Source organism: Lactuca serriola, chromosome 1 (assembly GCF_051521515.1).
Source record: "Lactuca serriola cultivar US96UC23 chromosome 1, Lser_US96UC23_V15, whole genome shotgun sequence".
NCBI classification, from domain to species: Eukaryota; Viridiplantae; Streptophyta; class Magnoliopsida; order Asterales; family Asteraceae; genus Lactuca; species Lactuca serriola.
The window spans coordinates 28059112-28131200 of NC_136408.1; the positions used below are offsets into that span (position 1 = coordinate 28059112).

Here is a 72089-nt window from a genome sequence, read left to right on the forward strand (position 1 = left end):
GTGAGCCACTGACCGGAGAAACCGCCTGAAGGGGCTACCAATGCCGTGAGATGATAGAATCGACAGATGACGTGAGTGCTGAAAAATTGTTTTGTAGTCTCCCGAGTTTTAGGGACAATCCCACAAAGGGTATTTCGGTCTTTATGAGTTTTTTCCCATGTATGTACCATGCATGCGTCTAACGAACTGGTCAAGTTCTGAGAAACATAATGTTGTATCAAGCAAGCGCAAAATGGGAAATGGTGGTTTATAATTAAAAAACACAAAATGATGATGATCCGGATCATTACTCGGTTTTGCAGTCTCAAGTAATCTCATCAACACTTCCCTATCAAAACATGGAAATGCATTTTCACCAGCTACACATAAACCTTCCTCCCAAGCTGAATTCAATACCTGTAAAAATCAAATTCAATAAAGATTCTATAACATCATTCTAAAGATAAAAAAAAGTCAACAAACAACCTGCCAAGTCAACCCTTCTGGATCATGATTTTCTTTACTAGAAAGATTAAGATTCGATCCTGGACACACAAACTTCACTGCAACTGAATGTTTCTACTTTTTGTGTTGGAAGTACCGGTAGAGCTTCCGAACATGGTAAGAATGTAAACTGTGATAGTCTTCGATCTCTTCAGATAGATCACAAATAATTTCAACCTGATAAGAATAAGAATGATAATAATTTAATTAATTAAGATGTGTCACATATACAAATCCATTGAAAATATGGCATGTCTAATAGAGAATTTAACCTTAAACTTATTATCAGAACACATTTCAAGAGTCTGCTTTCATGACACTTCAATTCGCTCAAAAACTTGTTTTTATGGATTCTATCTTTACAAATATCTTAAGTGGCCAACACAACTCCCTGAAAACATATTTGATTTAATTAGTTAGGGGTTTTGACGTGTTTGTTGTTTATATTCATGAATCTACTATCAAAGCATTGTAAATGATGCTTTTTAAATTATAGATAAAATATATGTATAAATCTATCACAGAATTATTATATACACCAATGAAGAACATCAATTATACTGTAAAATTTGACCAAAGGAACAAAAAACCCCAAGAATTGTGTAATTTTCAGGTCGTAAAGTATGCATATGAAAGCTAAAGATTAAGGCTTATAATCATATGATCATCACGACCCCAGTGTAATTGTACCCCAGAAGGAGAAATAAGGTAAGCAATCTTCACGCATAGACAAGAACAGAAAAACCTTACATTGGGTAATCGATGTAATTGCAACCGGTAAGCATACCTCGAAGCCGGATATCGTGTTCCACTGGGAGACTAGCTAACACCGAAATAATTGAAGAGAAAACCAAAAAGCTTTGATCGATTGGAGCATAAACACAGTCATATTTGGGGAAATCTGAATTTAACATGCATACATGCCATCACTCTAGCACGAAAGAAAATGGCAGTTGATTTGGATCTTCAAATCCAAAGAAAGTAGATCAAGGCCGCAATCAATTGTTTTTATCTTTTATCTTTTTCACAAAACATATGGCGGCTACTTCGCAGCTAAAAACGGCGGTTAATAAGTAAAGCTAAACAGCCCAAAAAAAGTAGAATTAAGGTTTTATCAACATCCGAGTAGATTACAATAACTACATTCTATAAATCAAGCAGAAATTGGGGGCTTATAAGGAAAAAGAAACTCCTCAATTGAGTTGTAACACTCGAGTAGCTGTGAAACCTCTTAATCTGAACAAAATTACGTTAATTACACAATAGTCTCTTAGGTGGGTGTTTGAAACCATTAGGCAAGATATCGTCGGCCCGCTTTCGGCGACTATACAACCCATCAATAGCAGAACAAAATAAAATCAACAGAAATTATAGGATTGGTGATGATATTAGGGTTTTTATTGGGTATTAGAGTGATATATATATATATATATATATATATATATATATATATAGAGAGAGAGAGAGAGAGAGAGAGAGAGAGAAAAGAAAGATGGAAATAGGGTAGAGGATAACAATGGCGGCCTTTTAAACTTTTGGGATTTTGGTTTCCCCCCAGCTGCAAAAGAAGAGACCGCGTCTTTCATTAAAAAAATATAAAGCGACATTTCTACACGACACCCATTTTTAAATAAGTGCCCTCCGTGTTTTTAAATTTTTTTGTTGGACATTAATTTTAGGGCACGCATAAAAGCGTGTCCTCTATCCTTCAAATTTCAGAAGAGATGACATTATTTTTAGGTCACACGCTTTTGCGTACCGTAAATCACCGCGTGTCATTGTTTGCGAGTCATTAAAGGGTTGTTTTCTAGTAGATCGTGAGGCATTTGATCAAGAAGGAAAAGCAATTTTGCTATGAAGACGAAGGCCCTAGGGATTTTTCTTGCTAATTGGAAGAGGCGGTGAGTTTAATTTTTGGGATCCAATAGGCGGGTGAAATCCGCTTAAAACGCATGTTTCATTAAAAAATTATAAAGCGACACATTTAGATGACACCCATTTTATGGAAGGCACCCTCCGTATTTCCATTTTTTCTTTTCTGACACCAATTTTAGGGTACGCACAAATGCGTGTCCACTATCCTTCATATTTTCCAAAACTGACATTATTTTTTAAGGCACGTACAAATGTGTGTCCTCTATCAGCGTGTATCATTGTTTGCGCGTCATTAAAGGGTATTTTTCTAGTAGTGCATGGAGGTCCCAAGTCAACAATCACCACGACGTGGAGACCTCTTGGCCACATCGTGGGCATGTTCGGATAAAACAGTCGGCATGCAAGAAATCAACACTTTGTAGGACCTCCATGTCCATGTCGTGGGCATGCCCAGATAAAACCATCATGAAGTTGGACACCACAACGTTATGGTGATTCCTTGACCACGTCATGGTCACTGGCAAAATCCTTAATTCTTCATTAAGAGCTTAATCCTTACAAATAAAGGATCAAAACTTCAGATATAATCCATTTCAATGACTTAATGGATAAAGTTTCCAACTTTATCCATTAGGACCTTTCACCATAGCAAGATCTACAACCCTAAGCCCAAAATGGAATGAATCCTTCACAAAACATGCATGGCTCCAAGGACAAGATCAAGCTACCAACTTTCCAACAAGAAAAGGTCCAGAAGACAGTACTTAGTGCTTAGAAGGGGCTGGAGTCATCTCAAATCCAAGTAGATCGACCACCAAAAAGGGACCAAAATCATAAAAATAGAACAAAAGCTAGATCTAACAAACTAGAAGCAAATGTTGAAGCTTTATACTCACAATGGTCCATAAATGTAACATCCCAAAAATCATGACCAAAAATTTCTTTAAAAATATTACTAACCATAGAATTATATCGTTTCAAACATACTAAAAAGGATTATATAACAAATCAGAGTATTCTACTCAAAACACTTATTCATTTTATCAAAGTAAACATCCCAGGCTAAATTTCTTGGTGTGTGCCATGCGATCATCCCAAGCTCTTCATTTCGCTATCGGAAACACCTGAAACCAAAACTGAAAAACCGTAAACACGAAGCTTAGTGAGTTCCTCAACCTACCACATACCATACATATCTACTGATCAAAACATGCCATACACAATTCTGAGCACATAATCACATACTGGGCCCTGGCCTGATGCATTGGGCCACGCCCGCCGTCGGACCCCGTTCGTCATCAGGCCCCGCTTGGCATCAAGTCCTACCAGGCTTCGAGCCCCGCTCGGTATACATATTTATGTCCCTTAAGCCCCACCTGTCTTTGGGCCTCGCCCGCCATACACATACATACGATCAAATAACATACTGAAACATACATACACATTCCCTAACCATACCATGATCTAAGGCCTCGCCTAACTTGGGCCCCGCCCCTGGTTTGCTACTGAAGTAGTGGAACCCCGTCCACACTCCTACTAGTTATGAGATACGGGCCCCCGCCCACACTCACATCCTTCCTACCACGGGCCTCCCCCCTGCTTTGCTAATATCGTGATATGGAACCCCATCCATACTCAGATAGTGATGAGGTATGGGACCTCACCCACACTCACCTTCCTACCAGGCACGTACAAGCATCACAAAGACAACAAGTATAATCTAACGTATTACATAAGAATCTTCCTCGGGAATACCCAGACATCGGACCCCCGACCCGGAAAAATACTATTATTTATTGTACTTCGGGCTTACCCCGACATCTGACCCTCGGTTCGGATCCTATCATACCAACCCATGCAAGAATCACAAAGACCTCTAGCATCCTATCATTCCTCGGTCCTCGCCCGACATCAGGTCGTAACTTGGAACATATATCAATAAGTGCCTAGGGCTAATCCCCGTGTCTTCCTTCTATATATAAGCAAAGAATAAACATGAACATAATGGGCCGGTATTGTGGCCGTAGACCCATGCACACAGTGAGGAGACTCACCTCGCACTGCTGAAAACTTGTTGAACACTTCCGATTGCAACCCGGCAACTTTTGAACCGCTGACCCTTCGGCTTCCCAAACTAACAATACCTAAAATAACATTAGACCATTATAAACCAAAAGTCCACTCTAGTAAAACTTGGTCAAAGTCAACATCCAGTTGACCTGACTCGCCAAGTTGTTCTTCCAACTCGTCGAGTTCATATCCCTACAACCCAATACATCCCTCGACTCAACTCGTCGAGTCTATCAAGAACTCGACGGATCCTCCTTCAACCATACTATCAGGACCATCTTCAACCAACTCGTCGAGTTCATCATCCACATATGAATGTGTCTAGACTGTGATTCGCCGAGTTATATAAACAACTCGTCGAGTCCATCTTCAAAACTAAGGAGATTGCCTTAGACTCGCCGAGTTCTTCCTTGAACTCGTCGAGTACGATGAACTTCATGACTATTATGGACTCAGACTGGTTGATTCCCTTTCCAATCTCAACTCATATCCTTAACAGGAGGGTTTTGGGGTAAGAACTGGCCTGACTCGCCGAGTCCTACAACTGAATCACCGAGTCTCTCTATATCAAACACTATTAAGACAACTTCAGACAAGCTCAAGGCATCCAAAACCCAGATTTGGCCTCCTAGGGTCGGGATATCACACAAAGCTGCTACCTTTGCACCCATGCATGGCCCTTTTTGCTCAAAAGGCCATAATAACCATTTAATCTATGCATGGAGAGGTATAATGGCATTAAGCTTCCACCTTTATGTATTTACTACTCAAGACCCTCCTACAATGCATCCTCCTAGGACCATAAACTCCATAAAAAGGGAAATAAGGAGATCAAACAAACTAGAAGACAAGGCGAGAATTTGATTACCAGAAATTGAAGAAAATGAAGCAAACTTCCTGGATCTACAACCTTCTCCTTGGACCTCCAACCTCCTTCTCTTCTTCAAGACTTCAAGAACACTCTAAATCCTTTAATAAAGGCTCACACACTCATGGGAGGCACTAGGGCTTCGTTCTGGAGTTGAGAGAGCATCAAGGAGGATGATGAAGGGTTATAGTGCTCTTTAAATAGGGTACAAGACCCGCATTTAGGGTTTTCCCCAAACCTGACCAACTCGCCGAGTCAGTCCTCTGACTTGTCGAGTAGGTCACTTAACTCGCGACCCTATCCGCGCTCCTACTCGTCGAGTCACTCCATCTACTCGACGAGTCCCTTCCTTAATTTTAGGTTTTCTTTCCTTTCTAGACCTCCTGAATTTGGTGTGATACAATTCTCCCCCACTTAAACTAGACTTCATCCTCGAAGTCCTCCATGGTCAACTATCTTACAATCTGCTTACAGCTTAATGCACTTCACCCATTAGGTCCATTCCTTTTCCTTGTACTGTCACCGGCCCTTCCAAGGCATCTTCCTATATGCGACAAACCTTACCAATCTCTTTCTAGGACCAATCCTCTCCTGAAACTGCAATCTCGGCCACTACCAGTGTCGGCCATTCTACTAATACTCACGGAATAATCCCACAACGATGCACCAATACTGAAAACTCCACCCAACGTGAAAATTCAGACAATCCTTCAAGTAGCGGATCCCTCTCTGCTACGTTTAAGGCTCAGACGAGAACAGCATCACCAAGCCAAATCATTTACTCTAAGATCATTTGATTCCGCGGTGAGCAACTTAGCACCACCCGATCAGCTCACGACTTCTTACACCAAATCCCTTACCATCATTCCTGCCTAATGTCCTGCCGACTCCCATCCGTCTACCGGATGAACCGAGACCACCCTGGTCCCGAATAATCTATCATTACCCAAAATACCGGTTTCCCCCACCAGTTACCGAACGCAAGAACATTCCCTCAGTCGCTCTCAGCGACATATGAAGATACAGCGACTACCTGAACTGCTCTACGAACCCGGCCACTCTGGCTCTAGAGGATCTAGGATCCCCGATCCCTACCTTACCCTAAGGTCTCTACCAGGTCCCACCTATTGCTAAAAGAACACGGGCCTCGCCCGCGGGTCTCACCCATCTATACTTCGGAGCGGCCTCTCCCACAGGTCTCACCTATCCGAGGCTATACAGACCCACTCCTCCTCTGATCTCAACTAGCTAAAATTTCCTGATTCTCCACATGCTAACTCGGAGATACGGGCCCCCACCCACACTCCGCGAACTAGGAGATACGGGCCCCCGCCCACACTCTTCTAACTAAGCTGCTAATGAATGCTACTGCTTACCCACAGTCTTACATCACTTCCCTCACCGAATCGTTGCTGGGGAATGCTGCGAATACCCTGTAGCCTTATATCCTGACTAAACTCGCACCTGCCGAAGGCTCTACGACCTGGTTTCCCCGAACTAGCCATCAACTATCGGCAAAGACGCAAACTCAAGGTTCGAAAGTTTCCCCAACTTCCAACCTAACTGCTCCTCAATCCAAACAACCACATGAGTTGCTTCCTTCCTTACCAAGACTGCGGAACCACCCCAGTCTTGCACTTTCTTCTGTCTCTGGCCCCACGAGTGGCTCTCCCCCACTTCAATTCGTCTAGCTCCTCACAACTCACAGCTTGAGAGAATTACCAATTCTTCCTACCATCCACTGGCCACTTCTGCTGAAACCCCGAGCTTACCAAAGGTGGGAATCTAACCGATCTATCCCCCAATGACACCTTCTCGAAACTACCGAGCCCCACACATGCATACTACAGTTACTGCATCCAAAGTAACCTGCTCTAAAGGAGGCGACCTCCTATTATCATTCTAAAATCCAAGGTATGTAGATGGCATATATTTCAATCACAAGCAGGCCACAAAATTCCGAATATTATTATCAATACCGATGCATAACCATAACATTAAGATCATAACATAATAGGGAAATGAAGGAAGATATGTACCTGACGCATCAGGCTACTCACACCTCTTCTGAAACCAACTGATACACCATGTTCCTTGCTGCAGGCATCTCTGCCCAGCCCTGATGGCCGTCGGTGATCCTCAAGGTTGCAGGGGCAGGTGCTATCACTTGTCCTGCTAAATACAAACTTGGACATTGGGCCTTCATGTGGCCCTTCTGACTGCAATGGAAACATATCAGGTATGATCCTTAGGTGGTGGTAGCAGTACAATCCCTGCTAAAATGACCAACCTGGCCACACCTGAAGCAGCTAGAATCACCACCGCTGCCACTCCTACACGCACCCTCGAGCGTCCTGCCGCACTTGCCGTAGCAGCCCCGGTCCTGAGGACCTCTCAATCTAGAATCTGATGTCTTGGGCCTCTTGCCCGATCCCATGGGTATCTGAACCTCTGCCAACTTTCTCTTCCTTTCTGTCTCAAGATCAATCTCTCTTTCTCAGTTTCTCTGGCTCGAGCGATCATGTCTTCTAGCGTCTTGCAGCTGGAACGACTCACAAACTGGCTGATATCACTCCATAACATCTTGTAGTACCGAGCCTTATTCATCTCCTCATCTGCCACATACTGTGGAACCAGAAGGGCTATCTCCTTGAATTTGGCGGTGATCTCCGCCACTGTCTCTGTAGTCTACTGCAAATCCTGAAACTCCCGGGCTAACTGTTGCACCTCAATCACCGGTGCAAACTCGGCCTTGAACCTGGCCAAGAAATCGCTCCATGTTATCGCGTCCAACGCGGCATCATCCCCGATAGCATGTCCAACCTCCTGCCACCAATCCCGTGCTCTGTCCTTCAGAAGACAGGGGCAAGTCGAACCTTGTCCCCCTCGGGACATCGGCTAGAATGAAAAGCGTTGGCGACATTAGCCAACCATCTGCCACTAGCAATGGGGTCCCTAGCCCCATGGTAGTCTGGAGCTCCACAAGCTCTGAACTCCTAGAATGTCAATGTACGCGCTCCCAACAAGGCCATCATCTCTATGCGGAAGGCTCCAAGCCTCTCATCCAAAATCTCCAGGATGCCCTCCTTGACCGTGCCAAAGATCACGGGAGTCTGTTCTAGAATACTGCGCGTAACCTCCGCTGATACAAACTCCCTCATCCGCTCCTCGAGCTGCTCGATCCCTTAACCCGAGCTTGCTCCCTCTCTAACACTTGACCCATCCACTGGTCCATCTTTCAATGTCACCATACTGAAAACATGCCATAACAATCATCAAATACACATCACTGTTGAGGGATCACACACACACACACCACAAGTTCCCTGGTTTATCTCGTCCCCTCTTGAATCGAGTACAGATCTTCTGCTTTCAGTAGTATGGGCCCATACTACCTTCCACATCTATCCGTACTTTCCTTAAGAGTTGCCTCGACTCCACCAAGTCCCTTACTACTACTATTGCTGCTCCCAGCACTACTCTCATCCTAGGCTTGACCTAGGGTATCCTCCAACTCACTCCGTCCTCAGCTACTGAAGGCATCGTCACAATGCTAGTTAGCCACTACCTGAATACCATCACATGTGACGAGGCTCTGATAATCCTTTGAGTAAAGGACTCATCCCTACAACGGTTGGACTCAGACAAGAGTTGCGCAATAGGGCCAAATCCAGCACTCTGAGATTATTCAACCCTGATCACATGACTTAACGCGTTCACCTAATGGCTAACTCCCATCACTCAGAGTCTCACAAAGCACAAAGCAAGTAGCATTCAGACAAAACGGGAAATCCAACCAGAACATAATCAAGCAATTCTATCCACACAACAAGAATTTGCACTAGCATGCGACATAAGCTCATATAATCAGGCATAACCTAAACAGGCTATCCTACCACTGTGTAACCAATACTAGCATATAGCTTAATAAGCACATATAACATGCACATAAGGCATCCTCCTAGATCCTTAGCCCTAAATCTAGCATGCTGGTCACATAATCATAAAATAACATAACTTACATGGGTAATTTGGGAGAACTTACTTGAGCTCGGCTGATTGGCACCACACCCTTTCCTCTTTTCAAAGTCCTTACTTCCCTTTTGAAATCCTTTTCCATTTCAAAGTTCTTTTTATAAAAACGATTTTCCCTTTTTTTGTAAAAAAATTTTTCCTTACCCAGCCCTCAGTTTGAGTTCAGTCACACCCGAGAGTGTGCCCGAATCCCTCAAACCAAGGCTCTGATACTATCTTATAACATCCCAAAAATCATGACCAACAATTTCTTTAAAAATATTACTAACCATAGCATTATATCATTTCAAACATACTAAAAAGGATTATATGACAAATCAGAGTATTCTTCTCAAAACACTTATTCATTTTATCAGAGTAAACATCCCAGGCTAAACTTCTTGGTGTGTGCCATGCGATCATCCCAAGCTCTTCATTCCGCTATCGGAAACACCTGAAACCAAAACTGAAAACCGTAAGCACGGAGCTTAGTGAGTTCCCTAACCTACCGCATACCATACATATCTATTGTCCCAAACATGCTATACATAATTCTGAGCACATAATCACATACTGGGCCCCCACCCGCTGCATTTGGCCACACCCGCCATCGGACCCCGTCAGTCATCAGGCCCCGCCTGGCATCAGGTCCCACCTGGCATCGAGCCCTGCTCAGTATACAAATCTGTTTCCCTTAGGCCCCGACTATCTCTGGACCTCGCCCGCCATACACATACATACTAGGGGTGACCATGTTGTGGTTTGGTGCGGTTTTCAGACCAAACCGAACCGCAAACCGCATGGTGCGGTTTTTGCATTCTTAAAACCGTTGGGTGCGGTTTTGCAATGGTTCGGTTTTATGGTTTTTAAATGCGGTTTCGGTTTGTATCGGTGCGGTTTCGGTTTTTAAACCGTGTTAAGAATTTAGTGTGGTTTTTTTTATGTTTTTTGGTGCGGTTTTTTAAAACTGTAAGAACTGAAAACCATGTGCATATAAGCTTGTATTGTGCTGTTTTTTTAATACATTCATTTTTAGCTCAAAACAAAATTACATAATCAAAAATTGTAAGTCGCTTAAAATACAACTTGTGACCACTCTCACAAACTAATTAATAATTGAAGGTTGGTTGATTTTGACTTAATTTGTTACAAGCTTATTACATGTAATCGATTAGTACGTTTGGCTAACAATAGAACATTTCTTTTGCACCCCATATAGTCTTATACAAACACAAAATAAACATTTAATCAATATATTATCGTTTATAACTATTTTAAAAAGCATGTATATAATATACATTGATTGATTTATTACTATACACGTTTGCGGTGCGGTTCAGTTTTGGTGGACCGGTTTTTAGGATAGAAATCGCACCGCACCGTTGACCTTCGGTTTTTGCAAAAATTAAATCCACACCATTAGTTTTTGCATCGGTTTCGGTTTTTCGGTTGCGGTTTATTGTGGTTTTGTCGATTTTTCTTTAGTCGGTTCGGTTTTTGCTCACCCCTAATACATACGATCAAATAACATATTGAAAAATACATAAACATTCCCTAACCATACCCTGATCTAAGGCCTCGCCTAACTTGGGCCCCGCCCCTGGTCTGCTAAGGAAGTAGTGGAACCCCGTCCACACTCCTACTAGTTGGGAGATACGGGCCCCTGCCCGCACTCACATCCTTCCTACCACAAGCCTCGCCCCTATTATGCTAATATCGAGATATGGAACCCCATCCATACTCAGCTAGTGATGAGGTACGAGACCTCGCCCACACTCACCTCCCTACCAGGCACATACAAGCATCACGAAGACAACAAGTATAATCTCACACATTACATAAGAATCTTCCTCGGGAATACCCCGGTATCGGACCCCCGACCCGGAAACATACTCGTCGAGTTCATATCCCTATAACCCAATACATCCCTCGACTCAACTCGTCGAGTCTATCAAGAACTCAACGACTCCTCCTTCAACCATACTATCAGGACCATCTTCAACCGACTCGCCGAGTTCATCCTTGAACTCGTTGAGTTCATCATCCACATATGAATGTGTCTAGATTGTGACTCGCCGAGTTGTATGAACAACTCGTCGAGTCCATCTTCATAACTAAGGATATTGCCTTAGACTTGCCGAGTTCTTCCTTGAACTCGTTGAGTACGATGAACTTCATGATTATTATGGACTCAGACTGGCTGAGTCCCTTTCCAATCTCAACTCATATCCTTAACAGGAGGGTTTTGGGGCAAGAACTGGCCTGACTCGTCAAGTCCCACAACTGACTCGCCAAGTCTCTCTATATCCAACACTATTCAGAATATTTCAGATAAGCTCAAGGCATCCAAGACCCAGATCTGGCCTCCTAGGGTCGACATATCACACAAAGTTTCTACCTTTGCACCCATGCATGGCCCTTTTTACTCAAAAGGCCATAATAACCACTTAATCTATGCATAGAGAGGTATAATGGCATAAAGCTTCCACCTTTATGTCTTTACTACTCAAGCCCCTCCTAGATCTGAAAGGATCTAGCTTGGGGACGTCCAAATTCCACAAGACATCCTCCTTGGACCATAAACTCCATAAAAAGGGACATAAGTAGATCAAACAAACTAGAAATCAAGGTGAGAACTTGATTACCAGAAATTGAAGAAAATGAAGCAAACTTCCTGGATCTACAACCTTCTCCTTGGACCTCCAACCTCCTTCTTCTTCTTAAAGACTTCAAGAACACTCTAAATCCTTCAATAAAGGCTCACACACTCATGGGAGGCATTAGGGCTTCGTTCTGGAGTTGAGAGAGCATCAAGGAGGCTGATGAAGGCTTATAATGTTCTTTAAATAGGGTACAAGACCCACATTTAGGGTTTTCCCCAAACCTGACCAACTCGTCGAGTAGGTCACTTAACTCGCGACCCTATCCGCGCTCCTACTCGTCGAGTCACTCCAACACCTTAAGAACACTCAAAAGGAGCTAGGGTTTCGAGATATGAGGGTGGAGGGTGAAAAGAATGACCCACCCCTAAAGTTAAGGTCTTTAAATATGGGAGAAACCCTAAAAATCATGGGCTTAGGATGCAACAGCTGCCATGCCATGACCAACACCTTGTCACGTTGTGACAAACAAGCCAGACGTGTTCTTCACTAAATTGTCATGTCACGCCGTGGTCATAAACCCACCATGTCGTGTCTTGTGGTTTTCTCCAAAAAAACATAACTTTAGCCCATTTAAGTCTTTAGCCGATCCGTTTTGGAAAATGGGTATTACAATTTTAGTCGAAATCATTAGTAATTCGTTGTATTAAAGGATCATTAATGATAAAGTTATTCCTTTTTTTTAATAAAAAGTGATTAAGAGAATATAACATAATTACATTTATATAATACAATATGTCACACAAATGAAATATCGTAATAGTACAACAATATAACATCATTTATTAGTCGGGGAGAATACAATAAGATTATAATTGATAATACTTTTTGTCAGACGGAAAAAATATAGTAAGGGTATAGTAAGATAATATATCTATCACACGATGAAAATACAATAAAATTATAATCGGATAATACCATCTGTTAGATAAATAGAATCAAGTAAGATTATAGTTAAACAATATTTTATATAAGACAAAGAGAATACCATAAAATTAAAGCAATACAATACCATCCGTGCGACAAAGAAATACAATAAGATAAGACTATAGTAATATAATATCATTTGTAGAACAAGAGAGAGAATGAATAGGATTATAAGATTATGGTAAGATAAAATCTCTTTTAGCCAGAGAATACAATAAATCTATATTAAGATAATATACTCTGTTAGACAGAAAGAATACAATAAGATTTCAATAAGACATGACTTTTTGTTAGACAAAAAGAATACAATAAGATAATATCCTCTTTCACACATAGATAATGTAGTAAGGCAATACTCTTTCTCCATTTTTGTTAGAAAAAATAATGTCTTTATCATTAATCAGCTAAAAATATAAGGGCTTTTCTAAATATTAATGAGTAAAATCCAAGATTACCATCTAAAATCCTTAATGTGTAAATGAATGCATTATGTAAATAATTATCGTGTTTTCATCCTTTTACGCTAAAAATGTATAAAGTCATGGCTTTTTCATTAGAGAAATTAAGAGTGTGTTTGAGATTGCTCTTTAAACACAAAAGTCCTTTTTATAAAATGACTTTTTGTAAAAGAACTTTTTCTAAAAGATTGTGTTTAAAATATGTTTGGTTTGTCTTTTATGACTTTTAAATGATAAAAGCTAAAAATCACAAAAAGATAGGAATTCCTATCTTTTCTCTAGCCAACTTTTCCTTCTTGACTAAAAGTTGATTTCAAAAGATCTTTTTAATTTACCAAACAACTTTTAGTAATTTTTAACTTTCTGAAAAAATTAAAAATCAAAAAGATAATTAAAAAGGAATCCCAAACACCCTCTAAATATCCTCCTACATTTTATTTCTACAAATCGTCCTACCCAATTAAATGGTGACATGTGTAACATTTAACGCTCATTTACTGATATTTTAGTATACTAATATGACACATGTTATCATCTAAATGGGTAAGAGAATTTGTAGGAATAAAATGTAGGAGGATATTTAATTTCTCCATTCATAAAGGGTTAATGATGTATAAGGGTAACCTACTTTATTTAATGTTCATATTTACCCATTAATGTGTTTTTTGTATACTTTTACCATTGAACTTGTTGTGGTTGTTAAAAAAAACACTAATATTACCGGTTGTTGTAGGTTTATAGGTTATATTCTTATTTCTGAAAATACATGGAAATATTTGAAATTACATGAAAATTAAGTATCAGTAATTAAAACATCCACACATTTATCCAATTTCGTTTATCAGGGCATCTGTAATGTCCCAAAAATTCATAGTATATTTTTCATTTTTAAAACAATAATACATAAAACAATTTGTTCCCAAAACCATTCAAGGTGAAATATAGTATTTAAACATCAGAGTAAAAATCACAAATAGCCAAATGCAGAATAAACTTTGGGAGATGTTGTGCAGTCACGTCAGGCCATTCCTTTTGAAACTGAAAGTACTTGAAGCCATAAACATGAAACTGTAAGCACAAAGTTTATTGAGTTCTTCAAAATACCATATACCATACATATCATCGGGCATTGCCCTCATATTGGGCGCAACCCATAATAATGGGCCGATCCCTTATTAATCAATAGACCCATCCCCACATACAAATGGGCCTAGCCCGACATATAATGGGGCTAACCCAACATACAATAGGCCCAACCCACTCATGCAAATGGGCCCAACCCTACATGCATGCTAATGGGCCAAGCCCAACACATCAATGCAAGAGTCACAAAAACAACTAGCATCTTACATAACACATTCCAGTGAGTCGGCATTGGTGCCTTCGACCCATGAGTATAGTGAGGAGACTCAACTAACTCATGAATCAGCTAACCCACAGCTTAAGGCCTCACAACCGATGCTACAGCACTCTTATCACAACATACAAGGTCAAACCTTAGTCTACACACTAAAACCAACCATCTTAACCAAAAGTCAACCAATGTCAAAAGTCAACGGTCAAAGTCAACAACACACAATGCCAACTATCAAGCCTCACATCATGACCAACCCTTGGCCACATTATGAGAGTCCACTCGGTCCGATTCCAACTCATCTCGACCCGACTCAGCCAACTCCGTCATGGAAATTCCTTTGAGCTGACCTCACAACGTGAACATCCTTCTGTCACGTCGTGAGCCCAAAAAATCTTGGCAAAAACGGGTTCTTTTAGTCTCAAGTTGTGAGACCTTGTGTCTCACGTCGTGATTACAGTCTGACGCCAAAATCCAAGGATTTAAGTCCTTAATCCATTAAACATTTCACTCTAACTTTTCCACAAACTAAAGTGGACTCCAAAGGTCCATAAAAATGATTACTTTATGGACATGCATGCCTCATACATGTCCTTTATCCATTCTTGGTCAAACATGAAGAAATTTCACCAAAACTCATATGCATGAACCCGATCCTCAACCAACTCCTAGATCGGAACATTACCATACTCAAGGGATACAAAGCATAAAGTTGCCAACTCTATGTGTTCCTTCCATTCAAACTTGCTTAAACATGAAAAACATGGGACACTAACTTAGATCTAACCACTTTAATCAATAAATTTTGAGTCTTTTACACTTACAAAGGTCCATAAACAAAATGATATGATGATGATGATGTTTACTTGCAAGCTCCACCAATAGAACACCTTCTTCTCCTTCTTCTCTTCTTCTTCAAGTCAAGAAGTGCTCCAAAAGGCCAAGAATCAACCAAGGAATTAGGACTAGGGTTTTTCTGAGGTAAAAAGATCTTGGAGACATATAATGAACCCTAAAAATGACTTAGAGGGGCTTAACTACGAGCCCTAAAAGATCATGGGTTTAGGTTGCAGCAGTTCTCACGTCGTGAGACCTTATGTCTCACGCCATGAGATTGGTCCTGAATACATTTCTTGTATTTACCCTTATCACGTCATGTCACTCGATTTTATCCAAAAATAGGCCTTTTGACACCTTGAAACCCTAAATCTACCCATCCTCAAAAATGGGTGTTACAACTCTCCCCCGCTTAAATTAGATTTCATCCTCGAAATCATCCCCCACTACCCTCTCTGCTACACTGGTAAACCCTGCCCGAACAACCTGAGCTCCTATTTAAACTAAAAAGTCATCTCTTACAATCGGTCGTCTTCTAATACTGCTATCAAAGCCCATTCTTAGCATAAATCTCTTATTCGGCCGAAGAAATGAACCTTGACCCACTAACTTTAACCAATGAAGAGTAACTATCACTACTCTGTCCGAAATCTGGAAACGTAATACCTTGTCTGACTTCCATACAGACTTCACCATTCCAAAACACAGCTAATATGACTCCAGGTCGCAACCCAAACCACATGAAACTCTTCCGACCCTAAATTATCTTGCTGATAACTGGAAAACAAAATCCCTAACCATTCATCGTTGTAGAACTTTTCATTTGAAAACAAGGGTGACTCCTAACGCGAGTCTCACCCCTAAGTGTCAAACCAATATATAACTCACATCCCGATAATTGAATATTTATTCGATCTATCCGAGATCTTCTTATTCCATGCTAAGCTTTTACTAAACTTGGATGCAGAATCCTCAACCGTCTGTTGAGACTGACAATTTCATGCTTGGTCGCACCACGAGACTCCGCCCAAGAGTCTAACTGATAAAGGCTACCCTAGCCTATTTACCAACCGTATCCAATCCATTGATCACATAGTTTCCCCCACACTAAACATGATCTAACACATCAACTAATCCATTCACTATTGGGTCCCACCCTCATGATTCATGCACTTACTACTTCACGATCTACCGAGATACTACCTAATCCGCTAGAACACTTAAGATTACATGTTACAATGATCTTTCCATCACTCCAACATTGATCTGAGACTTACAACTAACACCTCATGCCCTAAGCTTATCTTGAATGCATGAGGTTTGCTCACCCATGTTAACCTAACCAAACTGGGCCTTGCCCATGGGTCTCACCCACACTATTATAACTAAACGAGCCTCGGCCACTGATCCCACCCAAATCTAACATAACCAAATAGGCCTTGCTCATGGGTCTCCCTCATCTAAGAGCTATACAAGCCTAATATAACGTCACAACTCTAACATTCCTCAATCCCAACAAGGAGTGGTCAACCATAAATAACAGTCCGACTTGACCCATGCATGCGTTGTGATCCGCCTACAGTCCAACAACAACTCCTGCAATGGTCTAACTCATCTTAGTGAATGCTACGACTCTCATCATAGACTTATAACACTTCCACAACAGCCATGGGACCAACCCATGGTCTTGCCATCCATCTACCATACCAAACCATAATCAACATGAGTCGAAACCTCATCTGGCTATACCCCAATCATGTGTTTGGGTCATGCTTTGAACCCCAAAACCTTTATCATACAAGAACAAACATAGAGGCTCTAACACAACCCTTAAAATGAACCTATTCACATATCCATAATGCGTCACTATTGATGCTTCACGTATCCGGGCAAGATAACCTGAATCATCATTCCTTGTACAAACCTCAATCTATACCGCAAGGAGAATTGGCTCTCCACTTGCCTAGGGTATGAAACTCGTCCTTGTTTCACGCCTGGAATTATTCTCATTAATCCAAACAGTTCTCCCCCTACTTGGATTCAACTGCACTCTGCCAACTAGGCCTGTCGAAAAAACCTGAAACCCGTTCTACCCACCCGACCCGTTCCGAATTCGGGTAGAATGGGTCGGGTAGAACGGGTAACGGGTATGAACATTCGGGTAATAGGTTAACCCGATAATAATATAGGTCGGGTTTTAGGTATGAATATTTATTTTCGGGTACACCCGAATACCCGAATTCGTTTTTTAAATAATACCAAATATACAATGCAATCACATATGCACACTTCAAATAAAACAAAACTCTTCGTTTCCTTCTTATGAACGACGGCTCGACAGTCAACGCAAACTTGCAAAGGGAATACGACGCTGAAGCTAAAGTCTTGAACCGTCATCACGATTCTCAGTCTCTCTATCGCACGTAATGGAATTAAAAAAGTACATAACATATTATAATTATTTGTATTGTTATTATAGATGTACTTGTTAATTGTATTGAGTATTTTCCTACCCAATTTTTTATTAAACCAACCAACATGTAAAAAAAATATCAATAAATGTCATTTAAGAAATTTTTGGGTATACCCGATGATTACCCGACCCGACCTCAAACCCGAATACCCAAAACCCGAAAACCCGAATTACAATATAGGTCGGGTATCGGGTATTATTTTCTTAAGGAAATATCCATTCTACCCGACCCGTTCTACCCGAAACCCGAAAATTTTACCCGTTCGACACCCCTACTGCCAACCTCGTAATCGATGGATTTTGAACCATCTTAAAACCTTACTGCTCTACCACTATCCTCCTAAGCTTACAAGAGCTAAGATTCCAATACCAAACAACCTAGGGTATCCACTCCCCAAACCGGACAAGACATTTCGCTACCCTTGCAGGAAAACATCGTTGCACCCAAAGCACCTTCCTTTGCCGAAAGATCGACACACTCAAAACCTAAACCTGGGACATGACTTTTCTTTAGATTAGGACTCTTTTATTATTTCTTATATATAGGGATAATTCGACACTATTTTTTTTATCTTTTTCATTCCTGTTTTTTATCAAACACTTTAACATTTGTAACCCTTCAATTACAAGAGATTAAATGTTCAAAAGCTATAAAAGATGTTGATCATGTTCTTTGGTGTTGTGAGGTGGCGGCTAAAATATGGCAAATGTTTTTAAGTGGGTTGTTGTTGTACTTCCAGTTACTAATAAACTTCTCCAAGTGGTCTCCTGGCTTGACGTCACTCGTATCAATCAGGCCGCGTTGATCATTTATGTAGGGCTTTTGGTGTTGTGGAGATTCCGAATGAGGTCGTTTTTGGAGAAACACCTCTTTTAAGTGACGATTTATTTGAAAACGTTGTTGATTGTTCCTTTTTATGGTTTTTAGTAGGAACAAGGCAAATGCTTTTTGGAGCAATTGACTTCAAAATCCACTTTTGGCCTTAACTTTGTAATTAATTACTATTTTCTAGCTTCACGTTAGTTTTACTTATATAGCTGTAAAAAAATGGAGTGTTCTTTCCGATTGTTTTTTTTACCATAAATCAAGTGTTCCTAGTTGATTGCTTACTTTATTAACATTACAAATAGAATAAAGAATAATACTTCAAGAAACCAACCACAGTTTCCGCACTTCCACTTTGAGAGATTCGTATATGGAGAAATACAAGAAAAACAAAGCTGAAAATTTGATGTTAACTACACTTTACGCTTATTTTGAGACAATTAGGTTTGTTTATACAAATACAAAGCATTTATAAAAAAATGCTTAGAATTATATTTCACTGTATTTTATTGCTGCTTAGTTCTTTATCACTTCTAACAAGATTGATTATATAAGCTTTAGTATATTTAAAAGAATATTTGACCTATCAAAAAGCATTTATACTTGAGACTTGAAAGTTAAATTAAAACTTGAAAAATATTAAACTTTTGGTAGATGTGCAAGATCGAAGATCAATTTAAATTTTGGGGTTTTGTTTCAAAAGTTAATTTAAGTGAGCCCGACTTGTAAAGAGGTTATTTAATTAAGTCAGATTAAATCTTTAATTTGAATTTAAACCAAAGAATATGTAAATGTATTTTTAATTACACATTGCTTTGTAAAGTGACCTTTAGCTTTTATCATAACTTTAGGATAGTTTATTCAAATCTTGTGGTTGAAATTTATCAAAGTTTTAGAACTTTAGTTATTAAAATTGAACATATATGTTTGGTCATTAATATAATGTATGTTCGAATATAATATAATAACATGTAATGTAAACTAGTTATAATACCATTGTTTTAAAATTTTGGTTGCTAATATAAGTTCAAAGCTATTTTTGCAAATATATAAAAGTAAAAACTTATTATTGACAAAAGTCTCTCCCTCCAGTGACAAGAACAATCCCTTGTGGAGATTTCTTGATAATAACATGTAATGTAAACTAGTTATAATACCATTCTATCAATCCCTTGGTTTATTCCACCACAAACACTATTCGACAAGAACAAAAATCAATCAAATCGATTTCTTGATAAAACAATTCATTTTTTTCTTATATGATAGATAAACATGATTCTTTTATTGCATTGTAATGGTCAAAGCCTATTTCTTTAACACCCCAATTTTAACAAAAATGGTATCCACAAATGTATGTATAACAACACAACATGAATATATTAACAAGTTACAACAAAACTAGACTCTTTCATCCGATATAATTTATCTTGAATATTACCATCGCTTGCAAATTGTTCTTGCATATGTGCATTAACAGTAAGTAAAACTCCTGACAAGGCATTAGTGTGACATTGTTAAGTTTGTGTGTTTAAAATAATTACAATTGTGGACAAATAGTGCAAATTACATATAATATAAATTTTAGCTCATTTGTAAGGTAGCACGTATGTGCTCTGTATTTCGGGGCAATAATAAGAAATGTCCATGAGGATTGGTCAATTAATAGGATTAGGTGCCAGAAATGTGGGCACATGCTATGCCTTAAGTAAATTGGGTGTATAGATATGACTTATGAATACCAGATTTTTGGTATATCATATTGCGATTTCATAATATAATTCACAATCTCATGCATGTTACTGAATGTATCATTGTTAGAACATTTTGTGTTTTGTAGTTAAAGTAAATGGCTATAATTATTAAAGTCCTAAATTTTATATCTTGGATTTAAATCTACAAGTTTACTTTTTAGTTGATGTTCTGTGATTTACCTATCACGTGATGAACATGGGACAGATGAGACGTGAAACAAAAATTCTAATAATTTGTAGAATTAAAATTAAGACTAATGATTTTTAATTCACTACTTGTGGTTTTGGTCTAGGCCAAATTTAGAACACCTAATCCACAACCGATTTATTTCATTGATTCCTTATAAAGAAGGGGCATTATCCATTTATAATAATACATCAAGTGGGGATCAAGCTTAAGTCTTAAAAAAAGTAATATATGTTGAATGATGATTGATTTATCAGCTAAAACACACCAAAAAGGATTTATTCATACTTGTTATATCCAAATTGACCAATTCTTTATTTTATTTATTAAAAAAGAAAAAGAAACTTAATATCTTTATTACTTTTAATTTTGTGAAATAAACTATTCCTTTTGCCTTCTAGAACAAGTCAACAAACCAAAGTAAACCTTACTTTTCTTTTTTTTATTAAATAATTGCAATTTGGCTGAATTCCCACCCAATCCACAAACCTATTTCCTCATCTTCCATGATTTTAACTTTTCCTTCACTCTTTCAATTTCAAACAACATATAAAGATTACAAAAGGATTGACTCAAAGATAGTGAAATGCAAGCTTCCTTGTTGACAATTGGGCACCATTAACACACTTACATTACATCCCTTAAAGGGTTCGAAATTTTAATTTGTACGTTTTTTTTTTTTTTTGAAAAATCCAAATCAAGAAGATTCAAAAATTATAGTTGCAGATGAGTCTTTCACATTAAGGGAATGATTGTGTTCGCTTTCATAAGTCACAATTAGCATCGTTGGATCATCTAAAGCTCTTTCCACGTGTTTTCTTGCAGGACAACCTCTTAAACTGCTACATTTATAATAACCCCTAAAATCCACAATAATCAATACAAGCTAATTAGAATATATTAAAGTAGAAGTGAAATCTGGAAAATCTTGATAACTAAATATGTAGCATATGTGTTAAATAATTGATGGTTGGAATATATGTTGTAATAAATGCAAAATATTTTTAAGTTAAATATAAGAGTTTATCTTGCTGTATTACACAAGAGTTGGAGTTGACATTTTTGATACCATTGACTTTTAGTTATTTATTTATATGGTTGTTGCCATAAATATTTACCTGATATTCTTGTGATTGAGGATATTTTTGAGATCTTCAATTTAAAATTTCAATAAATATAAAGTCCAAGCAACAAATATAAGTCAATTTCCGAAACTACCCCTCTACAGTCACCATTAATCAAACTGTCTGACTTTTGGCTTTTGGGTAGGCTCCATTGTCCAAGGCTAATAATGTTAATGACAATATTTAATTTAATTAGCCCGAGTTAAGACTCGGTGAGGTGGTCAATGAGTGAGTGAGTAGGAATCAATGAGTTGACTAGGCTGAGTCAAGATCTTCTCCGATATACACTAGAAACTAGAAATATTTACCTTGGATGTGGCGACCCTTTAATCGGCTTTTGGCCGTACTTCCTCCAAGAATAATCGTCCGGCGGTATATCAGCCATCTTCATGCTTATCGCCGGCACTCTCACGACCCTCTTCATCCTTGATTTCCTATAAAAAAAAATTCAAGTGTAAAGGTTAAATCCAATTAATGAAATAGCATACTGTAACACCCAGATTGAGACAATCGTGGTTAGAAGTTGTATGTTTAAAAGGAGATCGGAGTTTAGTACCTCTTTTTGGAACAATGGCAACGACCGGAAGAATTAGTGCATTTTGTGTGAGAATCATCCACCGAGTTACATTTCCTTTTGAAAGAAGAAGTCGACATATTCGGCTGGCCCGCGGAAGAAACCTGTGAAAGGTTCGTGATCTGAAATCCAGAAGACATCGACGGTTGTAACCCATCGGTGTCTCCGGTCAACGATGACATAAACGAATTCGCCGGAGAGGCTGCAGCGGCGGCGAAATTGATGGTGTTGGTAGGAACATCCTTCCTATCAAAGGATCCCGATTTCGCCAGATGGATTTGGGGAAACCGCTGCTGAATCGGTGCCGTAGAAGAATTTACCTTCTCCGCCGCCGCTACAACCGTCTGATTGTATTGCTGGCTGCTATTTCCCGCCGTCGGAGTGAATGCCGACTTTTTCTCTAATACAACAGGTGGATTCGAAACAGGTCCACGTCGGAATCGGGCGTGACCAGTGGAAGTCCGATCGAGAAGAGAGATGAATTTCTTAAACTTAGTGACAGCGACATCGGCGACAGCTACGTAATCGGTGGTTGAAGAAGCATCGCTAGTACCGGCGGAGTACGACGGTTCATGGTGGGATTGGGATGAAAGTAATCCGATTAGATTCTCAAGGCTCTTAAGCCCAGCGGCGCCGGCTTCACGGACGGCGATTTCTTCCATTTTACCATTGAAACTATTGATTCTGATGGAATTCATGAGCTCAACAGCCATATCAGATCAAAAACATTGATCAAAACAATGGACAGTGGTTTCGATGGAGAAAGGGGTAATTTAATTAGGGATGGAAGAGAGTCAAAGAGTTGATGCGGTGGGTGCTATCTAGTAAAATGACCAAAATATCCTTGCTCGTCTATCTGCAGTCAAAGGTTGAAACCAGTAATCGGTTTACACGTGTAGAAATCTTGGGTGGCGAAAATGTCAGAGATTGACCGTAACGTCATGTGTGGCCCAGGGTTATGTTTTTTAGAGAAGACCATGGCAACGGTGCAGATTTTAATAAAAAGTCAAAAACTACTCACATTCGTTGGATTGTTTTGCCTTCTAAAAAAAAAAAAATAATAATCATATTTCATCTTAATTATTTATTTATTATTTATTTATTATTTTTTTATATTTATACTTATTAACGAAAGATGGAAAACAGTGAAAGCCACAAAGGTTACAATGCACTATGTATAAAATGGCTATTTTTTTTCCTTTTATTAAAAATGGTCATCATGTTACTTTTGTAAGCATACATTTTTTTTAATGTGTACTGATGTCTAAATCTAGAATTAACCCATTGAGAATAGTCAATTATATAGAATAGTCAAAATTCAGAATCATTTCATTAAAAATCTATATTATGTTCAGTTTTGTCAAATAGAAATAAAATGAAAATATAATTTATTTATTTATTTTCCTTTGAATTTTGATTTTTTTCCTGTTCGATAGCATTTTATTGTGGTGTATGTAATGTTGTGATCTGAAAGAGTAAATTACACGAATGGTCCCTATGGTTTAGGGTAATTTGCGTGTTTGGTCCCTAACTTATTTTTTAACTTGGAAGGTCCCTACTGTTTGTTTTTGTTACGCGTCTGGTCCCTGTCTCACCTAAAAATACTATTTTGCCCTTGATTTTTTAACTTATTTAAATAAACACACCCCAATCCCAACCCCCTCACATTACCCTACCTACCATATCATTTTTCCCTATTTAAATAATAGTCTTTTTAGGTAAGACACAGACCAAGCGCGAAACAAAAACGAAAAGCAGGGACCAAATGCGTAACAAAAACAAACATTAGGGACCTTCCGAGTTAAAAAAAATAAGTTATTGACCAAATACGAAAATTACCCCAAACCATAAGGACCAATCGTGTAATTTACTCTAAAATTAATCATTTAATACATAGGTCTCAGGTCTCACAACTAGTTTTTATTTCACAAAACTGGACATAATACAGGTTTTCAAGGTTAATTTCTAGATTTTGACTATTCCAAATAATTGACCATTCTCAATGTATTTTCTAGATTTTGACATCAAATACACATGAAAAACTTTTATGGATACAAAAATAATAAGAGAGAGAGAGAGAGAGAGAGAGAGAGAGAGAGAGAGAGAGAGAGAGAGAGAGAGAGAGAGAGAGAGAGAGAGAGAGAGAGAGAGAGAGAGAGAGAGAGAGAGAGAGAGAGAGAGAGAGAGAGAGAGAGAGAGAGAGAGAGAGAGAGAGAGAGAGAGAGAGAGAGAGAGAGAGAGAGAGAGAGAGAGAGAGAGAGAGAGAGAGAGAGAGAGGGTAACCTTTCTGACTTCATTGTTTTTCCATCTTTGGCATGGTGCCTTTTGTTAGTGATTTTCCATGTTTTTGTTATGTGCATTTATTATTTTTCCCTTTGGAATAGTTTAGAATTCTAAAAAATATAAGATCGAATTATAGCAAAATTTGTTAATTAAATATCTATAACTAAGAGGAGATGGAAATATATGGATCACTCATACTTTCAGTTAGTCGATATTATTAATGAGATCACAACATTACATACACCACAATAAAATGCTATCGAAAATGAAAAAAATCAAAATTTAAAGGAAAATAAATAAATAAATTATATTTTCATTTTATTTCTATTTGACAAAACTGAACATAATATAGATTTTCAATGAAATGATTCTGAATTTTGACTATTCTATACAATTGACCATTCTCAATGGGTTAATTCTAGATTTAGACATCAGTACACATAAAAAAAAATGTATGCTTACAAAAGTAACATGATGACCATTTTTAGGAAAAAGGAAAAAAAAATAGCCATTTTATACATAGTGCATTGTAACCTTTGTGGCTTTCACTGTTTTCCATCTTTCGTTAATAAGAAATACATGGTGCCTTTGGTTAATCATTCCCAATCTTTGGTTAATTAAATATCTTATAACTAATAGGAGATGACAATATATGGATCACTCATAGTTCCGATTAGTCGGTATTATTCATGAGACTACGACACTATATACACCACTATACAACGGTAGCGAACATGAAAACAATCGAATTTTAAAGTAAAGGTTTAACTTGATGTTATGTTACTCCGGTTTGAATGAAGGTTTTAGGAGAAGTCATGTTAGCCGCTTGCTACATATTAAATGCAATCCCTATGAAGAGGAGCAAACCAATCTCATATGAACTTTGGTTAAATAAAAAAAAAATCTTTAAAAAAAGTGGTTTTGGTGAAATTTAAGATCTAATCTTAAATTAAATATCTTTAATCCAATAAATAAATAGGCTTATTCTCATATTGACAAATGTTATACTGTTAAAACTTCTTATTAATATTATATGTCATCTATCATTCCACTTGTCAACCTATTAATTATCAATTTAAAATTTAAAATTTAAAATTTCACAGTCTAATTATATTAAATTAATAATTGATTCTCCATTTTAAATTTCAAATTTTAAATTTTTTCACTCTAATTATATTAAATTAATGACATTAGATTAAAAAATAAAATACAATTAGTATAGATTATAAGGTGATATAATTTCATGTATTTATTTAAATCAACTATTATAATTTTATATAACTAAAAAAATACCTCTTAAATAATAATTTATTTAAAATAATTGATTAATAATTTTAAATTTTTAATATGAAAATTTAATTAATTTTATAACTATGATTCTCACGGGTTATAAATTAGTTTCATGAATAAAAATGGATAGAAAACCAACTATTGTAATCATTTTATCATTTTTTTTTACCTTTTCAGCAGGTTACTGCTGAGGTGGCGCGTCAAGTGGATTGTTGGGCTGACATGGCAGTCGACATGACATTTTCTTCATTTGCAATTTAAAAAATCATATTTTTAGGAGAAAATAAAGGGAAGGGTCTTGAACCCTTGACCTCTCACTCCCAAACCATACAACTTATCATGTGAGCTAGAAGTATTTATAGTTATTAAAATGTATTTATAAAGTCTTAGAATTAAAATGGTCAACACTATTCCCCTCTAACCTTTCTTCTTCCCTCAATCGTTCTTCCACCTCCGACTCCCACGTCTTAATTTTGTCGACAACTCCGACGAGTACTCCAACAACCACCACTACACCCTCACTATCGGAAAATTCATTTTGGCTCAAATGTCGACCACCCCACGTTTGTGTTGGTTTGAAAATCCATATCGGCGGACCATGTTAGCAGACCTATTACACTCCGACGGAAAAGAGGAACGAATGAGGTTCGTCGCAGCTCCTCTTGGAGATTCCCCTAAAAAAAACTCCAAACTTGAGGTACTTTTAAGTTTAGGGTTGTCAAGCGGTTGTAATACTACTTGAACCTAAAAATAAAATAGTATGGGAGAGAGGAATTGACACCATTTTCATTAGATATGCTAAATTTTATGTCACAACTGGAAATTTTGTGTCATGTAATCTAAACATTCAAGTTAATGTGAATCAAAAACTTCAATCAAATACATTATACAAGTACCACAAGTAGTCATCAAACAATTGGAAAACCCTAGAAGTTCTTGTTAAGTCTATTTTGGACTAGAACTTCCTTATTGGATCCAAGTGGACCAATAAGCTTCCAATTGGACTATCATGGGCTTAGAACCCTAATTGGGCTCTAATTGGACTCACATCTATTTATTTCAATATTGTGAGCCATGTTGGACCTAGAATGAAATAAATTAATGACTATGAACCATAATTAACCTAATTTGACCCTAACAAGTCATAAAAATCACATTTAAATTTAAATGGACCAAAAATCACTTAACTTAACCATGAGAATTGGGCTTAAGTATTTAAGGCCCAAACACCCTCATTTCCTCCATTATTCTCGGCCCAAAAGCTCAAGCCCAAGAAGAGGGTTGACCTTAGTGTGCCACCTCCTTATTGTCTTGTGGATCTCCATGCAAATCCATTCCATGTATCCATGCACATCACTTCATGTCTACATCTCCCTCTCTCTTCTTGAACTCGGCCGAGAGCAACACCACACACACACAAAACACTCACAAACTCTCTCTAAAATTCACTCAAGACTTCTTCCTCTTCTCCATCCAAAATCTCGAAAATTAGGAAGCATTCAAGGAAGTTCTTCCACAAAATCATCATCTAAGGTAAGGTTTTGCTTGGATCTATGACTTGTATTCCTTATTTACCAAAAATCTCTTCCTAATCCATGCAAAAATCATGATCTTGCACTCTAGAAACCCCATAAACTCGAAAATTTCATCAAGGAGTACAAAGGCCAAAAATCACTTCATCTCTTCCAATCTTTCTTCAAAAACCGAATCAACACCCAAGGTGAGCTTCATACCCCTTATTTTCTGTTTTTATGAGTTTTGTGGGGGGGGGGGGGGGGAATACAAGTGAAAGTGTAGATCTATATGTGTTTATATGCCTTGTATGATTTCCATGCTTATATGTATGCTTTTATGTGTTTTAATGTTGGATCTAGCCATAAAACTCCTCAAAACCGAGATATAACTTATGTTATATGATTTTAGCATGAAATGTATTTCTACATACAAAGTGTTTCAAGAAAGATAGCTAAATGGTTTAGTAACAATTTTCTTTAAGCTAAAAACACAAATTTTGGGCCAAAAATGTGAAAAATACAAAATTAAGGGCCCAAATTGACATTTCACAGATTCTGATGGATGAAGTGTGCCAAAACAGTTTCCATAAAACTATTTCTGGAATTATACTCAATTAGAGGATTAAAAACATGAATTTCAAGCTTAATGGGCTAAAAATGAAAATTTCGGCCCAATGAGGCCCATTATGCGAATTTTTCTGTTTTGGAGGGCCAAAACTGTGATTTTCTGTAAAACAGTGGACCATAAGTGATCCAAGTCCTTTTCAAAGGTTTAAAATGATTTTTAAATTTAAAAAGGACCAAAGTTGCAAAAATTTTACAATTTGGGCCAAAATTGACAAAATTGCGAAAAGAAGGGTATTAACCGAGAAAACTGAAATTTCAGGGACTTAAGCTGTTTTCTATGAAAAATATGCTGGAAAAGGTTTATTTCAATAATTTTTGGTGTTAAAATGTCAAGAAAATTGATTTAAGGACCAAACCGGAAAATATTTTAAATAAAGGGTTGAAAAAGTAAATTTTACAAACAAGGAGGGGCTGAAAACAGAAAATTTTCATGACTAATTCAATACATACAATTTGACCAAGTAATGGTACTACAACTATCGACAAAATACAATACACTACAACACCAAAAGTCGTTGTTAAACGAATTGGTTCGGTCTCGAACCAATAAAAATCCGAAACCACTAACACAACGATACTATGATACTACAATACTATGATTCATACAAATAACGATTCGGAATTCATTATACATGTGCACAGATGTCTACGCACTATCTTTGGGCCCCACACGTGTAAAATCTTGTTCGTTGAGCCTAGCTAGCCCGACGACCTGATCTTAAGGCCCAAAGACTTCATCTTACGAAGTGTTGGGTTTTACCAATCCGACACGACGTAACCGGACTTTCAATGGCTGTAGACTACTGGTCCCCAAGGGTCCTTTAGTGTCGCTAGTAGAGTCTGCCTTTTTGCGAGGCGGGTCTGGGACCCCTCGTACCTTTTTATCCCCAACCGGCTAATGGAGTCGTCGAGGCCTTCGTGTCCTCCTTCTCTTCGGATATGGGACTACAGGACGGTTGGATAACGTGATTAGTACGGACGACGCCTTCGGGATCGTTAGTATTGCTATAGACTAGTCGTTTGTGTAACGCGTGTTTGTAGCGGATAATCATGCTCAAAAATAATCCAATGTCGTCTGGAATTATAACTTCATGTCTTGCAATGGTTTCAAGAAATTTCATGGAATTCAAAGAATTAGGAAAACATCGGGTTTTCCTAGGGTTTTCAATACATACAATTTCAGAATACATATGATTTCAACAAACAATATTTTACAAGTATAGAAAACAAACAAGCATACTTATGGATCTTCACACCTTTTTGACTATACTATTTTCAGAAAATATCGGATTTTCTGGCGGTTTTCAAACGACACGAAACATTGTTTTTTTTTTTTTTAAATACAACTTATGAACTCACCAACATTTCATATGTTGACGTTTTTCAAAATACTTGTATTCTCAGGGAACCAGTGAATCAAAGGAAATCTTATTCAGTGATGGCTTGCAGTTTACTTATGTACGAATCGAATAATTTATGGTGGAATGTAATGTTTAAACAATGTATTTCATGTAAACTCTACTGGTTGTACAATACTAATGCATGGTGACGAATGTTGTTATGTTTCATATATATTCAATGTTATGGTATTCAATTGAGTCACGACAGCCCCCGGACGTTTCCGCCGTCTGGTTCGGGGGTGTGACAGGTTGGTATCAGAGCTTTGTTTATAGTGAACTAGCATGTCGAGCCATACATTGATATGCAACTATAAACCAAAAAGAGGGACTAACATAACTCTGAACAAAACAAGTAAATAAAACACACTTGCTTGCATTAGAGATAAGAACCTAACGCCGAATCAAACACAATAACACTGGTATCTCGGTTAATTCGGGACTGTTCTTAGTGATACCAAGGAGTGAATGTAGCCTGATCAACTACATTCTCTCCAAAGTAAAACTAACACACGTCTTGATGAGATTGGGATGACCAGGGAACCTAAAACTATACCCTTTATCATCAACAAGAGAACGTTTGCTTGGTCTGTACAATAGTCATAGAACCTAGGAATAATGTTAGCATATTTACGTGCTCGCGCAGACAGCATGGCTGGTTTTCATCACCCTGGAGACCCCTACTTTCCTAATCAGGGAAACAACGGGTGGCTAGAGGAGGAGGAGGAGCCTGAGGAGGAGCAGCAGGGTATCCAGTATCACCAGGCCTTAGTAGCTCACGGGATGCTTGTGGATGAGCCAGGAGAGAATCCAGGTGAAGCACACGATGTCGGACCCGACGAATACGTAGACACTGATTACGAATTTGGAGGAATCGACAGTGACGATGAGGAAGGTCAGGCTGGGGACCAGGACCCCATCCCGCCATGCGAGGACGAGACACAACCAGATCACCCCGCCCCACCAGCGAACCCCCCAAGAGAGAACCGTTCCCTCGAAGCTGAGATCGCCGCACTGCGACAACAGCTGTATGCTATGGAGGCTCGGGCAGTGCAAGCGGAGCATGAGAGGGATGAGGTTATTGGAGACATGGCAGAGATGGCGCAACTACTGGCGCAACATTTCGGCATATGACCTCGGCACCACCTCCTGACGCAGCTCATCGCGGTTAGGGATAGACTTATCATAGTAGGTTATTAGGAACTATGTTATGTACTCCGGTTCTATGTTTAAGTGACTACACTACTCATGGAGCCGTTATGCTGTCGGATTAGTGTTACTTATGTATGCTCTTACGAGCAAATTTTCTTGTACTAAACACGGATAATATTAATAAACTTTTGTGTGTTTTGCTATGATATTCTCAGTTGTTATGTGTTGAGACGTTATGATTGTATGCTTGATGATAGTAATGTTTAGGTTCGTACCATACACCTAGTTAGTAGGGTCGCCACCTCACAGAAACCACGTACACTCAACATCTTTCCGTTTCATGACAGAAAGATGCCTCGCCCAGCTACTCGCGGAAATCCCGAACCAACCCCGCCCGAAGTTGACTCCACTGCTTTCCAGGCAGCCGTGTCCGCTGCAGTCACAGCAGCTATGGCACAACTTCACCGAGGGAACAACGGAGGAGGCAATGGTCAAGGCTCCGGAAGTTCGAACAACAGGACGAACCAAGGGCTCACTAAAACGTGAACCTACAAGGACTTTGCGAACGCTAAACCCCGAACTTTCAACGGCACGGGAGGGGTGATTTCCTTGAAGAGATGGATCGAGAAAGTAGAGTCGGTGTTTGAGATATGCGAATGCCCCGAGCAGATGAAGGTGAAGTTCGCGGCCTGCACTTTCGTGGACCAAGCCCTCACTTGGTGGAATGGACATGTGGAAGCTATGACACTTCCTGTCGCCAACTCTATCCCATGGGCAGAAATGAAAGAAATGTTAATGGCTGAGTACTGCCCCCGAGGCGAAATTCAAAGGATGGAGCAGGAACTATGGAACCTCACGGTGCAGAATGCTAACATCGACGCCTACATCTCGAGATTCAACGAATTATCCCTATTGTGCCCGGGTATGATCACGTCGGAAGGGAAGAAGGTTGAACGATTCATTTGGGGACTGACATCCCCCATTCAAGGGAATGTGATAGCTGCGAACCCTGAAACTTTTGACAGTGCGAAGAGATTGGCAAAGAGGCTGTACGATCACAACAACAAAAGATGCGAGAAACCAATAGAGACTGAGAAGAAAAAGGAGGGTGATGGCAGGAGAGGGAAGAACCCCAAGAGGAAGGGGCGTCAGGGCCCCGAGACCTCTAAAAGGCAGCAAACAGTGGCAGTTAACGCTGTCACCGCACCGATTCCAGTCACCCCACATGCTCCAGCCTCAGCTGCTTCAAATGCTTCAAGACCCTACTCCGGTAGTCTTCCTAGTTGCAATAAGTGCGGCCTCCACCATCACGGCGAATGCAGGGAACTCCATTGCACCAGTTGCAACCGAAGGGGACACACTGCAAGGTTCTGCAGAACGTACCCTCCTAGGAACCAGAGTCAGGGGAACAACCAGAACAACAACAACAACAACAACTACCGCAATAACAACAACACCAATACCGGCAGCAACAATGCAGGGCCTAGCCACACCTGTTTTGGGTGTGGAAGGACGGGACATTTCCGTCGAGATTGCCCTAACAACAACAACTCAGGAAACAGAGGAGCAGGAAGAATGCTGACTATGGGTCAGAGTGATGCAGTTCAGGACCCCGCAGTTGTGACCGGTACGTTTCTCCTAAACCACACTTATGCATGCATTTTATTTGATACCGGAGCGGAGCGAAGTTTCGTAAGCGAAAAGTTTAAACATTTATTAAAACAACGACCTCAGAAGCTAAATGAAACCTATACGATGGAAATGGCCAATGGGAAAACCGAATCCACTAGGGAGATCTACATCGGATGTACCCTAACCCTCAACCAACACGTCTTACGAATAGATCTGATGCCAGTATCAATTAGGAGTTTCGACGTGATTATCGGCATGGATTGGTTAAGCCCCCACCATGCTGAGATTATGTGCCACGAGAAGGCCGTTCGCCTTCGTCTCCCAAATCACGAAACCCTAGTAATTTACGGAGACAAACCCAGTACGAATCTTCGTCTCATCTCATGCATCAAAGCACAAAAACACTTGCGAAAGAACAATTTGGCATTCTTGGCTCACATAGTGGACAAGACCAAAGAAGAAACTAACATCCAAGACATTCCAGTAGCGTGTGAATTTTCGGACGTGTTTCCCGAAGATCTTCCAGGAGTACCCCCAGAGAGACAGGTTGAGTTCCGAATCGACCTCGTTCCAGGAGCAACTCCTCTCGCTAAATCACCATATCGATTGGCTCCTGCTGAAATGCAGGAATTATCCAGCCAACTCAGTGAGCTTCTGGACAAGGGATTTATCCGACCTAGCTACTCGCCATGGGGAGCTCCGGTGCTCTTCGTCAAAAAGAAAGACGGATCTTTCAGAATGTGTATCGATTACAGAGAGTTAAATAAACTCACGGTTAAAAACCGCTACCCACTCCCGCGGATCGATGATCTATTCGACCAGCTCCAAGGAGCTAGCTATTTTTCTAAAATAGATTTACGGTCCGGATACCACCAACTCAAAGTCCGAGAAGAGGATATTCCTAAAACCGCGTTCCGAACCCGCTACGGACACTATGAATTCGTCGTAATGCCTTTCGGTCTAACAAATGCACCTGCCGCATTTATGGACCTAATGAATCGAATCTGTCGACCGTTCCTGGACAACTTCGTCATTGTGTTTATCGATGACATCCTCGTCTATTCTCGAAGCAAAGAGGAGCATGGCCAACATCTCCGACAAATCTTAGAGACTCTGCGAACGGAAAAGCTTTACGCCAAACTCTCCAAGTGTGAGTTTTGGCTCCGGAGTGTGAATTTCCTAGGCCACGTAGTTAGCCAAGACGGAATTCATGTGGACCCTTCTAAGGTCAAAGCTGTGGAAGGATGGGCAACTCCGACTACGCCCACAGAAATTCGTCAGTTCTTAGGCCTAGCAGGTTACTATAGGAGGTTCATCCAAAACTTCTCTAAGATCGCCAAGCCGCTTACCTTGCTTACGCAAAAGGGCGTGCCGTTCAAGTGGACCGACCGACAAGAGATTGCGTTTCGAACCTTGAAGCAAGCTCTCTGTAGCGCTCCTGTGCTATCTCTACCTGAAGGAACAAAAGACTTTGTAGTCTACTGTGACGCGTCGAATCATGGCCTAGGTTGCGTTCTCATGCAACGTGGAAGAGTGATAGCATATGCGTCCCGCCAACTAAAGACGCATGAGGTAAATTATACGACCCATGACCTAGAACTGGGAGCCGTGGTCTTTGCTCTGAAAATTTGAAGGCACTACCTGTACGGTACAAAGTGCACCATCTTCACAGACCACAAGAGCCTCCAGCACATCTTGAATCAAAAGGAGCTGAACATGAGACAGCGGCGATGGGTGGAATTACTAAATGACTATGAATGCGAGATCAAGTACCACCCAGGCAAGGCCAACGTGGTAGCTGATGCATTAAGTCGGAAGGAGTACACAAACCGTCGTACGAAAACGCACTCGATAACCATTCAATCTCATCTGGCCACTCAAATTGCATCAGTCCAGTCAGAGGCTATGAAAGCGGAAAATAGAACTAGCGAGGCATTACGCGAAATGGAGAAGAACCTAGAAGTCAAAGAGAATGGGGTATACTACTTCATGAACCGTATTTGGGTCCCAAAAATTGGAGGATTTAGAGAGACCGTTATGAAGGAAGCCCACAAGACACGATACTCCATTCATCCCGGTTCAGACAAGATGTATTTGGACATCAAGCAACACTATTGGTGACCTAACATGAAGGCGGAAATCGCGACTTATGTTGGTAAGTGCCTTTCGTGCGCCAAAGTAAAAGTGGAATACCAGAAACCTTCCGGATTGTTACAGCAACCGGCAATCCCTGAGTGGAAATGGGAGGGGATTTCTATGGATTTCGTGACCAAGCTGCCCAAGACGTCGGACGGACTGGACACCATATGGGTAATAATCGACCGACTGACGAAATCTGCCCATTTCCTACCAATCAAAGAGTCCTACAAGATGGAGAGACTGACGCGTTTGTACCTACGAGAGATTGTAAGACTTCATGGAGTGCCAAAATCTATCATCTCGGATAGGGACAGTAGATTCACGTCGCGCTTTTGGCAGTCGCTCCACAAGGCCATGGGAACTCATCTTGATATGAGCACTGCGTATCACCCACAAACGGACGGTCAGAGCGAATGAACCATTCAAACGCTTGAAGACATGCTTCGTGCATGTGCGATAGACTTTGGAAAGTCTTGGGATACCCACCTACCGTTGATCGAGTTTTCATATAACAATAGTTATCATTCGAGCATCAAGGTGGCCCCTTTCGAAGCACTGTACGGGCGTAAATGTAGATCACCGTTATGTTGGGCTGAAGTAGGTGACACCCAGCTAGCAAGAACACATACGTCAAACAGGGCATTAACGGGACCGGAAATCATTCGCGAGACCACAGAAAAGATTGTCCAGATCAAAGCTCGATTACAAGCATCGCGTGACCGGCAAAAGAGCTACGCTGATAAACGGCGAAAGCCCTTAGAATTCCAGGTCGGTGATCGAGTATTGTTGAAGGTCTCACCCTGGAAAGGGGTTATACGTTTCGGAAAACGGGGAAAGCTGAACCCGCGATACATTGGACCTTTCGAAATCGTCGCCCGAATAGGTCCAGTAGGATACAGACTACAACTACCCGCGGAGCTCAACGGTGTACACCCCGTGTTTCATGTCTCTAATCTGAAAAAGTGCCTATCAGATGAAACCCTTGTCATTCCTCTTGACGAAATCGAAATCAATGAGAATCTCCTATTCGTCGAAGAACCAATCGAAATCATGGACAGGGAGGTGAAGCGTACTAAGCAGAGCCGCATCCCGATCGTGAAGGTACGGTGGAACGCAAAGCGTGGGCCAGAATTCACGTGGGAACGCGAAGATCAAATGAAGCAGAAGTACCCTCACCTATTCTAGCATTCTCAAATCTAGCTTTCAAACAGAATTTCGGGACGAAATTCCCTCTAACGGGGGGATGATGTCACAAATGGAAATTTTGTGTCATGTAATCTAAACATTCAAGTTAATGTGAATCAAAAACTTCAATCAAATACATTATACAAGTACCACAAGTAGTCATCAAACAATTGGAAAACCCTAGAAGTTCTTGTTAAGTCTATTTTGGACTAGAACTTCCTTATTGGATCCAAGTGGACCAATAAGCTTCCAATTGGACTATCATGGGCTTAGAACCCTAATTGGGCTCTAATTGGACTCACATCTATTTATTTCAATATTGTGAGCCATGTTGGACCTAAAATGAAATAAATTAATGACTATGAACCATAATTAACCTAATTTGACCCTAACAAGTCATAAAAATCACATTTAAATTTAAATGGACCAAAAATCACTCAACTTAACCATGAGAATTGGGCTTAAGTATTTAAGGCCCAAACACCCTCATTTCCTCCATTATTCTCGGCCCAAAAGCTCAAGCCCAAGAAGAGGGTTGACCTTAGTGTGCCACCTCCTTATTGTCTTGTGGATCTCCATGCAAATCCATTCCATGTATCCATGCACATCACTTCATGTCTACATCTCCCTCTCTCTTCTTGAACTCGGCCGAGAGCAACACCACACACACACAAAACACTCACAAACTCTCTCTAAAATTCACTCAAGACTTCTTCCTCTTCTCCATCCAAAATCTCGAAAATTAGGAAGCATTCAAGGAAGTTCTTCCACAAAATCATCATCTAAGGTAAGGTTTTGCTTGGATCTATGACTTGTATTCCTTATTTACCAAAAATCTCTTCCTAATCCATGCAAAAATCATGATCTTGCACTCTAGAAACCCCATAAACTCGAAAATTTCATCAAGGAGTACAAAGGCCAAAAATCACTTCATCTCTTCCAATCTTTCTTCAAAAACCGAATCAACACCCAAGGTGAGCTTCATACCCCCTATTTTCTGTTTTTATAAGTTTTGTGGGGGGGGGGGGAATACAAGTGAAAGTGTAGATCTATATGTGTTTATATGCCTTGTATGATTTCCATGCTTATATGTATGCTTTTATGTGTTTTAATGTTGGATCTAGCCATAAAACTCCTCAAAACCGAGATATAACTTATGTTATATGATTTTAGCATGAAATGTATTTCTACATACAAAGTGTTTCAAGAAAGATAGCTAAATGGTTTAGTAACAATTTTCTTTAAGCTAAAAACACAAATTTTGGGCCAAAAATGTGAAAAATACAAAATTAAGGGCCCAAATTGACATTTCACAGATTCTGATGGATGAAGTGTGCCAAAACAGTTTCCATAAAACTATTTCTGGAATTATACTCAATTAGAGGATTAAAAACATGAATTTCAAGCTTAATGGGCTAAAAATGAAAATTTCGGCCCAATGAGGCCCATTATGCGAATTTTTCTGTTTTGGAGGGCCAAAACTGTGATTTTCTGTAAAACAGTGGACCATAAGTGATCCAAGTCCTTTTCAAAGGTTTAAAATGATTTTTAAATTTAAAAAGGACCAAAGTTGCAAAAATTTTACAATTTGGGCCAAAATTGACAAAATTGCGAAAAGAAGGGTATTAACCGAGAAAACTGAAATTTCAGGGACTTAAGCTGTTTTCTATGAAAAATATGCTGGAAAAGGTTTATTTCAATAATTTTTGGTGTTAAAATGTCAAGAAAATTGATTTAAGGACCAAACCGGAAAATATTTTAAATAAAGGGTTGAAAAAGTAAATTTTACAAACAAGGAGGGGCTGAAAACAGAAAATTTTCATGACTAATTCAATACATACAATTTGACCAAGTAATGGTACTACAACTATCGACAAAATACAATACACTACAACACCAAAAGTCGTTGTTAAACGAATTGGTTCGGTCTCGAACCAATAAAAATCCGAAACCACTAACACAACGATACTATGATACTACAATACTATGATTCATACAAATAACGATTCGGAATTCATTATACATGTGCACAGATGTCTACGCACTATCTTTGGGCCCCACACGTGTAAAATCTTGTTCGTTGAGCCTAGCTAGCCCGACGACCTGATCTTAAGGCCCAAAGACTTCATCTTACGAAGTGTTGGGTTTTACCAATCCGACACGACGTAACCGGACTTTCAATGGCTGTAGACTACTGGTCCCCAAGGGTCCTTTAGTGTCGCTAGTAGAGTCTGCCTTTTTGCGAGGCGGGTCTGGGACCCCTCGTACCTTTTTATCCCCAACCGGCTAATGGAGTCGTCGAGGCCTTCGTGTCCTCCTTCTCTTCGGATGTGGGACTACAGGACGGTTGGATAACGTGATTAGTACGGACGACGCCTTCGGGATCGTTAGTATTGCTATAGACTAGTCGTTTGTGTAACGCGTGTTTGTAGCGGATAATCATGCTCAAAAATAATCCAATGTCGTCTGGAATTATAACTTCATGTCTTGCAATGGTTTCAAGAAATTTCATGGAATTCAAAGAATTAGGAAAACATCGGGTTTTCCTAGGGTTTTCAATACATACAATTTCAGAATACATATGATTTCAACAAACAATATTTTACAAGTATAGAAAACAAACAAGCATACTTATGGATCTTCACACCTTTTTGACTATACTATTTTCAGAAAATATCGGATTTTCTGGCGGTTTTCAAACGACACGAAACATTGTTTTTTTTTTTTTTAAATACAACTTATGAACTCACCAACATTTCATATGTTGACGTTTTTCAAAATACTTGTATTCTCAGGGAACCAGTGAATCAAAGGAAATCTTATTCAGTGATGGCTTGCAGTTTACTTATGTACGAATCGAATAATTTATGGTGGAATGTAATGTTTAAACAATGTATTTCATGTAAACTCTACTGGTTGTACAATACTAATGCATGGTGACGAATGTTGTTATGTTTCATATATATTCAATGTTATGGTATTCAATTGAGTCACGACAGCCCCCGGACGTTTCCGCCGTCTGGTTCGGGGGTGTGACAGGTTGGTATCAGAGCTTTGTTTATAGTGAACTAGCATGTCGAGCCATACATTGATATGCAACTATAAACCAAAAAGAGGGACTAACATAACTCTGAACAAAACAAGTAAATAAAACACACTTGCTTGCATTAGAGATAAGAACCTAACGCCGAATCAAACACAATAACACTGGTATCTCGGTTAATTCGGGACTGTTCTTAGTGATACCAAGGAGTGAATGTAGCCTGATCAACTACATTCTCTCCAAAGTAAAACTAACACACGTCTTGATGAGATTGGGATGACCAGGGAACCTAAAACTATACCCTTTATCATCAACAAGAGAACGTTTGCTTGGTCTGTACAATAGTCATAGAACCTAGGAATAATGTTAGCATATTTACGTGCTCGCGCAGACAGCATGGCTGGTTTTCATCACCCTGGAGACCCCTACTTTCCTAATCAGGGAAACAACGGGTGGCTAGAGGAGGAGGAGGAGCCTGAGGAGGAGCAGCAGGGTATCCAGTATCACCAGGCCTTAGTAGCTCACGGGATGCTTGTGGATGAGCCAGGAGAGAATCCAGGTGAAGCACACGATGTCGGACCCGACGAATACGTAGACACTGATTACGAATTTGGAGGAATCGACAGTGACGATGAGGAAGGTCAGGCTGGGGACCAGGACCCCATCCCGCCATGCGAGGACGAGACACAACCAGATCACCCCGCCCCACCAGCGAACCCCCCAAGAGAGAACCGTTCCCTCGAAGCTGAGATCGCCGCACTGCGACAACAGCTGTATGCTATGGAGGCTCGGGCAGTGCAAGCGGAGCATGAGAGGGATGAGGTTATTGGAGACATGGCAGAGATGGCGCAACTACTGGCGCAACATTTCGGCATATGACCTCGGCACCACCTCCTGACGCAGCTCATCGCGGTTAGGGATAGACTTATCATAGTAGGTTATTAGGAACTATGTTATGTACTCCGGTTCTATGTTTAAGTGACTACACTACTCATGGAGCCGTTATGCTGTCGGATTAGTGTTACTTATGTATGCTCTTACGAGCAAATTTTCTTGTACTAAACACGGATAATATTAATAAACTTTTGTGTGTTTTGCTATGATATTCTCAGTTGTTATGTGTTGAGACGTTATGATTGTATGCTTGATGATAGTAATGTTTAGGTTCGTACCATACACCTAGTTAGTAGGGTCGCCACCTCACAGAAACCACGTACACTCAACATCTTTCCGTTTCATGACAGAAAGATGCCTCGCCCAGCTACTCGCGGAAATCCCGAACCAACCCCGCCCGAAGTTGACTCCACTGCTTTCCAGGCAGCCGTGTCCGCTGCAGTCACAGCAGCTATGGCACAACTTCACCGAGGGAACAACGGAGGAGGCAATGGTCAAGGCTCCGGAAGTTCGAACAACAGGACGAACCAAGGGCTCACTAAAACGTGAACCTACAAGGACTTTGCGAACGCTAAACCCCGAACTTTCAACGGCACGGGAGGGGTGATTTCCTTGAAGAGATGGATCGAGAAAGTAGAGTCGGTGTTTGAGATATGCGAATGCCCCGAGCAGATGAAGGTGAAGTTCGCGGCCTGCACTTTCGTGGACCAAGCCCTCACTTGGTGGAATGGACATGTGGAAGCTATGACACTTCCTGTCGCCAACTCTATCCCATGGGCAGAAATGAAAGAAATGTTAATGGCTGAGTACTGCCCCCGAGGCGAAATTCAAAGGATGGAGCAGGAACTATGGAACCTCACGGTGCAGAATGCTAACATCGACGCCTACATCTCGAGATTCAACGAATTATCCCTATTGTGCCCGGGTATGATCACGTCGGAAGGGAAGAAGGTTGAACGATTCATTTGGGGACTGACATCCCCCATTCAAGGGAATGTGATAGCTGCGAACCCTGAAACTTTTGACAGTGCGAAGAGATTGGCAAAGAGGCTGTACGATCACAACAACAAAAGATGCGAGAAACCAATAGAGACTGAGAAGAAAAAGGAGGGTGATGGCAGGAGAGGGAAGAACCCCAAGAGGAAGGGGCGTCAGGGCCCCGAGACCTCTAAAAGGCAGCAAACAGTGGCAGTTAACGCTGTCACCGCACCGATTCCAGTCACCCCACATGCTCCAGCCTCAGCTGCTTCAAATGCTTCAAGACCCTACTCCGGTAGTCTTCCTAGTTGCAATAAGTGCGGCCTCCACCATCACGGCGAATGCAGGGAACTCCATTGCACCAGTTGCAACCGAAGGGGACACACTGCAAGGTTCTGCAGAACGTACCCTCCTAGGAACCAGAGTCAGGGGAACAACCAGAACAACAACAACAACAACAACTACCGCAATAACAACAACACCAATACCGGCAGCAACAATGCAGGGCCTAGCCACACCTGTTTTGGGTGTGGAAGGACGGGACATTTCCGTCGAGATTGCCCTAACAACAACAACTCAGGAAACAGAGGAGCAGGAAGAATGCTGACTATGGGTCAGAGTGATGCAGTTCAGGACCCCGCAGTTGTGACCGGTACGTTTCTCCTAAACCACACTTATGCATGCATTTTATTTGATACCGGAGCGGAGCGAAGTTTCGTAAGCGAAAAGTTTAAACATTTATTAAAACAACGACCTCAGAAGCTAAATGAAACCTATACGATGGAAATGGCCAATGGGAAAACCGAATCCACTAGGGAGATCTACATCGGATGTACCCTAACCCTCAACCAACACGTCTTACGAATAGATCTGATGCCAGTATCAATTAGGAGTTTCGACGTGATTATCGGCATGGATTGGTTAAGCCCCCACCATGCTGAGATTATGTGCCACGAGAAGGCCGTTCGCCTTCGTCTCCCAAATCACGAAACCCTAGTAATTTACGGAGACAAACCCAGTACGAATCTTCGTCTCATCTCATGCATCAAAGCACAAAAACACTTGCGAAAGAACAATTTGGCATTCTTGGCTCACATAGTGGACAAGACCAAAGAAGAAACTAACATCCAAGACATTCCAGTAGCGTGTGAATTTTCGGACGTGTTTCCCGAAGATCTTCCAGGAGTACCCCCAGAGAGACAGGTTGAGTTCCGAATCGACCTCGTTCCAGGAGCAACTCCTCTCGCTAAATCACCATATCGATTGGCTCCTGCTGAAATGCAGGAATTATCCAGCCAACTCAGTGAGCTTCTGGACAAGGGATTTATCCGACCTAGCTACTCGCCATGGGGAGCTCCGGTGCTCTTCGTCAAAAAGAAAGACGGATCTTTCAGAATGTGTATCGATTACAGAGAGTTAAATAAACTCACGGTTAAAAACCGCTACCCACTCCCGCGGATCGATGATCTATTCGACCAGCTCCAAGGAGCTAGCTATTTTTCTAAAATAGATTTACGGTCCGGATACCACCAACTCAAAGTCCGAGAAGAGGATATTCCTAAAACCGCGTTCCGAACCCGCTACGGACACTATGAATTCGTCGTAATGCCTTTCGGTCTAACAAATGCACCTGCCGCATTTATGGACCTAATGAATCGAATCTGTCGACCGTTCCTGGACAACTTCGTCATTGTGTTTATCGATGACATCCTCGTCTATTCTCGAAGCAAAGAGGAGCATGGCCAACATCTCCGACAAATCTTAGAGACTCTGCGAACGGAAAAGCTTTACGCCAAACTCTCCAAGTGTGAGTTTTGGCTCCGGAGTGTGAATTTCCTAGGCCACGTAGTTAGCCAAGACGGAATTCATGTGGACCCTTCTAAGGTCAAAGCTGTGGAAGGATGGGCAACTCCGACTACGCCCACAGAAATTCGTCAGTTCTTAGGCCTAGCAGGTTACTATAGGAGGTTCATCCAAAACTTCTCTAAGATCGCCAAGCCGCTTACCTTGCTTACGCAAAAGGGCGTGCCGTTCAAGTGGACCGACCGACAAGAGATTGCGTTTCGAACCTTGAAGCAAGCTCTCTGTAGCGCTCCTGTGCTATCTCTACCTGAAGGAACAAAAGACTTTGTAGTCTACTGTGACGCGTCGAATCAGGGCCTAGGCTGCGTTCTCATGCAACGTGGAAGAGTGATAGCATATGCGTCCCGCCAACTAAAGACGCATGAGGTAAATTATACGACCCATGACCTAGAACTGGGAGCCGTGGTCTTTGCTCTGAAAATTTGAAGGCACTACCTGTACGGTACAAAGTGCACCATCTTCACAGACCACAAGAGCCTCCAGCACATCTTGAATCAAAAGGAGCTGAACATGAGACAGCGGCGATGGGTGGAATTACTAAATGACTATGAATGCGAGATCAAGTACCACCCAGGCAAGGCCAACGTGGTAGCTGATGCATTAAGTCGGAAGGAGTACACAAACCGTCGTACGAAAACGCACTCGATAACCATTCAATCTCATCTGGCCACTCAAATTGCATCAGTCCAGTCAGAGGCTATGAAAGCGGAAAATAGAACTAGCGAGGCATTACGCGAAATGGAGAAGAACCTAGAAGTCAAAGAGAATGGGGTATACTACTTCATGAACCGTATTTGGGTCCCAAAAATTGGAGGATTTAGAGAGACCGTTATGAAGGAAGCCCACAAGACACGATACTCCATTCATCCCGGTTCAGACAAGATGTATTTGGACATCAAGCAACACTATTGGTGACCTAACATGAAGGCGGAAATCGCGACTTATGTTGGTAAGTGCCTTTCGTGCGCCAAAGTAAAAGTGGAATACCAGAAACCTTCCGGATTGTTACAGCAACCGGCAATCCCTGAGTGGAAATGGGAGGGGATTTCTATGGATTTCGTGACCAAGCTGCCCAAGACGTCGGACGGACTGGACACCATATGGGTAATAATCGACCGACTGACGAAATCTGCCCATTTCCTACCAATCAAAGAGTCCTACAAGATGGAGAGACTGACGCGTTTGTACCTACGAGAGATTGTAAGACTTCATGGAGTGCCAAAATCTATCATCTCGGATAGGGACAGTAGATTCACGTCGCGCTTTTGGCAGTCGCTCCACAAGGCCATGGGAACTCATCTTGATATGAGCACTGCGTATCACCCACAAACGGACGGTCAGAGCGAATGAACCATTCAAACGCTTGAAGACATGCTTCGTGCATGTGCGATAGACTTTGGAAAGTCTTGGGATACCCACCTACCGTTGATCGAGTTTTCATATAACAATAGTTATCATTCGAGCATCAAGGTGGCCCCTTTCGAAGCACTGTACGGGCGTAAATGTAGATCACCGTTATGTTGGGCTGAAGTAGGTGACACCCAGCTAGCAAGAACACATACGTCAAACAGGGCATTAACGGGACCGGAAATCATTCGCGAGACCACAGAAAAGATTGTCCAGATCAAAGCTCGATTACAAGCATCGCGTGACCGGCAAAAGAGCTACGCTGATAAACGGCGAAAGCCCTTAGAATTCCAGGTCGGTGATCGAGTATTGTTGAAGGTCTCACCCTGGAAAGGGGTTATACGTTTCGGAAAACGGGGAAAGCTGAACCCGCGATACATTGGACCTTTCGAAATCGTCGCCCGAATAGGTCCAGTAGGATACAGACTACAACTACCCGCGGAGCTCAACGGTGTACACCCCGTGTTTCATGTCTCTAATCTGAAAAAGTGCCTATCAGATGAAACCCTTGTCATTCCTCTTGACGAAATCGAAATCAATGAGAATCTCCTATTCGTCGAAGAACCAATCGAAATCATGGACAGGGAGGTGAAGCGTACTAAGCAGAGCCGCATCCCGATCGTGAAGGTACGGTGGAACGCAAAGCGTGGGCCAGAATTCACGTGGGAACGCGAAGATCAAATGAAGCAGAAGTACCCTCACCTATTCTAGCATTCTCAAATCTAGCTTTCAAACAGAATTTCGGGACGAAATTCCCTCTAACGGGGGGATGATGTCACAACTGGAAATTTTGTGTCATGTAATCTAAACATTCAAGTTAATGTGAATCAAAAACTTCAATCAAATACATTATACAAGTACCACAAGTAGTCATCAAACAATTGGAAAACCCTAGAAGTTCTTGTTAAGTCTATTTTGGACTAGAACTTCCTTATTGGATCCAAGTGGACCAATAAGCTTCTAATTGGACTATCATGGGCTTAGAACCCTAATTGGGCTCTAATTGGACTCACATCTATTTATTTCAATATTGTGAGCCATGTTGGACCTAAAATGAAATAAATTAATGACTATGAACCATAATTAACCTAATTTGACCCTAACAAGTCATAAAAATCACATTTAAATTTAAATGGACCAAAAATCACTCAACTTAACCATGAGAATTGGGCTTAAGTATTTAAGGCCCAAACACCCTCATTTCCTCCATTATTCTCGGCCCAAAAGCTCAAGCCCAAGAAGAGGGTTGACCTTAGTGTGCCACCTCCTTATTGTCTTGTGGATCTCCATGCAAATCCATTCCATGTATCCATGCACATCACTTCATGTCTACATCTCCCTCTCTCTTCTTGAACTCGGCCGAGAGCAACACCACACACACACAAAACACTCACAAACTCTCTCTAAAATTCACTCAAGACTTCTTCCTCTTCTCCATCCAAAATCTCGAAAATTAGGAAGCATTCAAGGAAGTTCTTCCACAAAATCATCATCTAAGGTAAGGTTTTGCTTGGATCTATGACTTGTATTCCTTATTTACCAAAAATCTCTTCCTAATCCATGCAAAAATCATGATCTTGCACTCTAGAAACCCCATAAACTCGAAAATTTCATCAAGGAGTACAAAGGCCAAAAATCACTTCATCTCTTCCAATCTTTCTTCAAAAACCGAATCAACACCCAAGGTGAGCTTCATACCCCTTATTTTCTGTTTTTATGAGTTTTGTGGGGGGGGGGGGAATACAAGTGAAAGTGTAGATCTATATGTGTTTATATGCCTTGTATGATTTCCATGCTTATATGTATGCTTTTATGTGTTTTAATGTTGGATCTAGCCATAAAACTCCTCAAAACCGAGATATAACTTATGTTATATGATTTTAGCATGAAATGTATTTCTACATACAAAGTGTTTCAAGAAAGATAGCTAAATGGTTTAGTAACAATTTTCTTTAAGCTAAAAACACAAATTTTGGGCCAAAAATGTGAAAAATACAAAATTAAGGGCCCAAATTGACATTTCACAGATTCTGATGGATGAAGTGTGCCAAAACAGTTTCCATAAAACTATTTCTGGAATTATACTCAATTAGAGGATTAAAAACATGAATTTCAAGCTTAATGGGCTAAAAATGAAAATTTCGGCCCAATGAGGCCCATTATGCGAATTTTTCTGTTTTGGAGGGCCAAAACTGTGATTTTCTGTAAAACAGTGGACCATAAGTGATCCAAGTCCTTTTCAAAGGTTTAAAATGATTTTTAAATTTAAAAAGGACCAAAGTTGCAAAAATTTTACAATTTGGGCCAAAATTGACAAAATTGCGAAAAGAAGGGTATTAACCGAGAAAACTGAAATTTCAGGGACTTAAGCTGTTTTCTATGAAAAATATGCTGGAAAAGGTTTATTTCAATAATTTTTGGTGTTAAAATGTCAAGAAAATTGATTTAAGGACCAAACCGGAAAATATTTTAAATAAAGGGTTGAAAAAGTAAATTTTACAAACAAGGAGGGGCTGAAAACAGAAAATTTTCATGACTAATTCAATACATACAATTTGACCAAGTAATGGTACTACAACTATCGACAAAATACAATACACTACAACACCAAAAGTCGTTGTTAAACGAATTGGTTCGGTCTCGAACCAATAAAAATCTGAAACCACTAACACAACGATACTATGATACTACAATACTATGATTCATACAAATAACGATTCGGAATTCATTATACATGTGCACAGATGTCTACGCACTATCTTTGGGCCCCACACGTGTAAAATCTTGTTCGTTGAGCCTAGCTAGCCCGACGACCTGATCTTAAGGCCCAAAGACTTCATCTTACGAAGTGTTGGGTTTTACCAATCCGACACGACGTAACCGGACTTTCAATGGCTGTAGACTACTGGTCCCCAAGGGTCCTTTAGTGTCGCTAGTAGAGTCTGCCTTTTTGCGAGGCGGGTCTGGGACCCCTCGTACCTTTTTATCCCCAACCGGCTAATGGAGTCGTCGAGGCCTTCGTGTCCTCCTTCTCTTCGGATGTGGGACTACAGGACGGTTGGATAACGTGATTAGTACGGACGACGCCTTCGGGATCGTTAGTATTGCTATAGACTAGTCGTTTGTGTAACGCGTGTTTGTAGCGGATAATCATGCTCAAAAATAATCCAATGTCGTCTGGAATTATAACTTCATGTCTTGCAATGGTTTCAAGAAATTTCATGGAATTCAAAGAATTAGGAAAACATCGGGTTTTCCTAGGGTTTTCAATACATACAATTTCAGAATACATACGATTTCAACAAACAATATTTTACAAGTATAGAAAACAAACAAGCATACTTATGGATCTTCACACCTTTTTGACTATACTATTTTCAGAAAATATCGGATTTTCTGGCGGTTTTCAAACGACACGAAACATTGTTTTTTTTTTTTTTAAATACAACTTATGAACTCACCAACATTTCATATGTTGACGTTTTTCAAAATACTTGTATTCTCAGGGAACCAGTGAATCAAAGGAAATCTTATTCAGTGATGGCTTGCAGTTTACTTATGTACGAATCGAATTATTTATGGTGGAATGTAATGTTTAAACAATGTATTTCATGTAAACTCTACTGGTTGTACAATACTAATGCATGGTGACGAATGTTGTTATGTTTCATATATATTCAATGTTATGGTATTCAATTGAGTCACGACAGCCCCCGGACGTTTCCGCCGTCTGGTTCGGGGGTGTGACATTTTACATGCTTATAGGTTTTATGTAACATAACCTAATTGTTAGTATTGGTTAACAACATAATTGAATACAATATACAATATTTGATCAAATAAAATGTTCATCAATTCAAAGTCTTAATACATAGAACTATAGATCTAGAAGTTAGGGATGGTATTGTTGGACATGAAACACAACAAGTTTGGAAAAGAAAGATTGTTCATATAACCAAATCTTTCAATATTAATGAATCTCAGTTATTTCCTGTCTCTTTTGAGAAGGCTGAGCCTGACTGGTGAATAGAGAGTTTGAGGTCCATGCCTGAAAAACAACACAACCAGTCAGAAGTTCACCTGGGTTGAACCCGAGAGAACGCTCTAATGGTTAAGGGCATGTCACATCACCTGTCACGTCAGACCAGCAGTCTGCTTAGCATGCCATATCAACATGTAACTTGCTAAAATGGTAAAAAATGGTTAAATTGATTACAATATTCGGTTTCCTGTACTTTTTTATTAATGAGATTTAATTTAGGACTAGATCATAAAATTTCCCAAAACTTTGAGACTTTTCTAAAGAGTTCCCTAAAGAAAACTCCAAACTTTAGGTATTTTTAAGTTCAGGGTTGTCAAGCGATTGTAATAGTACTTGAACCCAAAAATAAAATAGTATGGGAGAGAGGTTTGACATCATATTCATTGGATATGCTAAAATTTAAATGCTTATAGGTTTTATGTAACATAACCTAATTGTTACTATTATTTAACAACGTAATTGAACACGATATACAATATTTGATCAAATAAAGTGGTCATCAATTCAAAGTTTAATACATAGAACTATAGATCTAGAAGTTAGGGATGATATTGTTGGACATGAAACACAATAGGTTTGTCAAAGAAAGATTGTTCATATAGCCAAATCTTCCAATACTAATGAATAGAGAGCTGAAGGTCTATAACTGAAAAACAACACAACCAGTCAGAAGTTCACCGGGGTTGACCCTGGGAGAAAGCTCTGATGGTTAAGTCAGCGAACGATCTTAATTCAAATTCTAGTGATGAACGTGGGTGATCGATTTTATGTACCTGTGTCTTTTGTTTCGAGGATCTTTTATACGTATTTCATCGGGAATAATTACCTCGTTTAGCCGAGCTGGCTTCGATTTAATCGTCACTTATGTTCTGACTACCGAAGGTGCCAAGGATCGTACTTAGGTTGAATCATTAGTCATTTATGATGGATTCTGAATATTGTAGTTACCCTTAACGGTAAGCTACAATTGTTTAATGTTGTAAGCGAGGTGTATCGGTCTTAATCTCATCCTCTTCGCATCATATGACACATTTCACCAATGCCAAACTCGGCTCAATAATTATCGAGGTTCAGCGTATCGGCACATTATTCCTTGTGGACAGGTTCGGTGGTTCGTCTCTTCCTTATGTAGGTTCAGTCGACGCATCTCTTTAAAGGTTTGGCTAGGGAGCTTAATTAACAGATCATGTATATATCTCATTAAATTCCGACTTCCAACTCTACTTGGTAGAAGAATCAAAGAATGTAATTGGATACCGATACTCGAATTTCATAATGTTGAATTTGATCTAAGGTCTTAAAAGGAGGTTGTGGCGTCTTTGATCTAACATCCTCAATTTGTATTTAGAGTTTTTACCTTTTAATAGTGAAAGTAATGATTTTTTGAAAATATAATTGAATAAAAATCAAATAACTAATAACATAATAAAAAAAAAACCAAGTAAATGAGTTAATAAAATAATTAAACATGAAGAGGATGGTCATTTTGGACCTAAAAATAGAATATAAATTGGGAAGGGTTAAATTCAAAAAGTGAGTCAAACTTTTTTGGTTGAATCTAAAAATGTTTATGGACCTACTTGCTAGAAAGTTAGTGATTTTGGGTAAAAGAAAAGATTTATAAGTATCAATTAAAAACCTAGTTATTTAGTGGTCAAAAGAAAAAATAGAACTTGAGAGGGGCTAAATATGTTAAGTGAACAAAGTGAGACCAGTAATCTTTGCATCCACCTTATTTCTTCCCGGTAATAAATTTGAGAGGGAAAATAGATAGAATAGTGATTTTCATAAGGAAGATAGGAGATGAGATGAGATATTGTTTTTTGGTGTGCATAATACGGCTCCATGGAGGTCGTATGTATATTTGTGGAAACCATATGAAGCTCCCAAAAACACGGAACTATAATGTCAACAACCTTATCACCTCACTGACCAGGTAAAACACTAGGATGGGGCACTATTTTCCGGAAGGTTCAAGTCAACATGGTCAACGTTGATAAGGGTTAGTCCAACTGTCCCTAACCCCTACAAAAAATAAAACTCTTTAACTCCTAGCAAAGTGCACACCTAAAGTGCGAACCTCACATCTTGCATCCATGGCCCGGTTGTAAGGTCAACCCTAAGGGAGGACAAAGTGTGTGACTGCATAAGGCCTCGAAAAAAAAGGGCCCGATTTTATAGATAGTAATTAATTTTATTTTTATCAAATATCTTTATGTAGCATAGTTGGTCTCGACACTCTCGTTCTAATGTTTTTACCCGCATTCGAATGATTGAATCCGTTTGGTATAACTTTTGTTGAATAAGATGTTTATAAAAAGCTTTATAATGTATTCCCATAAGCAAATTTTATCTAGTCAAGTTGATGTGAACGCTTTCTTCTTATCTAACACTTGGTTTCAGTTCTCTTTAGTATAGTTTTGTTTTTAAATCTACTTTTCAATATCTCAAACAAAATTAATATTTGCTTAGTGGAGTTAGTTTGTGTGATTGTGTCCTAGTATCTCATATAAGTTTCCAATCGTCAATTCTTATGCCAAACATATTTTTGGTAAAGTTTGTTAGGATTCGTTTATATAATTAAAAAAAAACAATAATACAAAAATATATTATAACTAAGTTTGTATGATTATTTGGTTTTACCTAAAACATGTAGGTTTAAATCCTAGAAATTGACGTTTTTTTTTTGAAATCAAATCAAAAGATTTTATAATGTGATAATGAAAGAAATAACACAAGTTCAGTCAAGCAACATAATCAAAGGCATGAGAAGACTGAAGAGTAGCGACCACGAAATAGACTGAGTTCCTTATGATGTCTCTCCTTTGTCTCATGTGTTGATCAAGCATAACTAATGGATTCAATATAGCATGTAACATTATACAATCGTGATGCATCTTTCTTGTTTTAGTGGTAAAAGTTTTACATGCACATCCAAGAGAGTACACAAGGTATCAATAAAATTATATCATAATTTACAACTTGTACCTAGATTTGCTATAAATGGCCTTAAATTTTTATACAGTTAAAGTATGTTAGCTTTAAGGTGTAAAATTAATAAATTGCATAAGGCCTAAATATTTATGTCTGGACCAGTCCTGCCCAATCCAATCAGGCTGGTGCATACGTGGGCTTGGCCCGTTCTTCAACCCCCACAAGGCCTTAAAATTTTAAGTGCAACGAAAAACTTATAAACTTATCAAATATTTTTCCACTCATCTATATCACTATACGAGACAAAGAAACTAGCCAACTTGTTGTTTCCTTTATAATTTCCAACACAACTAAGGTGGGGTAAGGGTATATGTCCTATCGTTTTAAAGACTATAGATGTAATGCACTCTTTTTCATTTTGCTTTACTTTCTTTTTATTTTTCTAGCTAACAAACTAGTAGAATGTTCAACTTTCGAAAGAAAAATTAGAAGATATAAGGAAATGGATGAACGTGTGGTAGAAAGAAACAGCTTAATACAGTCTACATGATTACTAAACAAGAATTAGGTTAAAAAACATAAAGATGCACATACAGCTCAAATCGATGTGATACACAAGAAACAAAGATACGAGAGTATGAGACCAGTCGATTCTTGATATGTCGGTTAAAACAGGCCCAAAAGTCACGTGTTAAAATCCATCGGGCTACCCATTCGTATGGTCCGTGCAATAGTGATGACTAAATTACAGGAAAAAAAATGAAATGAGAAAAGAGCAAATGACAACATAATCACTAAGCTTATTGAGTTGATTAGTAAAATACAAACCAGCTGATAAAAAAATGAAAAGGAATTACTGAATTATTAACGAGAACTTAAACTGTTTCTTATATTTTATGCCTACAAATATTTTTACCCACTAAAATAATGACAAGTGTCATTATTCCATATTAATTAAACTATTTCATTAAGAGTATATTAGGAATCTATCAAATAAAATCAAATTGAATGGTGGAAAGATGACATTTATGATTATTTTAATGGATAGTTATATTTGTAAACATAAAAGGTAAGAGACAATTTAATTTCTCGATACAAACTACCAAAAACAAAATAATAATAATGATAAATGAAAAAACCTTAATATAATATCCAAACACATAATCTATGATGCAAATGCAAAATTAAGGATAAGAAAAATATAAAGATAAAAAAACATCTTCTTTCAGACTAAAATTAAGCATTATTCTTTTTGTTTAATTAAAGTAAAAATAATACTAGTAATAATAATAAACAATTATGGTGGATTATGGATAGGATGACAGCGCAACGTTTAGATTAGAGCAACTTTTGGATGATGACTGAATTTTTAAATCTGCACAATCCCCGTTTTAATTAATGGATGGTGAAGTTGTGTGTATGTTTTTGTAATCTGCTGTACTTCACGAGACATCATGATTCATGGCTGCTAGCTTATAATTATATTGCTGATTTTGGCTACCGTGAAAATCCGCAGTGGGTTGTCATTTATTCGTATTTTTATAAAATCCTTGGCTGTAGGGACACATAAGCTTGGGCCTTTTGGGCTGATACGATAGGCTGATGCTAGACGCCTAAACCAGTACATCGGTGGTTTCGGACCGGTTTCATTTTGGTTTTGGAATGATCCGGTTTTTTTTTGGGTTGGTCTTGCAATGGTCTAGTCTTTTTTTAGACAGTATCAGGTGGTCTTTTTAAGTCCAACCATTATCTAGCATGGACTTTTTGGGACCGGTCTCGGTCTTTTTCAGTTTTGTCACGCGGTGTTTGCATGCGCCCTTTTATAGGGTGCAAACGAACCGAACCTGAGCCTAAACAGACTCGAACTCAGCTCATTTAAATTTTGTGGGGCATGACCTCGAACTCGGCTTGTTTCGAGCCTTATGGTACTAAGCTTGAGATCGGCTCATGAAGAATTATACGGGTTCAAGCTCGGTTTGGGCTCCGCTCGTATACGGTATATTATAATTTCCTAAAATGATGTTTATTTAAAAATTATTTATTTTAATATATATATAAAAAGATTATATTATATATATGTAGACTTGTTTAGGCTCGCTAGCTTAATCGAGATTGGTAACACAAGCTCGAATTTGAACTTGTTCAACAAACAAACCTAATATTAAGCTCGAGTTCAACCTATGTTTGTTTAAAATCGCTATCGGGTTGAGCTTTTAACAAGTTGATCATGAGTAACTCACGAGTAGTATGGGCAACCCAATGGGTGTTCAAAAGGTGTTTATGAACAGGACACACCGAAATCCATGGGCCAAAATTTTACGAGGTTTTATATCAACACTTGTTCATTTTTTGGCCCAAATGCTCAAACAAGTCAAGATGTAATGAGAAAGGAAACAACGCACAAACATACGCATATCCATTAAGCGGGAATCAAATTTATTCCGATAAAAAGAGATGACGCTTTGGTTCCTTCATCCTCGTTGGGAATCAGAAATCTTAATTAGTGTTGCACCAATTAACGATTGTTGATTGTTATCACAAGTCACTAAGTCAACAACGATGTTCTTTTGATTGTTTCTTATGTGCTTATTGCTTAAATCCAGAAAACTCATTCAAAAGAAATCCCTCAATACTCGTTCAATCGATTCATACTTTTTCTTCTTACTTCTCTTTTCATAAATCACAAGAAAATCAATCAATATTCATAACGCATTCAATCGAAATTCACTAACAACAGTCTTCTTTTTGCTTAACCGCTTCCTATTTTAGTGAATCACAAGTAAATGGAAATGAGAACGAAGGTTCAAAAACTAGAATCTGAGCCTAAGGAAGAAAAGCAAAAGGTAAATAAGCTTTTTTTTTTTTTTTTTAATTATTCCTATTTATGAATTTTTATATTGTTTACTGTTTAGAAGTAAATCATTTTTTCATTTTTTATTTTTATTTTCTTGCATCTATAACTCAGTAGCATTGTAACAACAATATATTGATTTTCAATCAAGCTTTATAATACATTTTTGATATTTTTATAATTAAATCAAATTTTCCCATTGTTTATTGTTTATGATTCTTATTTTCTCGTATTCAGAAGCATTGAAACAACAATCTTTGGTTTCAGATTGTACCGAATGGTCGAAAATCAATTTCAAATTGTATTTAAGGGTCAAAAAGCAAAGGTAATTTTCCGATTTCTATTTTTTTATTAGAAGCATATCATTTATGTTATTTTTTGATAATGTAATATAGGTTGTTGGTATAATTTCTGATTTTTTTTAACAGTTTTGTTACACTTTAGGATTGAACGTAACATTTTGGATAAAGTTATTTATAAAGATGCTATTAAAAAGTTTATTTTAAACAAATATTAAAATGAAAATTGTTTTCAAGTAGAAACCGGTTTTCTGTTTGTGTATGATTTTGACTGGAGTTTTATTTTTACATATTTTGCAATAGAAAATAAAAAGTTATAATTGTTTTACTTAATTTTTAGATCTTTCAAGTTTTAGGGTCTATTTTGTTAAATTACATAGAGTCCCTGAAATCTCGCGGCCATCCCTGACGAGTATGATGGTCTATATATAAAAAATCTCAAAGGGGTCGTTTAATAGTTGCTAACCGAGTTAGGAGTTCTAACTGAGTTAACTTCTGACTGAAACTTGTTGTTTGATTTTGTATATGACTGACTGCGCCAAATACTATATTACCCTCAAACAATATTTTTTATAATAATACATTTATGCAACCATCATATATAATTGTAACACCCCGTTTGAAATTAAAATAAAATAAGTAAATAAATAATAAATTTTAAAACCCCGAGATGTAAATTATATTCTATTTTATATTATTGTAGCCAAAATCAATAATAATTTAGCAAGGTGTTGGCTCCAGGGAGTTAAACGTCATACTTTTGGAATTGGGGATTTAAAAGTGTAAGTTCGGAATGGTTTTGTAAAGATTTTCAGAGGTCAGGGAGTGTTTGGTAAATATTGGACCTAAATTTAAAGATTTTGGAGGCTAAGGGGCTGAATGGTAATATATGGACTTCAGTTGAAAATAATTTGTAGAGGAGGAGCTGTTTGGTAAAATATTGGGCTTGTTATGAAATGATTTTTAGAGGCTGGGGCTAAAAGGGTAAATTACGAACTTAAGTTGAAAGAAAAAGGAGGAGGGACCATTTGCGTCATTATGGTATGAAGTTTCAAATGGATTCGGAGTATGTAACCCGTCACCTCGTAACCCTAACCTTACATCAACATTCTACTGCCACCCCCTTATACCCCCACTCCCTCCAGCCGCCTCCTTACCTCCTGAATCCTGAAACCACCGAGAAGTCGTCGTCGCTATCTAGCTGTCGACGAATACGAAGGGCCGCTACTCTGACGTGATTCAGACGTAGAGATCGGAAGACCGACATTGCGAGGCTGTCGTAATCGTTGTTGTCCGCCACCTTCCTTCCACCGTTACATTGTTGTCGTTGTTAGCCGCTGTAGTTGCCGCCATCTCAGGCCACTACTGTCGCCATACGCCACCTGGTGGGTGGTTGGTTTCATCCTCCAAGCAAAAAGTGTGTGGGTGTGTTTTATTTGACTGGAAATTTAAAAGTGAAGCCATCACCACCACCGTGAGGTGGTGACTGTCACCCTCCAACCACCGCCTGCCTCCACAAGGGTGGCTGAGTGTGGGTGTGTGTGTTATTTTGTGTGTGTGTTCATTTGGATGGTGTTGTATAATTGTAATTGATGACTGAAAAAATCAAAAATTCATAACCACTACCGTGAGGTGGTGGTTGCCGCCTTTTGCCACCATCAGCCACCGTGTTGGGTGGCAGTGTGCATTTGCGTGTGTTTAGATTGCTTTTGGGATGATTGGACTAGAACCATAACCACCACCGTGAGGTGGTGGCTTCCGTCGGGTGTCGTCGACCACAACCGCCCGAGGTGGCAGTTGGTGGTGCTCGACCTAATGAAACCATAATTAACCTAAGGAAACCATAGTTGACCTAATGAAACATTAATTAACCTAAAAATCTAACCATTGGACTAGTTGGGTTGTAGTCTTGGATTGTCGGGACCCTCATTTAGACTGTTAGATTGGAGTTTTGAATTATGCCCGACTACATTGTATGCTTGGCCCAGTGGGGTGATGGACTTAATAGATTAAGTCCTTAATGGGTTAAGTAGGAACACTTAACCCTAATTGTCATTTTAGGTGAAAACCCTAAGTTTGCTTGGGCCTTCAGTTGGGCCTTTCTATTGGACTTTGGTGATTGGGCTATTGATGGGCCATCCAAGAACAAATATATGGACTATAATATTTAGATGGGCTTTAGGGTAAGGCCTATATGAGGTTTTGGGCCCAATTTGGAAAATTGGATGATTATGAGATATTAGACCATTGGAATGCCAAGTGTATGGACTAGAATAAATGGTTGGGCCTTAAGGTAAGACCATGTGAAAGGTTTGGGCCCAATTTGGAAAATTAGGCCATATGTTGGGTTTTGGTTCATTGTTTGACTTTTGTGCCTTTGGATTGGGCCTTGGGCTTGAATCAAGCTAAGTTAGGGGTAAAGTAGTCTCTTTACCCCAATCATAGACTAACGATTTTGTATTAGAACCCCGTTATGCATAACAGTATGTTAATTGTATGGTATGTGGTATGATGGGGGAGCTCACTAAGCTTCGTGCTTATGGTTTTCAGTTTTGATTTCAGGAACTTCTTCTTCAAAAGGAAAGGAGCCGGCATGATCGCAGCGCTTCACACTATGATTTTCCGCACATGAGATCTTTGGGATTATACTTTGATATTGTTTCATTATGACATGTTTTGATTATTGACATACTGGTTTTGATATGGGACGACATTATGGATGTTTTTATACTATCGGTTTTTATATTAACTTAATTATAATGAAAATTTTGGCCTTGAATTTTGGGATGTTATAATAATTAATTAACTCCATTTATGAAATAATTTTAAGAACATGAAGATTAAAAGGAAAAAACCAACATATTGCTTGATTGTGTTCACCTTCTTCTTACCAATTGAAAACTATAAAAAATAACACATATTTGCATTCATATGTACCTGGATTGAACCATTATTTAAGTGGTTGCTATTTATCAAGATTGTTTCAATAAGCACATGAATGAATCTATGTATTGATTTATGCAAAATTCTATTGTTTCAACTATTATAAAATATGAAATACAACGATCCATATTACAATTTATAAAAACAAATCATAAAACTACAAAAGAAAAAACTTGAATTCAGGGACAGGGGATGTCACAGTTGTATGCCACCTAATTATGTAATTCAAAGAAGTTAGTTTTGTGATGTATCCAAATTTCTAACAATAGACACAGACGGAAAATCCTATAAAATACAAAAACATTATGACATAAGTTCTTCAATTGATAGTAAATATTGCTCAGTAGACCACCTATTTAATATTGTTATGCTCTAAAAATTTGTTTAGAATAACAAGATAACAAACCTATTGGTGTAGTAGTGCAACGCTTGGATTCACCAGGTAAATTCTTGCAATTATTTCATTTGATTTTAGGACCAAACGAGAGTATGTTGGGCGTACTCAAGGTACACACGGCGTACTCCCTATGCATGTGTGGATCAGGATAACCCCTACGTACGCTAGGCATACCCATGTGTACACATAGCGTACTCAAGAAAGGGGCAAACCCTAATTTTTAGGGTTTGCACCCTATTTAAGCTCATTAATTCCTTCAAGATCATCACCTTTTCAGCCCCCATTGCCTTTTAGTGCTAATCGTGAAACCCTAGTCATCTTGAGAGCATTCTTGAGCTTACAAAGAGTTTTGGGAGTTCTTTACTGATTTTGAAGAAGAAGGAGGCTTGAGAAGAAGCAAAGGACACGAAGAAGCTTGTAGATCCAGAGTTTGTGTATCATTTCTAGCTCATTAGAGGTACAAATTCTGTAACTTGTTCATTCTAAGCTTAGATATAGTTTTAAGGAAGAACTTAGCATCTTTTGGTCCCATACCTTGGTCTTTTAGAGTATAGGCTACTCCAGACCATTTGAGCTGTCCTTTTGGACTCTTAAGGGGTGCATGGAGTCATAAAAATCGTATATTGAAGGTTAAGACTCAACCATGCATGATTTAGTCATCACTTAAGAGAGATAGAAGGCTTAATTCATGGTTTGAGTCCCATTAAGTCATGCAAGAGCATAAAGTTTGCAACTTTATGTCTTAAGGCACTTTTATGAGCTTGGATTTGAAATTTGGATGTTAAAGCTTAATGGGTAAAGACTTTGGAGCATCTTTGGGCTAACTGACCAGTACGTCGGGCTTACTCTTGGGTACGCTGCGCGTACCGGGCTAGCGCCCGATTCCGGATCAACAGCGTACGTTGGGCGTTGATGTGCACAAATTATACCTATCAACTTTTAAAGTTATAACCTAACAAACTTATACTAACTATGCACCTATAGGCAGTGTACCTAGTCAAATTATAGTATAGCTTAGGTAAGTCGGGTGTCGATCATAGGGAACAATATTTAATTAATAAAATAATTACTAAAAGCTAAACTAAAAAAAAACAACTAAAAGTGGGGGTTTTATCTGATTTTACAAGTTCAGAAAAACTTAAGCACTCAACTAAAAACAATTATAATCAATATACTAAAACACTTTCGTTTAGTTTCGAATCCACTTTTTTCCTATGGTTAGTTATTATTTATGGATTAATTAAGTTGATTACCAATTATTATGTAATTAGGGATGTGGTCCAATCTACTAATATTTTCACCAATTCATGTACTACTTTGTAAGGTCTTACACAAGCAAACACATAACTAGTTATTAATTATAATTAGGCTATGTAAGATTTGTTAAACACAATTATGGTCACAATTATGTTCTCCAAACCAGTTAGATTGTTACATTTATCACTTAACTGTAGGTAATTCATTTATGTATGCAAGAAAAGGGTAATTTGGTCATTCTGTATTTATGACAGAAAAGGGTAATTTGGTCATTTATTTATTGATGATAGATAAGGGTATGTAGGTAATTCATTTATGTATGCAAGAAAAGGGTAATTTGGTCATTTAAGTATGTATGACAGAAAAGCGTAATTTGGTCATTCATTTATGTATGTAAGAAAAGGGTAATTTGGTCATTTAATTATGTATGATAGAAAAGGGTATGTTGGTCATTTATTTATGTATGCAAGAAAAGGGTATGTTGGTCATTTATTTATGTATGACATGAAGTATGAAAGTATGTTACCATTTTAAGTAAAATCATGACATTTGGCTTTGAATATTTATGCATGGAAAAAATTGGAATAATGTGCATGCATGGGGATGTTTTATATGGCCCCGGATTTGGTTTTTTAATGGCTTCACAGGTCCCATTTTTTCATTATTAAAATGGTCCCCATACACATAGTGTACTTCCACATGGACCACTTCCTAATTAAATATATTTGTTGGGAATATAGACCATGCATATGTTTGATAAACATCATCTGATTATACAAAATGCCCTACAATTGGGACTTTGAATATTTTTTTTACATTACTTATCATATGCCCTTTCATTAGGGACTTACCACCTTACAACATCAACACATTAAGGTTGATAACCCCAACTTATAACTAAAACCAGCTTCAATACATACAAAATGCCCTTATGGAACTGACTTTCTAGTCTGCTTTACAAAAAATACAAGGGATCCCAAAAAAACAAAAGCTTACCCTAACCAACCAAACTAACTACATTGACCCCCCTAACTTCAAAACACATAGGGCCAAGCAACCAAACAATAGGGCAACTATCATCCTGTACCTGCCTATTGCCTTCATTGCATCATGAACTTCTTTCTCACTCTTTGCCACCTTATATTGCTCCTGTGATAGCAGAAACTCCACTTCAGCAATCCTTCTCCTCAAATTGTTCATCTCATACATTTCATCTTTGGCATCCAGTTTCTGCTTCAGAGAATATAGCAGGTTTTTGTAGTACCCGTCTGCCTGTTCTTCATTTTTCCATTCAAAGAAGCTACATTTCCTCAACCTAGTCTATAAAAAGACAATAAAATTAGGGTTTGACTGACAATCACAAATCAACTACCCTTAATGTACCAGCGAAATGGGTTTTATTCACAGTGATCGTCAAGAAGGAAATAAAATTAGGGTTTTTAACAGATGAAACAAAATACAAATACACCATTGTCGTCTTTACAGAAAGAAACAACACATCAAACCATAAAATACTAACTTATCAAAATCAAGAGAATCGGGACCTACCATACTGTTTTGACAATTCCAGAATCGCCTCCCAGGGTTTGTTATCTTCCAACAGGTTCGTTATTTAGCTGGAACGACACAATCACAAACCTTTACCCCTTCTTGCGACTGAACATGAGTGACTTGTAGCTGATTCCTTGACGTCGATGAGCTCGAAGACATTCTTCTTCAGGATGGAAATAGTCGGGGGGGGGGGGGGGGGTGAGAGGTATTTGACTTTTCAGAGAAGGGTAAGTAAAGATTGAAAGGAGGTCCGAATGAGGGTTTCAATTTATAAGTGTGTATCGACAACTGGACCACGTAAGCTTATTGGACACATCAGCGTGCCACATACGCATTGTAACCGGGAAACCTTCTAAAATGGTGTAATTAAAAGGTCAGTTACGAGTTTAATGGTCTAATGTACCAAAAAAAACTTTAAGGACCAAATTAGCCAAATGTTAAAAGTTCCATGTGCTACAGTGACATTATCCCAATTATATTCCTCAACAATGACGAAAAAAATATCCAATGCAAAAACAAAAATTAAAAAATCCATGCAACCAGTGGGTTTTAATGTATTTTTCTTGATCAAGGATAAACTGTCCTTATGGCTCACGCTAGTTTGTGTAGTTTTTTTTTTATTCAGACTATCCTCATATTTTGATTTTGTTTCAGGTTAGTCTCTATAAAACTTTTATTGTTGATTAACTTTTTTTAATAATATTAATTTAAATGGGACCCACCGCAACTCACCGATACTACTAACATCTATCTTTTTTTTTCTCACTTTACCTCTCTCTTCTCTTATCTCATCGGCTCAGCCCCTCATTGTGGACGCTCATCTCCTTTTACAAGGACAACATCATCGATACCACTCCATCTGTCACTAGGCCACCGACCTTCCTTTTGCCTTCTATCCGACATCCTCACCCATTTGTATTTCTGCTGACACCCCTTTTTGTCGCCGGTCACGCCACATCTTCTTGTCGTCCATTGCAACATCAACATCGATGATGTCCAGTCGCTTAACAAAGAAAAACACACTTTATTTCAGAAATAAAAATCCGCATGATTTCAATAGAGAATCTTTAAATCCTTGACCCCCACACAAATAACCAACATAAGGAGATCTCAGAGGCAAGAGTCTTCGATTAAACCTTATGCAAGTTTGAGTTCCATATTTACTTCTGATGAACCTTAGTTTAAACCTCAAGTGAAGAAATTGTAGGTGATAGTGGTGATAAGTATTTACTTGATTTTGACCTGCAATGTACCTCATATTAAACCTTAGAAGCCTCATGTAAAGAAATCGAAATCAAAATCTAGTCATTGCAGGTTGATCTTCTTGTAGTGGTGGATGTGGTTTTCGATGGTGATGAAACATGATTTCGGACATGATGGCTCATATTCACAGGATTTCGAACAACTTCATATGATGGCATCACATAGGGTTGATGCAGGGCCGGTTCCGAGGATTGAAATACCCAGGACGAGTCGGAAAAAAAGGCCCTTAGGCCCTTACGTGTAACGAATTACATTATATAAACTAAAGTTTTTTTTAAAACGATGATAAACTTTATAGCAATTAAATACATAAAATAGTTGACAAAATAGCAATTAAATACATAAAATTCTAAAATTTATAATGACTTCAAATATTTGACAAAATGAAAAAAAAAATTACATTGAGATTTGAGAGTCTGTATACACTAATCCCATAAGTAATTAACATACTTAACATCCACGACATGTGACATCCCCAAAATCATGTTCCGATACAGACCATAAAGCATAAATGATAACATTACAAGTCATTCAACAAATATATACATATACAGACTTGTAAACAAAACACCTTGATGGTTCATCCATCTTATGCCCTTGCGCCACTTCCTGTAATACAAATAAAACTGAGTGGGTCAGGCTTGGGAGCCTGGTGAGCATATAGGGTTTTCAACCCACAATAAATAATCATATTTAATTCCACCAACCAACAATAACCCAAATACCCATTCCCGTTATTCTCACTTTACATCCCTAAGACAACTGACATAAGGGACCTAGTCTAAGAATATTTCATCGGGGCGACAACACATGCTTCGGGGGTTCCTCAGCAATATAAGTCAAATAAGGCAACCATGAGGGGGGATGGAGTACAACGAATGAACACCCAAGTTCATTAACACCTACAGGTAGCGAGCCTGCTAGTGTTCCACATGACTGTCTAGAAAAGTCTGTGGTCGTCATCTAAACTCTGCTAGATGACTGAATCAAAACAACAACGAGGCCTCTCATCTGTTTATTACACACCAACTATCTACCCATGTTCTACCCAACATATTAGTAGATAAGAATATACATTTTTATACATAGTTTAAAAAAAACTGTATAGCATGCTTTAATCAATACATATTCCACATAACAGATGAGGCACACACACATACCACGTATTTCATAGAAAACAAATCAGATCTATGAGATAGAAGAGGGTGAATATACATTCACGCATATAACACAAAATATACACATAACACGTATTTCGTATAAAATACTTTATAATTATGCGTTAGAAGAAAGTAACTACACACTCACACCGAACTCCTCGCGGGCAGAGTTTCGGCTCGGGAATCGCACTTCTCGGGATCTTCGGGGCTTCGGGAGTTGCTTCAGGGCTCGAGAATGATACCGGGGCTTCGGGGTACTTCTGGCACGCAAAACGATGCAAAACGGGAGAGAGAAGAGAGAAAAAGAGCAAATGAGCCGGCTGCCCTCGCATCCTATTTATAGGAGGCTGGAGCCTCGGAGTACGCTGGGCGTACGGCAGTACGCGGTGCGTACGCGTCCGAATCGTCACTGCATGCGTCATCCGAAGAACTCGAGTGCAAGGCGTGTCATGCTTCGTTGTACGCTGGGCGTACTTCGGATCAGATCGGTGACTCCTTCGGATATACATCCGAATTAAAGATTAAATTTAAATACAAATTATTTAATAAACTTCGGAAATTCATATCTTCTTCATACGAACTCCGTTTTCGACGTTCTTTATATCCACGCGTAGGTGAGACTACGCTCTACAACTTTCGTTTAGACTCCGTCGGCTAATTTTGACTTTATTTTTTATTAATTATTTTTAGTAGGCCGGGACAGAAAAACTTCGTTATAAATTCATAACTTCTTCGTTTGACGTCCGTTCCCGCCTAACTTTTCATCGCTTCGATACCAACAACGAGATCTTCGATTCTCGTTTAGATTGATTCGACTAAAAACCGCTCGATCTCAAAGCGAGTATTTCAGGCTGCATACCGCTAATTCGAAACTTCAATAAATCATAACTTCCTCATACGAAGTCAGATTTGGGCGTTCTATATATATTTGGAAACCTCGTTTCAACTACTACAACATTATCCAAAGATATCAAGTTTATTTTACACTTAAATTTTGACGCTCATTTTATTCTTAATTAATCAAATCACATAATTAAGCAATTAAGCACAAAACACATAATACTCAAATAATATACTTCTATTATTTCAAAACGGGTTACAAAGGTTAATCTAGACTATTACATCAACGAAAATGCCTAGCCTAGAAACGCGGGTGTTACACGACACTAATCCAACAAGTAATTACTAACTAGCTCAAAGTAATGTGGGGTTTCATAACAGTCAATAGAGTTAAAAGCTATTTAATTTTACCATAGACATATATCAGGTTTAGTTTTATTAATAAGCAGAAATGGAAAATTGTATTAGTTTTGACTAATTACTCAAAGTTAAAGCTAAATTTGTGCAACATGACATAACTGTAGCTTTATGATCAAATTCAAGAACTTGGGGGTAATATGTGTTCTTAGTACGAGATATATATTAAATTCAGTTGGTATATATATGCCTGCTTTACATGCTATTTTTAATATATTTGTCCTTTTAAGGTTGGTTTTAAGTTTAAATAGAACTTCAAAAATTGGTAGGCCTAACTGCAAGTCTACAAACTTCATTCGTATTCTATTTATTGTCAATACACACTATTCATACATCCATTTAAAGAAACTAAATAAATTCACATTATATTTTACACATATGACGCCTAAAACCTAATTATCATAGAATATGATTAACAAAATTTCTAAAGAAATCAGATAATCTATCAATCTGATATGTTGTGGAAGTGTGGAACAAATAGAAAACTAGAAATCCATTACCTGATTAATATGACTGCAGGAGTATATGATCGAATAATCGAGTGATTTTCACAATCGATTAATCTGAGTAATCGACTATGGCTGAATGATCGTTTTGCTGCCTTCATGTGTGGACTACGAGTTTACGAACGATCTCGATTTGAGGATTGGCTTGGAAAACATTTGCATTTGGGCCTAAAACTGAATATAGTATTAAAAAAATAGGCCCCTTAAAAAGGTGGGCCATGTGCATGTGCCCACCTTGCCCTTGTTCATAGCCGGGCTTGGGTTGATGCACCACTGATTTCAATGGCGTGCTTCACCGGAAAGTGTCCCCGGTGGCGATGCTCTGTGGAACGGCGACAAGATCAAGGAAGTGGGGAAAATGGAGTCACATGAAAGGTGGGTATGGTTTTTCAGTGATAAATGTGGTTTTCGGCAGTTGGTTTCTTTTTAATGCTATGTAACGGAGATGATATGAAAGAGACGAGAGAACTCTCGGTTTCAAACAGGTGGGGGTGGAGATGGAAGCATGGGGGTGGGGTGGATGGTGGGATTCAATGTTTTTATTTATGTTTTAAATATTTATTTTAACTAATTAAATATATAAACTAAAATGATGAGGATAATATAGTCAATTTAAGTATAACGGAACCAAAGACGCAACAAAAACATGCATCGAAGACTATCCAAGTTAAAAGAATAAATTGGAGACTAAATGTGCAAATTCTCCTAAATTAAACTATAGAAACCACCTAGGACTCGTGCGTGTAAGTTACACTAATATTAATTTATAACAAAGTGTATACAAACAAAAAAAAGGCTTCAATCGACCACATGCATAACTGTCAAAAGCTGCAATCTTATTGTTACATAACTCATAAAAGCTACCCAACTGACAAGATATAGATACGTAATCGGTAATACTGAGGAATAGCTTTATTTTATTTTATCTTGTAATGGGCTCACTAAAATAATTAATAATATATGATAAGTTGGAAATAAGCTTTTATTTAAATTTTAACTCAAAGTAACATGTTATTGTTTAAATCCTAAGTTTAGAATCAATTAAATAGTCAGCGATCATTTCGGATTTCGTGTACTTCAAGTTCGATTTAGAGGAGTCAAATGTTGCAAATGGTATTTCTTTTATCCATAATTCTGATAAAATTCAAGACCAACGAAAAAGTGTAGATGTTAGAAATAGATAGTTGATTGGTATTTAACAAATTTTTTTTTATGTATATAACATTTTATGTTTTAAAATAATATATTGGACAATCTTATAAAACATAAATTATTATGTATTGAGAAAACTTTTATATCCGAATCACCACGCTTCGAAATATAGATGATAGATGATAATAATAATAATTTTTGGATGTTATAAACAAGTTTATGTATGGATATTACAAACAAGTTTATCGGATATGCCATAATTGTATCATATCTTATAGATAAGAATTAAAGATCATCATATGATCCACATTAAACTAAAAGCTCATAAAAATAAACACTTAGGAAAAAAAAACCATATACAAATAATAAAAAAATCATAAGACTAAGTTATATTCCTGTGCCCATAAGAAATCTTTTTTATGTGCTATTTCTCATATAATCTTTTGCTCTTTTGAGTGCTAGGGAGTAGGGATTTCCGTGATTCGCGAGAAGATTCCATATATAATCAAATAATACATCTATTTTAAAGGAAAATACCATGTAGTTTCTCATTATATAATAGTTAAATAAGATATTTATTTATAACATAATTTATAATATATAAAAATAAAACTCTGAAATTATATTTTGGGCCAAGTGGGTAGGAATGTGAAGCAAGCGGAATAAATAATAAAACAACCCCATACCTTCTCCCATACTTTATGATTTTATATTGTATCACCAATAATTACTAAGAAAACATACATTTATTATATATAAGTTTATTTATATAAATAGAATGGGACATTGAATATATCCAACACCCATAAAAGTTATCATCTCCTTTTCAAAACAAAAACAAGAGCATATAATCTCTTTTTTATGGTATGCGGGATGGAACCTTGACAAATTTAACAAACATGAAATCTTAAATACATGAAATAAAAGAATCTTACTTATAAAGTTTACTAGCATTGTTTTAGGGTGCACCGAGTTGTACTAGTTTGGAAGCGGGCTTAAACCGATATTGGCGGTATTGTTCGCTAAACGTCACCAAGCAAAGGCAGTACTTAAAAATCGAGAGAATAGCTCGTTGGCTAACATGTACCAATCTACATCTCTTTCCCTTCTTGACCGTTACCAACGAGGATTCTTTTAATATCTTTTCTATTCTACTATAAATATCATACTTAACCACTTCTATTTCAATTCTTTTAATTTCTTCAATTTTATTACAAGTTTTTCCAAATCTATTTCAATTCTCTACGGTTCTATTTCAAATGGATTCTAGTAGTGACAAAAAAAAAAAAAAAAAAAAAAAAAAAACAAAAAAAAAAAAAACAAAAAACAAAAAACGATTTAAGCCAAAGATGCAATCGGCGCAATAAAATCGAAAGCAATTCTCAAGATTTTCCATTTCCATTCCCGAAACCTAAATCCTAAATTATCACTAATTCACACCATATCAACCTCAATATAGCTAACTACTGATGCAACATTCGTATAACCAATTTCAACTATCTCAACATCATTTCATTTTTTAATCTGTTCCCCTACTATTCATAATCGATTTCTAAAACCCAATTCTAATATTCCACTCCCAAAGTATTCTAAATTTCGTGATGCTCAAGATGAATAATTCAAAGAATCAAGCGATGGATCCCCTCCCATCCCTCAAATCCAAAACGAAGAATCAAAAGACGATTCCTAACCCATCTATGACACCTTACAAGATTATACTAAAGGTTAAAATCCATAAAATGGTCCGAAAAAAAGTAGTGTTAACAAATGCTTATATCGACATTTCGAAAGAAAAGGAGTTTAAGTGGCTGGATCTTCCTAAATCAAGCTGCTATGCACCACAAAGGTCTCCTTTCATCTTCAAACTTCACAAACAAGAAAAGAAGGCTCAAAACACAAGAGAGAGAGAGAGAGAGTGTGTGTGTGTGTGTGTGAGGATATGGTTTAAAGGGAATGTTTTATGATGAAGGAGGATGATATAATGATAATAGGCCAAATCGCGAGGCTTTTAGGGTTTGGCCCATCAGCTCAGGCGCGCCACGTATAACTTAAGACGCTCCATGCCTAACACGTGGTAAGTGTTCCATGCCTATACATGGACATGTCATGCCCAAGAACAAATTCTCCATAATTTTTGTAACATCCCGAAATAGCAAGAGTAGAGTTGAAGGGCTAAAGGTGTTATTTGGGAAAGAGTGACTCGGCGAGTCCATGGCTGGACTCGACGAGTAGAGTCGCGACTTGGTCGCGTGTTAAGTAGCCGACTCGGCGAGTCGATGAGATGGACTCGGCGAGTAGGCGCTGGGTGGAGAAAACCCTAATTCTCGGGGTTGAGCCCTATATAAGGAACATTATGTTCCTTCCCCAGCCTCTTTATCTCCCTTCTTGAGTACCAGAAACCCTAAATCGCAGAGGAGCTCCATTGTTGAGTGGATTGGAGCATTGAAGAAGTTATTGAAGGAATTTTGTGGGAATTGAAGGCTTGGGGCAAGGGGCTTTGCTTGGAATCAACTTCATTTCAGTTGGGGGCGTCCATTGGAGGTAATATCTTGTTCTTGGCCTGATTGTATGTTGTTCCTTCAATTTGGGGTTTGTGGGATCTTGCCTAAGGATGTAAATGGAAGTCTAGAGGTTAGATCTGAGGTTGCTACCTCAGATCTGGAAGGGAGGAGAATCAGAGAGCATGAAAGTCCCTGTGTTGGAGTGTTTGGTGAAGCTTGCAAGTCCCAAACCCTAGTTATAAGTGAATGAAGCCTAGATCTCTTGGGATTCACGTAAAGTTTGCCACTTTACGTGATGGATGGGTTATATAAGGCTAGATCTATGTTTTGGGTCATTTGCATGGCCTGGAATGCTTCTGAATGGATTCAGATCGGTGATACTCGGCGAGTCACATGGGTGAACTCGACGAGTTGCTTGAAGATGAGCTGGGACTCGACGAGTTGGAAGAACAACTCGGCGAGTCGGATGAAGATAGCCTGGAACTCGACGAGTTGTATGAACAACTCGGCGAGTAGGTTGATGATAGCCTTAGACTCGGCGAGTCTGTTCTTGGACTCGGCGAGTCTTGTCGAAGAGTTCCGATATTCTCTGGTCGAGTCGAGAATCGGTGAGTCAAGGGATGACTCGGTGAGTTGTGTGCGAGTGGACTCTGAGTTGTTGGACTCGGCGAGTCTCGGGGTGACTCGGCGAGTTAGGTCGCGGATGGAGTGAAGTCTGAGTATGGGAACTCGGCGAGTGGGGTCAGTCAGGAGTTGACTTTGACCTTGTCTTTGTCCAAGGGTTGCCAATGGTGTCCAGGGGCATTTTGGTAATTATTGTTTGTTGTTTTGAGTTCAGCACATTGGTGGTTGACCAGTGGTGGAGATCGTATCAGTGATCGGAGTAGCTTGGATTATCTGTTCAGTCGGCAGCTTCGAGGTGAGTTATCCTCACTATATCAACGGGGTCTAAGGCACCAAGGCCGGCCCTTATCGGATTGAGATCCGGGTAGTGTTTTTATATTACTGCTTTATTATGTTTGCATCCTGTGAGTTAGGATGGTATATGCTAGAGACCTGATTGAGATCGGTATCCAGAGAGATAGGGAGATGCTATGTTAGTGACCTGCTAGGTCGGTATCCTGGTTAGGATAGTGGCATGTTATGTGATCTGTTGATCTGCTTGTTATATGTGAATTATTAGATGATTGTATGTATATGTGCACATGGATGTTTGGACTGGAGTTAGGTTGAGGCGGGTCCTGCTGTGTGCAGTAGACCAAGATACCCAGGGCGGACCGGTTGTCCCGTAGGCCCAGCGAGCGGTCCGGATAGGCTGTAGGTCCCGGTAGGGGCGGACCAGACGTGCCGAAGGCTCAGAGAGTGGACCAGGTGGATTGAAGGCCCGGGAACGGGCGGACCAATCACACTGTAGACTCGATGTATGCGGATAGACTCAGAGGGTGGACCAGGTGGACTGTTGGCCGGTGCGGCGGACCAGTCACACAGTAGACCCGGAGAGCATGACTGTTCTATGATCGGATATGTTATGGCATGTTATGCGTGTATGGTATTTGTGGTTGGTATTTTGGGGGTATCTCACTAAGCTTTCGGGCTTACAGTTGTGGTTTCATGTTTTTCAGGTTCTTCAGGAGATCGTGGCAAGGCGAAGGCGTGATCGTACCGCTCCTCATGATTTTGTGGTGTTATGATTCTGGGAATACGATAAATGTTTTCTATTGAAAACCTTTTTGTAAAGAATTATTAGAATTGAGATGTTTTTGAAAAATTTAAAATTTGTTGTATTTTTCGGTCGTTACAAGTTGGTATCAGAGCCTTGGTTTGAGTGAATTGGAGAAACACTCGTGTGACTCCAGTCTCAAATCGAGGAGAGTTTTAGAAAGAGTAATTAAAAATGGTTTTCAAAAATGAGTAAAGGAGGACGCGGAGGTACGATCAGCCAGAGCCAGTAAGTAACCCCAAAATACCATGCATGTTATTTGTTTTTGAGCTTTGATAGCACAACATGCTAGTGTTAGGCTAGGGATCTTCAGGATTTCATGATATGTTGCCTGATTTGTGATGCCTGTAGCCTAGGGTCTCTTATGGGAGATTCTCAGTGTTTCTCTAGTGGTGAGGGATGATTATTGTTATGCTTGTTCTCTAGGGTATTGTGGTAGTACTTCATACAAATATGGGTAGGTGTGGAAGGTAGTATGGGCCCGTACTACTGAAAGCACAGGACCCATACGCGTATCAGGGAAACCATGATCTCTAGGGTGGGTTGAGAGAGAGTTGGATCCCAGGGTGTGGGAAGAGTCTGAGATTTTATGTGGTGTTTCTTTTCGGTATGGAGATTCCGAGGCATGATGAGAGTGGATCCGGGTCAGGATCGGGAGCTCGAGAGAGGGTTCCGGGCGAATCGGTGCCGCCCGAGGTTGTTGGTCGGATGAGCACGAGCGAGTTGGACGCGAGGATTCATGAGATCCTGCATGAGGAGATTGCGGAGTTGTTCCGGGCTGAGTTGCCAGAGCTGTTTGGGTCGATTAAGACCGCCATGGTCGAGTATTTTGATGAGCGTTATGCGGCTCTCACTGAGACGGCTGCCGTGGCGGCTACAACAGCTGTAGCAGCGGCAGGGGGAGGAGCTAGTCGGGGTTTTCAGTATCGGGACTTCGATAGGACGAAGCCTCCCACATTCGACGGAGTTCAGGACCCGATTGTTGCTATGAGGTGGTTGTCAGACGTGGAGGGATGTTTCTTCACGTGTTCATGCCCTGCTGATCATAGGGTGAGGTGTGCTCTGAACCTGTTGAGGCTCGGGGCGAAGGATTGGTGGAGATTGACCACGGGGTCATTTTCGGAGGCGCAGAGGGCTGCGGTTTCATGGGATCAGTTCAGAGAAATGTTCAGTACTCGTTATGTTCCACAGGTTGAGAGGGAGAGATTGGCTCAGGAGTTCCTTGAGCTGAAGCAGGACTCGGAGTCGGTGACTGAGATCACCAGGATGTTCACTGAGAGGGCGATGTTTTGCCCAGAGTTCGCTTCGGAGCAGGCCCAGATGTCCCGATATCTGAGCATGCTCAAGAGAGACATCAGACAGTTTGTGTCTGCACAGAGGTGCGAGACATTGTTGGAGTTGCAGGAGGCCGCTAGGCGGCGTGAGTTAGAGATTGAGTTGCAGATGCGTGAGTTGAGGCAGGCTCCGGTGCAGTCGCAGCCGGCGCCGAAACGGTCCAAGACCGTTGACGTTAGCGTGGGGGATTTGAGCAGCCACACTTGTGGGAAGTGTGGGAAGGGTCACACTGGGGTTTGTAGGACAGGGGGTGCATGCCGCAAGTGCGGAAGGGATGGGCACTATGCGAGGGATTGTCGGCAGTCAGCGCCAGTTCGGGATTTGAGGATCTGCTATCATTGTCATCAGGTTGGACATTTGAGGGCCAACTGTCCGCAGGTTGCTGCTGGATCGGTGCAGGCTCCGGCACCGGCCACTTTGAGGATCACAGGAGGAGGTCAGGGTGGAGCGGAGCCTCCAAGGGCCCAGGGTCGTGTTTTTCAGCTTGTTGCAGAGGAGGTCAGAGCAGTGCCAGAGATAGCTGCGGGTATGTTTCTTTCTTGATGTCTTGTTATCTTGTGATTATTGTGGTGTAATGTTCATGAGCCGGTAATTGTTTGGTTTTCCTTGTGATATTCTTCGTTTTGCGGGTTGTGGTTTGGGTTATGGATTGTGTTCCGGGTTTTCGTCTTGGTATCCGTTGTTTCCTGAGGGTTCGATATGATTATGGTTAGTGTTTTGGTGCTTTCGTTGGTTATCGTTCGTAAGGGTGGTTAGTGGAGGTGCGGCGTTGGGTTATACGTCAGGTAGCATCTTCGTTCGTGGAAGGGATAATTGGAGACCGGATTCTTCTTGAGCGGATTGATCAGTGAGGAGATGTGTTTTGCTAAGGTTGTTTATGCTTGTGGAAGCGGCCGAGTGTAAGTAGTCTCTTTGTGCAAGGTTGTTTTGGAAGGTTGTTGATGGCGACTGGCGGTTATTAGTCAGTGCTATAGTGGGGGAGAATTGGAGAATTCTCCGGGAGATCGATGAGTATTTGAGGGAGCTTAGCTGTTGG

At 39.3% G+C, this 72089-nt stretch overlaps 1 protein-coding gene and 1 long non-coding RNA gene across 2 annotated transcripts; one reads left to right on the top strand and one right to left on the bottom strand.

Moving 5' to 3' along the window:
- Positions 1 to 21290: 21290 nt before the first annotated feature.
- LOC145079194 (putative WRKY transcription factor 15) lies at positions 21291 to 23268 on the bottom strand. Its single transcript, XM_079023098.1, has 3 exons — positions 22464 to 23268; positions 22216 to 22341; positions 21291 to 21643 (listed from the first exon to the last, which is right to left on the bottom strand). Exons 1-3 carry the CDS (start codon positions 23192 to 23194, stop codon positions 21481 to 21483), a joined length of 1020 nt encoding a protein of 339 aa, XP_078879224.1. The 5' UTR covers positions 23195 to 23268; the 3' UTR covers positions 21291 to 21480.
- A 30023-nt stretch (positions 23269 to 53291) lies between these two features.
- LOC145067843 (uncharacterized) lies at positions 53292 to 56790 on the top strand. The gene is made up of 3 exons (XR_013688897.1): positions 53292 to 53704; positions 53980 to 54037; positions 56574 to 56790. It is a non-coding gene; the product is annotated as an uncharacterized LOC145067843 (long non-coding RNA).
- The last annotated feature ends 15299 nt before the right edge of the window (positions 56791 to 72089 follow it).

What these genes read in the sequence shown, in the direction of transcription:
- LOC145079194 (XM_079023098.1), bottom strand. Translation starts at nt 23,194, where the DNA reads ATGGCTGTTGAGCTCATGAATTCCATCAGAATCAATAGTTTCAATGGT. An exon ending in TGCCATTGTTCCAAAAAGAG is followed by an intron (nt 22,342 to 22,463) that starts GTACTAAACTCC and finishes TTTTTTTTATAG; the next exon opens with GAAATCAAGGATGAAGAGGG. An exon ending in AAAGGGTCGCCACATCCAAG is followed by an intron (nt 21,644 to 22,215) that starts GTAAATATTTCT and finishes TGTGGATTTTAG; the next exon opens with GGGTTATTATAAATGTAGCA.